This window comes from Pinus tabuliformis, chromosome X (genome assembly GCF_031772625.1).
Source record: "Pinus tabuliformis cultivar Carrire ecotype Pingquan chromosome X, CPIR1, whole genome shotgun sequence".
Classification (NCBI taxonomy): Eukaryota; Viridiplantae; Streptophyta; class Pinopsida; order Pinales; family Pinaceae; genus Pinus; species Pinus tabuliformis.
This window is the reverse complement of record NC_142308.1, coordinates 381,986,783-382,058,871: the sequence shown is the minus strand read 5'-3', so window position 1 is coordinate 382,058,871 and position 72,089 is coordinate 381,986,783.

Genomic DNA, 72,089 nt, shown 5'->3' with positions numbered 1-72,089 from the left:
CTTGGAAAAATGGAAGAGGAGGGGAGATGAGAGAAGCTAAGAGAGAGATTAAGGGCGGGGAAGTGTGAGAGAGGGAGGTGGAGAGTAAGCAAGTGGAGGTGGATGGAGAGAGAATTTGGGCATGGAGAGAGGAGAGGGGGTGGCATAGTAGGGAAGGAAAAGAGGGGGGATAATGGGAAGAAAGAGAGAGGGAGAGTCGGGTAGGGAGAGGAATAGAGAAAGAGGAGAAGGGAGTGACTTGTTGAGAGAGAAAGAGAGAGAGAGAGAAATAAGGAAAGATGGTGGGTTGTGGGGAGTGGAGAGAGTAGGAGATAGGGGAGAATTGGGTTAGAGAAAGGAATAGGGAGGGAGGGAGAGGGAGGGTGAGAGGGAGGGAGGAAAGTAAAGAGTGGGAGAGAGGAACGATGGAATAGAGAGGGGTGAGGGGGAAGAGAGGGAGGGAGACATAGAGGTGTATAGAGATAAGGGGGGTGGCATAAAGAGATACAAATAGAGGTGAAGAGTGAGAGGGAAAGAGAATGAGGGGGTAGAGAGAGGGAGAGGTAAAGAGATAAATATGATAGTAGGGAAGGGGGAGAGGTGACCATAAAGAGAGATAGATAGAGGCAAAGAGTGAGAGACTAGAAAGAGAGAGGGAGAGATAAAGAGAGAAATAAGATATTAGGGAAAGGAGAGAGGGAGAGATTTGGAGAGTGAGAGGGAGACAAAGTGAATTCACTCTAAAAGTGTATAATGGATAGCATCATTGGAGATCATTTTATTTGATGCTTTTCTTCATTTTTTTAGAAAGAGAAGGAAAAATGAAAAATGAAGGGTTACAAGGGTAACAATAAAGGGTTAACCTATCATCTAGGGAAGAATAAGGACTTGAGTAAGCTCAAATGTTTCATTTCCCATAGGAATTGACACTATGTATCACAATATCCAAAAAAGAAGAAGGGGAAGTGAAAGTCACAGTAAATAACAACATCAAGAAAGGTTCAACCCGATAAGTTTGCAACAAAGTTTAAGAATGAATTATCATTTGTCTCTTGTATAACTACCAACACCATCATCATGAGTGATTGATACTCTCACAGTGATGCATCAGACCATATGGAAAATAAATTGAATTTTTTTAGGAATTTAATGGAGAAAGAATCAAATTCACATGTGTAGCTTGGTAATGATGTTAGGTATGCAGTGAAGGGTGTTGGAAACATTAATTTTTAGTTAGATTTATGAGGGACATTAAAATCTAAGGAAATTTTATTTATACCAAGACTAAAGAAGAACTTTCTCTTAGTCTCAATGTTTGAGAATAGAGTATATAAGGTTATGTTAAGTAATGGGCATGTGGTCATTCGTGGAGAATAGTTTATCGAAAAAATAGCAATGATTGTTGGGATTAGAGAGAAACTCATGAAGATGGAAATGAAAACTTATTTAGGAATTGGGACATGATAATGAAAACCTATGTGAGATATGACATAAGAGGTTGGGACAGCTGCAAGCATTTCCAATATTTAAGGAGTTTGCCTCTTGTCCCCTAGATTTCAACATAAATATGCAAGGCATGTGAAATAGGTGTGCACTTGAGAAGAATGCCAAGGATGATTTTACAATTAGCAAGAGTAGGTCAAATGTATATTATATCTCATTCTTCAAAATGTGTGTGGGTCTATGTTAGTGGAATTAGTATAGGGAACACTATATTATGTCACATTTATTGATAACTATTCTAAGAAAACCTCGTTCTTATTTATGAGTATTAGTGATGAGGCCATTATTTGGTTCTATGTGTCGAGGCTTAGGTGGAGAACTATTTAGATAAGAATATCAAGTTCTTAAGGTCAAATAATGGGGTATGGTGCACCTTCAATGAATTCAAGGGTTTATATAGGGTCGCATAGAGCAGAATTAGTCTATCATCTTGGTGTAGCTGCTACAACCCCCCTCCAAGAATTTTCCTACACTTAAATTTTGGAGCCTACCTTATGTCTATAAGAAATTAGCTTTCATGGTTGTCAAGTGTTCCTCTTGATTTTCTAGTGTCGTAATTACTTATTATTTCATGTAGCACTTGCGTGATATTTTTACTTAGTCTTGTTAGTAGCAATTCAAAAACTTTTGACAAAAAGTTAAGTCCCTCTAAATACAAGTACACTCTTGTTTTGATCTTGCACAGATTTTTGGTATTGCCTCTTGGAACTGTGAAATCCTCTGCCACTCGAAACTATACAATTCATTGAGGAACTGAACTAAGAAATCATGTCAACAGATATTCATTGGGAAAGTGAACTACGCAATCTACTAAGCCAGTGAACTACGCAATCCCTTGTCCCTATATATTGTGCAATCCTTTCTACGATTGGAATGCACAAACTCTCGGAACAAGTAAATTGTGAATCCTTAGAAAATAGGGATTTCAATTTCTTCTTTGGCCAAGTGACACAAGTTTCTATTTTTTATCCATGGACAAGTGTCTCTTTTTCCTTGATTGTAGGCACACACCTCATAAACCATAACCCTAATTCCGTGGGGTAAATCTATATAATGGAGGCTTGTAGGGATTATTTTCAAACTCAACATTGGATTTCTAGCCATCCCCATGAGTTAAAGAAGATTTGTATTTAGTTTGCAACACTTTTCTAAGTAAGTTTCTAATGTGTCACTTTTACTTCTTTTTTCGCCACTTTTGTTTCTTTTGTGTTTTCAATTGTTACTTTTCCTATTTATTCTTTTATTTATTAGTGCTTATGCTATTACTACCTTGTACATGTGTTGTTTCAATCTATTGTTGCATTTTTACAAGTGTTGGATCCATCCCAAGCCATTTTTCCTACCAACAGTTACTGCTAGTGGGTATTTTTATGCATGCATGTTCTTTCCTTCGTATGATATATTGTGGTTAATAATAGTTACTGATCTAACTAATTCAAAGTATGATCTATACTTTTCTTTTCCTTAGCCCCATATCTAAAGTTTTCCTTTTTTCTGGGTTGTGTTAGCGCTTGGAATTCACCTAGGCTGAGATAGGGAAACTCTCAAGGCTACATCAAACCATTTCACCTCGTAGCTAGCCCTACGAGGTATGAGAAGGCTCTCTCGGGTCAGATTTGATAGATCTTTCAATATGATTAGGCTGACCAATTAAGAATAAAGATTTTAGGCTAGTAAATTGATAAGGGGGTTGATTTAATGATTTTTGGGGTTTTTGGTGGCAATTGGAGGGAGTGCAATTTAGGGTGCGGGGATTGAGCACAGTTTTTGCAGGGGGATCTTTGGGGCAAGGTAGGAGTGGGCGCTGATGCCTTAATCTGAGATGGATGATCAAGGATGATAGAGGAGGAGCTAAAGAGGGCAAACAACCATTTTGAATCCTCTCTAGATAGTAGAAAACATAAATATTGAACAAACTAAAAACCTGAGCATGTCAAAGCATGAATTCAAACTTTACCACTTCATCTGTCCAATTAGAAGCAAAAGAGAGATGTGGAATACATAAACAAACTTACAAGAACATGTAGAGAACACACCATCAACACAACAATCCACAAGAATCCACAATGAAGTCTGCAAAACCCTGGCTTTCCTTTCCTTAAATTGCAGAAATAGATGTACAATACACAATAATGTTTCTCCCACAAGAGTCCAACCATGAAAATGAGAAGGAGAGAGCATAATATAGACCATCTAGATCATCTAACTCCTTTCCCCACCTCTAGGGGTCGAGCTCAGCTTCCTAGGAGCAGTTTGAACTAATTCTAAACTAAGAACTAGAAAATAGGCAGCCAAACAACTTGCCTCTATTACTTAGCTAACTCATCCATGCATTAATTTTTCACTTTTTACATCATGGAAGCTTCTAGAAGGGTAAAGAGAGATAAAATCTATCAAAGTGCCATGAAAATATTACATTTATCCATCATCTACAAGTAAAAATGGTCAACCATAGTCAAAACAGTGTTTTTTGACAAAAAAGGTCAATTCTGGCAAAGCTGGCTCGAATGGTCGCGCCCCCTGTTCAAATGGTCGCGCCCCTTTGAAGCTACTTTTGAGTGGGTTCCACTGATCCAAATCAGGTGCAAGATGGCTCATTGGAAAGCTTGGTCTGTCTACTTTCCATCCCAAGTGGAATTTCTGAATTTGGAGTTGTTTTGCCCCCTCAAAAACCATTTCTCCCAAGGTCACTTTCTGCAACTCAAAAAGTGGGCAGAAAGTCATTTTTTTGATGTATTTTGAGCTTTTGGAGGCTCAAATCTCAAAATCAGGTTTCTCCCAAGTATTGGTAATTTTTCTCTTTGCATGCCCTTTTCAAAAATGCCAAGTTTTCAAAATTCCGAGCAGTCCTCCAAAATGGTCTCACCCGGGGTGAGACCATTCCAATGGCCTAAACCTGTAAATTGCACAAAAAATTCACAAATGACAAAATTTTCTCCAAATTTCTTGAAATTTGGGCTGGGAGTCCCCAATCAAGTACCATGCTCAGTAAAAGAGGCTTTGGCCAAAATTTGGAGTGGATCGAGCGTTTTCCTTCGTTTTTGTGCTTTGGCCAACCGTCCTTGGAGCACCTTCGTTCTCGCCGGTATTTTTGACATTTCTCTCAAACCATGAAACCTGTGTAAAAAGTGAAAGAGGTTTTTCTTCCTTGGCATGTTGTGGACAAAAACCTCTCTCAGTTTTGCAAAATTCATCTTTGATTGCTCAGAAACAGCTTTTGAGTGAAACTTGTCCCGATGTGTGAAACAAGGGATTTTGTCGAAATGGAGCGAAATGAAGGGGATAGAGGGCTTCTAAATTCTTGGGGAAATTTTTGGGAGTAGGGAGGGATGTTAGGAAGCAGGGGAAAGTGGAATCTCAGAGATTGAGTGAGGGGAAGGGGTCAAAAAGGACAAAACACAGGCCAAACCTAGAAAGTTGCCAGGTTGTAGCTAGAAACTAGGGTTTGTGCAAAAATGAGGAATTTGGGGGATCTGAGTGTTGGGAAGTGTTTGATAAGGTAGGTGAAGGGTAGGGGAAGGTGTATGAACATCTGGAAACAAATTTTTCCGGTGATTTGACCATCCAAGAGAAATTGCCTTCAAAACCCTAGGAGAGGGAAATGACCTTGCCTGGGTGGCAACTGAAGCATGAACAAAGTGTAAAATGACTCATTTGACACTGACATGATAATGACAACCCTATGAATGATGATAAACTCAGCTGAATGATGACATGGACTAACATTTGGGCAACTTTGAACAGAGTGAAAGCAAACCCTAGACCTAATGCTTAGTGACCAAATTTTGCTTGAAAACTCTTTGAAATGACAAAATTTGACCTTGACACTTTAAAATCACTTTGAAAGAGCATATTTGATTGCTGAAGGAAGGCTGCAAAGACTGACACTAACAGGTTGAACTGTTGCATCCTTAAGGCTTAATGGCTTCTCCCATTCCACATTGTGCAATCCCACGAAGAGATCCCCTTTCTTGCTAGTTGCAACTATGTAATGTGTAGTCACTTGCCTCCTTCAACTACACATTACACAACCCCAATTATCAGTGGTCCATCTTAGCCACTTAGACTATGTAATGCACAATCCTCTTCCTCTTATGTCATGTGAGCATGCTCATTGCGTAGTCCCAAGCCTAAAGCCATCCCTCTGTTATTCTAGACTGCATAATCCTCCTCTCTCACTATGCATTGAGAAATCCCATAGCTCATCCTACCCCCTTGCACCCGAGCATTGCACAATCTCTCTCCTTAATTAGTGTGTTACTTCTTTTAGATTAATTGTTGAACTAATATACAGAGAGATAACTTGCTAATTCCATGAGTGCATCTCTTACCATATGTTCTCCAGTTCTTGAGCATCCTTCTCTTTCATCATCAGATAACATCATGCCTCCCAAGAGATCAATATCAAAGGAGGTTATGGAAATTAATATTGAGTATGTTTTTGAAATTCCTTCAACATTAGTTCCCATAATTTCTGATACATAATTATACATTAAGAAGAAATATGATATTACATGGCATACTGTCAAGGATTCATTCACTTCCATAGAATTCAAAGAAGATATGGAGGATAGATAGGTCTAAACCAATATCCAAGGATTCATAGGTCACTTAGAGATTCCAAGTCTCATCATTTGCATATGTCATCAAATGGATCCTACAAGGTTTAGATACCAAGAACATGTTTTTAAACAACACCAGTGGGCAACATCTTACCTCCTACCAAGCACATGAAATCCACCTATGTGCCACTTTCCTAAGCCTAAGCAATGTATAGAATATCACTTCTATGCAACAACAAGAAATCTCAATACTAAGGAAGTGCTCAAGACGTGGGTAAAAGAACTGCCAAATTTTCTCTACACTCCAAACAATACTTAGAAGAACAAATCACTTAGAAAGGTGTTTCTGTACTTGATAGTGTTGTGCTGCAGAATTTATAGGCACAAGAATATTGAATCCTTCCCAGTAAGATGGGTGTACATGCTATATCAGATTGTCTCACAATGGAAGATATTCAACTGGTCTAATCTTGTGCCTTAACAAATAAATATCAACTTGAAGAAGGAGAATAACACACCTAAAGGAAATAAGTAGAAATTCTACATTACTGTCTACCTATTGGACGGCATATGTTCTCACAATGCTTTCACTAGCATGGATTGGAAATGGAAATCTAGTGAACCTCCTATCCATATTTATTATAGATTGTTAGTAGAATGTAGCTACAGGGGAGTCTTTAAAAAATTGGTTGATCATTTCTTCAAGGTCCTATAACATATATCTTTGAAGAAGAATCCCCTTGCATGTCTTGTTAGGGAATTCAATTAATGTTAGAAAGTTGTAGATTAGTTTGCCTCACCAGATGACACTTACCTCAAAGTGTTTTGCTACCATAAACCATCTCATCACTTGTCAAGATATGCCACAGACAAAGTATTCATGCAAGAGGTTTCATATCATCTTTTCATAGGTATAACTACAACACTACAAGGGAATAATAAGGCACATGGCCCACTCTTCCCTTGCAAGTGGGATATTATAAGATTAAGAACTTGAAGGGAGCAACAACTGAACTCACAGAATTGGAAAGCCTTAAGCTTGGTACAATATATTTTCATCGGTATGATCCCAGAAGAGTTTGCAAGAATCCAGGTTCCAAGTTTCACTTTGTGTGGCCATATGGGACCTATGCCAGGTGGAGGAAGAAGAGTTAAAGAATCGTTATAATGCCTCTCGGTCACATGCACTGGGAAATCAGGCAGACCCTTCCAATGTAATTCCAGAATAAAGTGCCACCCACGAAGAAAAGCAGCGAGAATAACACACCCCAGTGACTATTAATTAGAAGAGTAAATTTTCCCACAACCTAATAGAGGAGAAAAGCCACAAATTCCAAGAAAATATAACCATTCTAAAAGCAGATTTGGAAGTATAAAGGAAAAGAAAGAAGTGGGAAGTAGAGAGGAAACTAGAGGAAGAAGAAAAGTAGAAGGGAGAGAAAGAAAGGAAGGAATAGGAGAAAATCATACTAAAGTAGGCAGAAGAAGAAATTAAGAAAAAGTAAGATCAAGAGATTGTTCAAGAATAAAGCAACATATAGTAACCCATGACATGCAAATAGAACAAGGGTAGAAGAGCCAAGATGTTGACCTCATTCCCAACGCAGAACAAATCATTTTCTAGACTTCGCTTCCCCCTACAGACGGGAAATCCCTAAGTGGAGAAGAAGAAATATCTCCTCTAAATGATGACCCAATCATGGATATATGGAGCTTAACCTTTAATGAGCTCCTAAGCATAATTATATTGGAAAGGAGAAACATTTCCTTGATGATCTAGCACATCCTTCTTTCATTCACACAGAAAGGGTGATTGTCACTGACACCAGAAAAAATCATCATACCATTTCCACAACCAACTTGGCCTTTGTAGGTGCTTCAAAAGAAAGTATAGATTTCCTAATAGAAGAAAAAAATCGCAAAGAATATGGAACATATAAAGTAACAAATAGAACAACTCCAAACAGAGAATTAAAGGTTGTCTTCTGCACATGCTTTCTTGAGATAGCCAAGAATCTGGAAGATATAAAGTAACAAATAGAAAAACTCCAAGCAGAGAATTAACGGTTGTCTTCTGCACATTCTTGCTTGAAAGAACTTGAAGAAACTATATATGGCAAGATCCAGGCATTGGGAGACACTATGAGGAATCTTTATGAAGAGTTAGTCACCTTGCATAAAGTAGTAGTTCCTTTACATGCTATGCAAAGGAAATCGTGGGAAAATGAAAAGGCCCTGAAAGCTATTCATGCATCCGTTACCACAATCCATGTGTGGGAAACTAAGTACAAAAATTCACCATCGTAATTGGTTAAGAAAACAAGGCAACAAGTAGAGTTGGAAAAGGTTGAGGTCAAAATGCTCATACAAGGCAACAAACAACTCAACACCTTTGTGGCCAATATTCTAGCCGCTTATGCATGACTATATAAAAATTTGGATTCCTTGGTTCAAGCATGCAAGATCCCCTTTGTAGGGTCATTTGTAGAAACAAAGGGCAAAACCATGGTCATGTAGGAGATCGAGGAATCCTTGAACTAGCTAAAGCATATCACTACCAAAGAAGAATAAGAGGTTAATAGACACAACATGTAGAAGTACATAGGTGGTCCTACTAATATAATTATGAAGCTATTATTATTGCAAAAGGAAGTTCAAGCTGGTTCCAAAACCATCTACCTAGATGTGATGGAAGCTAAAGTGTGTTTTTAGCCTAACCTTCCAACAAAGTTTGAGGAGACAATCACACAATACAAATATTGGCATTAATATGTAACCACATAATTACAAGTTGAAGTTGTTAAGCTAGAGTTTCCTCAAACTCAAGCTTAATGTGTCTACTTTATCTTATTAGGCTTGTTTTATTAAGCTTTACTTATTTTTGTCCTATACGGGTTTTTGTATTATTGTATTTGGAATAAAAATGTAAGTAGAAGTCCAAGAGTTAATTGCGGAATGTGAAAAGTCATTAGTTAGTAAAAGACAAAATAAGTCTAAGAGTCATGAGGAAAGCTCAAAGTTCACAAAGGGAGGAAAACTCAAGCAAAGGGCTTGGAACAAAAGATTTGGAGCCCTGGATTCTCCAGTCTAGCACAAGAGGAATATCATTCTTTGGAGAAGCAAGTGTTGGCTTCATGTTATTGGGGCTAGTGTCTTACCAATGTAATTGTATGTGTGGAACATTTGCTTTATAATAAGAAGCTCTCAGATTCGACATGCCTTCATGTATATGTCGTGGATGTAGTAAGACTATTCTTTATATATTTACGATGTATGTTGTCTCATCTACACTAATGTTGATGAACTAATTTATTTTCTTTAGTATGTATCGTGTTGAATGTGTGGTGTTTATGTTATTACGATTGTTGTTATATTGTGAACTATTTTTCAAGTTAACAAATAATTCTTTTGTATCATTCATGTTTCTCTTCTAAGTTAGTACTATTACTTTCTTCTAAGGGGCTCACTTATTTCCCTCTTATGTGATGAAACATTTCATGCATTACATTTGATACTTCACAAAGTTCATACACTTGCTGTCACCAAATCCATACATATATCATTCTATGTGTTCACTGCAGCCAAGGCACATCTTCGAAACCATCACTTTCGAAACTGACCATATTCTAATTGGAGCTCCTACTCCAAAAATTGTGGGGTATAATTGGGACTTCACATCAGGGATACCCCCTTCCTTGTTGACAACTTCTAGAACCGTCAACACATTGCTTTTGCCAAGGCTATGTAACATGACAAGAGTTTCCTATGCTTGTTGGGAAAGGCATGTATCGTTGTAGTTTATGTGCAAAACATGGGCCCTCACATGATATTGGGGGGCATAAATCTTGAGGAGGCATTCACAAGGTGAATATAGAGATATAACACTTGAGGATATTTGATTTTCTAGTATATAACCATGTTCCTACAAAGAGGAGGTTGAACCTAGAGCCTTTTGGACAAAAGGGGATATTTGTTGGGTATAGTGAAACCTAAATATCTTATAGGATATTCATACCAATGCATAGGAATATAATTATTACCAAGGATGTTACATTCAAGGAGAACATGGCATCTAGGAAGTTTCATTAGTTACCACCAATAGTGATAAAGGATGAGGAGGAGGAGGAGGAGGAGGCTCCAAAGGTGGAGAAGCATGCAAAGGATTCCAATTTAGGGAGTCAACCTTTAGGTGGGGTGGATCAGTACCTCCTTCCATTTCTATCAGGAGACCAAATTGGTTTTAACAAACATTAAGGGATTCTCAAGAGCTTGTGGTGTCTCCTAGGAACACATTCGGGGAGTATAGGCCATTAAATAAATTTCTGTGCTACGTGGTATTGATGAGTGACATAATTGAAGAGGCGATAAACCAAGAGGTTTAGAGGAAAGCCATGGTGAAGGATGATGCAAGGGAAATTGTGCTAGGATTAGAGGCACAACCAATTTCAAGTGGCTCTTTAATAAATATCTTTCTCACTAAGAATGAGTGTTGATGATAGTAGCATAAGAGAAGTGATTTCGAATAGGTCTAAGTGTCTATATGTGTGGAAGTAATCCAAAGGACTCTTAACCTTAGAAGTTACTTTAATTAATGGCATTATTTAAGTAATTGGATTTTATAAGAAAAAGTGAGTTAATTTAATGGAAAGCAAAGGTCATTTCCATTAGGGAATTAGCTAAATTTCAACCATTCATCTCAGTGATGCTGAGATATAATCTCAACCATTTATCACTTTTGAGATTAAATTTTTGGATTTAGTCAATATTTCAAACTTATGAATGGTTGGATAGGAAAAACGATAAGTAATAAGAAAGTGAACACAAGGGAAATTTTGTGCTTAAGACATGAAGGATAGTGACTCAAGGATTTCTTAGCAAAGTTGAAGAAGGAATTTCATCCAAAGATCAAGTCCAATGGAGGGGAGTGCAAGTTGTTCATAGTAGAAGGGGAGGAAACCCAACATCTAGAAATCAAATAACATAATTCTCTGCAAATCTACAATAGGTTATGGGTCATTCAACATTACTTACAACATAATCCATATGGATTGCATAGTGACAATCACATGGGTGTATAAAAGTATCGAATTATAGAGTAACACGATGATCATATAGTGAAACAATACAACAAATGATATCATGATCATACATCCACAAAACTGCATAGAATACAATTGTGTCAGTTCATAAAAAAGGGCATGCAAAAGGTTGTAGAGTACAAATCAGGTTTTTTCCTAGGAAAACAAAGGGTCGTGCCACAATACAAGTGCCTTATAAATTTTATGTAATTGTTTTAGCTTGTATTATCCTTGATAGGTCATTTTCCTTGTAAGGGGTCCTTGGTATGTTGTGATGTTATTTGAATGAACAACATATTTGAAGGGTAGTAAATTCTCTATATGTGTGATACTGGATATTTTTCTTTGATTATTCTATTTATTATTAAAATTACAATTTTGCATTTATTCGATAATCTGCAGTTAACCAATTAACAACAAGTGACTTACTAGGAAATAAATTCTAATGAGTAAGGTTAAAGAAAATTTATAATTAAGGAAAATTTATAGATAATAGTTTCTTATCTATAAGTGGTCAAATATTACTTGCTAAAAATTCGAAGAGAGCACATCAAATTGTCAAAGCACTAATTAGTCTAACAAGAGAAGATTTGTTTCTTAGAATTCATAACCTTGGTGGAAACTTGGGCCAAAGAGAAACTTATGTACTAGAATAGGAAAGGCCTCTAAAATTCTCACTAGTTTAGTATTATAATCTTTGTAGTAACATAAATACAAAATTATTAAAAATAATAGAATTGAGGAGTCGTATTTCAAAATAGACATGTCTATCTACTTAATAAACTTGTATATTCTCTTTTATATTATTATTAATAAACATAATGTTATGAATACCACATATATTATGATCATTTTCTAGTAATTAATACAAACCGTAATCTCTACAACACATGTACGATTCTATTTATCATTTACATTTATATAAATAATGTGATCATCCTTAATATTAATAAAAGTTTGTATATGAACAGTTTATAAGTTGATCAATACTAAATTTAATTTTATTAGTATTTAATCAATTTTTATATAATTTTTTTTGCATAAAAACTTGATTATCAATCTGAATTTTAGTCTTTATCTAATCTTTATATTAATTCTTGTAAATTCTTTTCACATCAACCTGTTCTAAAGTTATCAATTTAAATTTAAAATATCTAAATGATTGTGGATTTTTAAATTCATACTAATTGTAAACATTAATATGAAATTACTATTTCTAATTTCATGATTATGATTAAAAATTAATTTCAAATACTAAATAAGGAGACAATTATTTTAAAACAAAAAACAGTAAAAAAAAGAGTCGAATCCTCACCTCTACAATGAAACTAAAGTAATTATTAGATAAGTTAAAATCTAATCTTAACTCTAAAACAAATTAAAAACTACATCTTTCAACATGTCACATCAACTAAATTTTCATATTAATAAATTTAAATAATAATCACCCTTTCAAATTACTAATATACACATGTAAACAATATTTGGAATATCAGAATACATAATGAAACATTAAGTGCATTAAATTAATGTAACAAAAAACAAAAGAATACAAGTGAAGACATGGAAACATAACAAAGATTGATATAACTTTGTTTTTCAGTTCAGAGTTAAAATTGGCATGAGAACCATATAAAATATGAGAAACATGTTGAAGCCTCGAAGCTTAAAATATGATATCCATAGGCAATGGTGGGATGCCAGCAATAGATTCTGTATTCTGAACAAGTGAAAAACCATTTCCATTTTCAATTATCACAATAGAATTAAATTTTTTCAAAAATAGATATATCGTCAATAATTACAAGTGTGCATAGTTTACTCAATAAATCTTATATTTTTAATAGCACTTTTACCTAACCGAACATAAGTAAGTTTTCATTAGCTACTAAAAAGGAAGGTACACATGATATTTATTATTAATATCTATAAACATATTTTTATTTTTATTTTTGAAGTATAATTTTTTAGATTTTTTAGTGTTGAAATTTGGTGGAAAAAATTAAAATGAAATTTTAATTTGTGAAATTTTATTTAAAAAAAAAACATATTAATAACCTGATAACTGTGACTAAGACACGTAACACCGGGAGGATACTAAAGACATGATTTGTGAGATCCGATTTTTTTAAACAAAGCATATTGGCGAGATCATGTTTAATTTGAAAACTATGTGATAATTTTTTTGTATCAAAGTTATGTTAAATGGCTTCTATCCTCTTTCATATTACTGTCATATTTTATGATATACAATGAGTAAATAAAAAGTTGCATGCAATGGTATGATCCGGATTATCCATAGTTTCGTGTTCATTCTGTCGACGTTTCAAACCCCAAAGGGGGTCCATCATCAGGACTAATTCAGAAATAATATGAATGAAAACTTATTGTGAGAAGAGTCAACTCCAACCCTATTCCCAAGGTGATGAAACAAGTCAAGAAAGCCATCATGGAAACTAGCCTGGATGATAAAATAAAAAAGAAGCTGATTGCCTCTTGTGAGGTTATTCCTAGAATCTATGGATTACGAAAAATCCATAAGGAAGGGGTCCCTCTAAGACCAATTGTTAACACCATTGGTTCCCCTACCTATGAATTAGCTAAGTATGTAGCTAAGCTCCTGAAACCTCTGGTTGGTAACACGGACTCTTTTATAAAAGACTCAAATGATTTTGTAAAGCTCATTAAGAATAAAAGGGTGGATAAAGATGATATTCTAGTAAGTTTTGATGTGGTTTCTTTGTTCAGAAAGATTCCTCTAGATGAAGTTGTTCCTGTTATAAAGATGGCCACCGATCCTAAGACAGCTAAGCTTGCAGAGATTTGTTTACAGTCCACTTTTTTCAGTTTTCAAGATCACTATTATGAGCAAATATCTGGTGTCGCCATGGGCTCCCCTCTGTCACCTATTGTTGCCAACTTATACATGGAGTACTTTGAAAGAAAAGCCCTTGACTCATACCCTTTGAAGCCAGCGTGGTGGAAAAGATTTGTCGATGACACTAACCTGAATTGGACTCATGGTAAGGCGGAGCTGGAGAAGTTTTTCAGTCATCTTAACTCTATATCTTCCGAGATCAAATTTACTATGGAGCTTGAAGAGAATAGTAAGATCCCCTTTCTAGATGTTCTAATCAATAGAAAAGAGGATGGTACTTTGGGACACTAGGTCTACAGAAAGAAAACTCATACTGATAACTATCTTCATGCTGACTCTTACCATCATCCTTCCCAAAAATCTGGCATCTTAAACACTCTAGCTATTAGGGCTTTCAGGATTTCTGACCAGGATCACCTAAAAGAAGAAATTGAGCACTTAACCTCTATCTTCAAAAACCTTGGATACAAAGAGTGGAGTATCAAGAAAGCTATAAGAAGAGCTCAGGATAAGGCCCTATCCAAGCATCCTCTTGAAGACAAGACAAGCATCCTCCTGAAGACAAGAAAGAAGATTCTGGGAAGGTCTACCTTCCATTCATCCAGGGGATTACAGATAAGATTGCAAAAATTTTAAGGAATAATAACATAAACACTCAATTTACAACATGTGGAACTATAAGGCAGATGATGAGGTCAGTAAAGGATAACATTGAACGTCAACAACTCAAGGGTGTGTACAAGATTGATTGCTCTCGTGGCAAGAGTTATATTGGGAAAACAGGTCAATCTCTGAAAATAAGACTAAAGGAGCACGCGGCTGATATAAAGAATGAGAGATCCCGTACATCGGCCCTTGCGAAACACTCGTCCAAAACAAAACATCATGTGTGTCTGGAGGACGCTAAAGTGATTGCAAGAGAGGATAATTATCATAAAAGAAAAATCAGAGAGGCCATCAAAATTATGAAATTTCCTCAAAACCTCAACAGGGACAATGGGAGTGAAATTAGTGGAGACTGGCTTCCCCTGATCAGACAAATAAACCCCTCCACGCCTTTGGAAGCATAGTATCAGGGTCTCTTAAAATTATATCTATATATATATATATATATATATATATATATATATATATATAAATTAATTAGATAAATTTAATTAGATTAATTAAATCAATATTAATTAATTTAATTTAATTTTTATTATTTAATTAATTATATTAATTAAATAAAAATTGTAATTAATTCTAAATAAGAATTAAATAGAATTTCTCAAATAATTAATAATAATAAAATAAAATTAATTAATTAATTAATTTAAACCCCAATTACGATTGGGGTTTAAATTAATTAAGATTATAAATTAATTTAATTAATTAAAGTAATTAATTAAAAATTAGGGCTAAACAATGAAGAATGGTAAATAACAATAAATTAAATTAATTAATCAATTAAATTAAAATTAATTAGTTAAATAAAAATAAAAACAATAAATAAGAATTAAATTAATTAATTAATTAATCAAATAAAATTAAATAAAATTAAAATTTGTTAATTAAATTAAAATTTGTTAACTAAATTAATAAAAACAATTGGAATAAATGAAAAATTAAACTTATTCATGAATCAGATATATCAATTAAAAATATTTTAGGTTCTAGGTAAATTAATAGGAATAATTAAAGCTAAATAAATAATTAATTAAAACTTCTATAAAAACTTTTTTTTGGAAAATAATAATAATAATATAAATAAATAAAAATAAATGAAAAATTATTTATATAAGTGTCGGCTTCTTAAAAATTAGGGATCTAGGTTTATTTATACTCAGGTCGTTATAGCTCTTTTCTGAATAAGTTTTCATTCATATTCTTTCTGATTTAGTCTTGATGATGGATCCCTTTTGGGGTTTGAAACATCGACAGAATGAGCATGAAACTGTGGATAATCCAGATCATACCACTGCAAAAAAACTACCACAAAAACTTAAAATCTAACCAAAAAAAAAGTTACATTTTAAATAAAAATTATGATATTTAAAATTATAATTTATATATATTTATTATGACATGCTAATATAATGGTTTTAGAGAGGTTTGTTGGTTTTTAGTAAAGTTTAAATATGTTGTTTTATTTTGTGTATAGTAATTTAAAATTAACATCATATTTAATTTTGACATTTAAAATTAATGTTAACTGTTATTTTATTTTTTTTATTAATTTTAAAGGTTTATATATTTCGAATCATGGTCCTTGTGTTTTGATAATCACAATTAACACAAAGTTTTAAAGAGGTTGTTAATTCTAACTAGAGTTGAAACATTTTCTCTTATATCACACATCTAAAATGGGTGTGTAACATTTTAAAATAAATATTACTTTTTCTTTTGTTTGAAATTTCTGGACTAAATAACACATCGCGTTTAAGAAAAAAACCATGCCCGAATCTTAATGAAAGCTAGCTCAAGGGATTAGATCAATTATGCTGTTGGTTATTTGTCTAGTATTTTGTAAGCACGTGTTCCGTTTGAATTTTTACGAGTGAGGTATACTTGTCTATTCCAACAAGTTTATTAGAGATGTTATTCACTGATGTGCGGGAGCATTTGTTATATTTCCTTGAGAAGAATACATATCGATGAAATCCATGATCAACACAAAAATATACCTTTTAAAGATTTTTATAAACACACAAAAACCACTAAAATTTACCTGGTTAACGATGAAATCATGCAAAAAAAATGGAGCTACATTTAAAACAAAATGTGTATGTCAATAATCATTAAACCATGGAGCATTAAACAATAAAAAATCCTTGATAAAGCATTAGTAGTTCCCTTAAATAAATTATTTAATTCCTTTATACTTTCTTTATGGTTCAAATCTTTGTATATGCACTAAAACCGTACTTCTTTTTAAAAAAAATTGTCAGTAAGAACCTAATCACATGGTTGGGATTGAATAACATCTTTGAGATGGCTTGTTAGGGATTTCAATTCCAATTTGTGTGTATGTATAGAAAAAAGCATGTCAAATTGCCATTTAAAAAAATAAAAAATCCACCATTGAAATTTAAACAATTCATTTTACATATGATATCTCAAATCGGAATAAACATCCAATGGTGGTATGTTTGTTGATAACTTCCTCACATGTCAAAGTTACATTATTAATGCCATATATTATGACACCTCATTTAATATAGGAAGAATTGCATTTCCATAGTTTTAAGTAATTAAAATCATAATGTTTATATATTAATCATTATATGCTAAAATAATGGGTTCAAATAGGCTGGTAAGGTTGGTCGGTTTCAGTAAAGGCAAATTTGATGTTTTACTTTGTAGGTCAAGAATTTTGTATGAGTTAAAATAAGTATTTATCTTTTATTTGACATTTAAAATTTAATTTTGTATGTCAAAATTTTCTTTATTAAGTCAATATCTTTAAATACTTAAGATTATGATGCTCATGCCTAGACCACTCCACACTGAGACAGTAATCTCCATTCAAAGATTAATTTTGAAAATTCCTTATCCCTAACCAAAAGTTTCAACAAATTAAAGAAAAAACACACACTTATTTTAATGAAAAATAACCCAAAAATTAACTTAATTGTTATTAATTAATTTTATTTAAGATTTAACTAATTCAATCAATTTTATATTAAATAAATAAATTTTGTTAATTTACATAAATAATGTCATTTATAAATATCCAAAAACATCCCTTTACTTTTCTTCACTAAGTTCATTTGAAATCATTAAAAAAACAATACAACCAGCCTAGATCCATCTTAATCCTAGAACTATCAAGCACCAAGAGGGATCAAATCTCTCGAGGTGCAAACCTCTTTTTTGAGTGCAAAGCTTGAAGAAAGGTTTGCACCTTGAGAGATTTGATCCCTTTTGCTACTTGATAGATCTAGGGTTAAGATGGATCTAGGATGGTTTCAGTCATGTGTAGTCATACAAAAATTATTGAACATATAATTATTTCTATCATTTTAAATATGCTAAATATGTCTAATATTAATTTGGTCAATTTAACTTTAACTTTTCTTAGTTACCTTAGTTTGTTGAGATGAGAGAGAATGTTAGTAACTTGAATGATGAAAAATGATTAAAAAAAAAAAAATAAGTGCAAAGTGACAACATAAAAATGTTGAAAGATAGAAAATGTGAATAATAAGAATATAATAAATTACAAACAATCTTCATTGCAATCAATCTAAAACTATTTTCTTCTACTATTCTTATTGTCACACCTATTAGTTATTTTCTATTACCACATTTGAATGCAAAGTGATTAACAATGTTGAATGATGGTGTTGTAGCTTTTTCTATCTCTGTTGGCATTATGGCACAGGTTTGGCACTATGGCACAGGTTTTGTCCTTGATGACAACTCACTCAAATGGCAGATCATGGTTCAGGCTCTCAAAATGAAAGGAAATGAGGTATACGCAAGTTCCTTGTAACAAAATCACATATACACGCGGGTATACCGTTCAAAAGGCGCGTATACATATGCACACACTTTCATGCAAAGAAAAGCACATATATGTGGGAAAATTTATGTTTGATCTATGGTATTTAGTCCGACATATTTGAACCTATGGTTTTGGTCCTTGGTATTGCATCCAAAGTGTTGAACCCAAGTATTGGGTCCTTAGTATTGGTTCTCAATGGTTTTGGACCATGGTTTGAGTAAGACCTAAGAGTATAAAAAGGGAAGAAGATCTTTTGGCAAGGGTATCGACTGAAGTGTTAAATATCTTAAGAGGAGCAAGATTTGGAATACTGGTGATTGATTTATGGTGCATTGTTGAACCAAGAAGGAACCTGAGTGCTAAAGATGGACAAGTTCTATTGATGAATCAAGATCTTAAGGCTTGAATAGTAGTATCATTATATGATGTTTGATCTGTTACATTTGGCGCATGATTAGATCTATAAATCTAATAAAATGGGTATAATAATTTCTGAATACTTGAAAAAGGAGAATTGTCTTTTATAGATCTGTACGCAGGTTCAGCGCGGCACAGGCGCATATACACGCAGGTTCAACAATTGAAGAAAGCATATACACTAGTTGGCATTGATACAGTTGCGTATGTACACAGGTTTCTCCATAGTAAAGTAGCGTAAGTTTCATGAGATATGCTTTAGCTACTCCTGGTTATAGCTGCAGTGTTCTGGGTTCATAATTAGTGTCTGGTTACTGTTACTGTTTTCCTGTTACAACATTCTGAGAAGTGTTTGGTTGATTCTATATTGGGTTGTACAAAGGGGATTGATTGTTGCAGATATACTTGATGTATAATTGATGTTATTCATGGATCTAGTCTGAAAATTTATGAAATGTGGTCCCTGGAAGAAAAGAGAAGGTTGTAGCCTTCTGCAGGTAGCAACCTGCATACTAGTATCTCAGCTAGTACAAGAGCTAAAGGGGGTTGTAGCTCCCTTCCAGGAGAAGCTGGAGAACGAGAGAAGGTTGTAGCCTTCTGCAGGTAGCAGCCTGCATACTGGTATAAGACTGCACCAGTACAAAATCATTGTAAAAAGAAGTTTCTAATTGAAAGAAGATAGAGACAAATTGCAGCAGGTGGTTTTCACCCACATTGGGTTTCCACCTTACATCTTGTGTTCTTTTGTGTGACTGTCTGCTCTATTTTTCTGGTAACTGTTTATATGGTTCTGACACATAGATTAATGATCAACATCTGAAGAATAAATTAAAATTATAAGTCTGCAAGTTATACGCGAGTTTCATTAACCAGAGTTGCGTATACACGCCGTTTTCACTAACTGAAGTTGCGTATACAAATTTTTGTGTGAATTGAAAAGATTTTTATAATACTGATTCACCCCCCCCCCCCCCCCCCCCCCCCCCACCCTCTCAATATTATTTCCAACAATTGGAATCAGAGCAGGTCCTTCAGAAGAAGCTTGACCGCTTGAAGGAATATCTATCATCATGAGCAACTAAGAGAGAGGCATCCATCAAGCCACCATTTTTTTATGGGAGCAACTTCGTCTATTGGAAGGTAAGAATCACAGCCTATCTTCAATCTCTTGGTACAGAAGTTTGGGATATTTTGGAAACAAGATACACATTTCCATCAGCAACTCCTACAGATACGGCCGGTAAGAAGCAGTATGAAACAAATGAAAAGGCTATCAATACTCTATTGGGGAGTCTATCTCAATCAGAATTCGTCAAGGTTATGCAGCTCAAAACTGCAAAAGAAATATGGGACAAGATTGTTCTAAGCTATGAAGGAGATGATTAGGTAAAATGAGCAAAACTACAAACTATTAGAATTCAATATGAAAGTCTCATAATGCACAATGATGAAAGTGCACGGCTAACTATTTCCAACATATAGATGAGATTGTAAATTGTATGAAAAACTTGGGTGAAGAAATAAAAGAATTTTTTTTGGTTGAAAAGGTTCTAAGATATTTGTCGTCTAAGTTTGATTCAAAAGTTTCTACCATAGTAGAAAAGCAAAATCTACGGAGTCTTACCATGTCCTAGCTACACAGAATTCTAACTTCTTACTAAATGAGAAAAGGGGGACCATCAGATAGGAGAGAAGCCACATTCAAAGCCTCAGGAAAAGGAGATTACAATGAGTCAAGATATATGTCTGAAGAAGAAGAAGAATCAAACTTTGTCAAGAATCTTCAACGAGGAACTGGAAAATTCAGAGGTAAGTTGCCTTTCAAATGTTTTTCTTGTGGAAGAGTTGGTCACTATGCTGCAAAGTGTCCTCATAAAGATAAACTAGACAAAGGTAAGGAACCTGTCAGATGGAATAGAAAATAGAATGTAAGTAAGAAGAGCTATTATACACATGAAGACAGTGATGGACTTTCAAATAGTGATGAAGATGAACAAGGTAATGATGATAGAATTTTGATGGCTTTTGAAGATGATGACTTCTTGGATGCTATAAATGAAGAAGATCTTTATGAAGAAATTTCTAAACTCAAAATTTGTTTAGAAGAAAAGAACATGATTATAGACACTTTGACATTCCAACTTGCTGAAAGAGATAAACACAATGAAGAGTTAGAATGTGAAATTGTGGGACTTAGAAAAGAAATTGAGAAAACAAAAGCTCTTAATCTTAGATTTGCTAAAGGATCTAAAACTTTAGATGAGATTATCCAAGTACAACATTCTCCTCTAATCAAGGCAGGTCTCGGATATTCTGAAGAAACGTCTCAAGCACAGAAGCAAGCACAGAAGCCATCCACCTCCAAAAGTTATCTTGATGCAGCAAGGAGAAGTGAACAGGTTGACAATCGACAAAAAAAGCATAATGCAGATTACTAGGTAAATCAGGGACCATTTGCTTCAAGAATGAACAAAGATTACCAAGTAAATCGGGGGCAATCTACTTCAAGGATGAACAGAAGCTTCAATCAACCACAGGTAAATCATTCTCAATTTGCCTCAAGAAGGGATGTCAATGGAAACTACAATCAGTTGGTTGGTAGGTTTGATAATCGCAGAAATTTCTTCAATGGCCAATGTTTCTCTTGTCATAACTTTGGTCACAAAGCTGCTCAATGTGTTGCCTACAAGACCATCATGACTAGAGAAGCTCAAAAACAAAGGAGTATGACTGGAATCATGAAAAGAACCTACAATAACTTTTCTGCTCTTGAAAATGAAATAGAATGTTCTATCTGTAACAACTTCGGTCATGAAGATTCTGAATGCAGGAGTAGGTTTCGACAAACAACTCAGAAGGAGCCAGCTTCACTGAGTCCCAAAACATGGAAAAAGAAAGAACCGCAACCAGAAAGATGTGGGATAGCCTTATATGCGGAAGGACAGGAAAATCAATGGTACATCGATAGCGGATGCTCGAAACATATGACAGGTGATAAAGAAAAACTTCAGTCATATAGTGCCTTAGAAAAGGAAAAGAAGGTCTCATTTGGAAATGACACCCTAGCATTCATAAAAGGTAAAGGTTTTGTTCGTTTGAAAGAGAAGGTCAAAGCTGGAAATGTTATGTATGTTGATGGCTTAAAGCATAATCTATTGAGTGTCAGTCAAATGTGTGATCAAGGAACTGAGGTAATATTTCGATCAAAAGGATGTATTGTTCGTGACCTTGATACAGGAGAAACAGTGATCAAAGGCATAAGAACTCCAAATAATTTATATGTACTCAAAGGAGGACAACAACAATGCTATTTAAGCAAGAATGATGAACACTGGCTATGGCATAGAAGACTGGGGCACCTTAGCTTCTCTTAGATAAGGAAAGCATGAAAATATCAGGTGGTTCATGATCTCCCTGACATTAGAATTCCAGACAATACAATATGCAAATCATGTCAGATTGGTAAACAAACCAGAGCTAATTTCCCTGAAAAGGAAGGATCAGCTAGTAGGCCACTTGAACTTGTTCGTACTGATGTATGTGGTCCAACTAGGAAAAGGTCACCTCAAGGAGAAGAATACTTTATATTGTTTATTGACGACTTTTACAGGATGTGTTGGATAGGGCTTATGAAGCATAAAGATGAAGCTTTCGAAAAGTTCAAATCATTCAAATCCTTGGTGGAAAATGAATCAGATCACAGAATCAAATGCCTCAAGTTTGATCGAGGAGGGGAATTTACCTCAGATGAATTTTTCAATTTTTGTGAAGAACATAGAATAAGAAGGGAATTTTTTGCTCCAAGGACTCCTCAACAAAATGGAGTAGTGGAAAGGATGAACAAAATGGTCAAACAAATGGCTCGTGCTATGCTTGATGAATCTGGAACTCCTGCAACCTTCTAGGGTGAAGCCGCATTTGCTGCAGTTACTATTCTTAACAAGACAAACATCCAGGTAAACAGCACTCAGACTCGTCATGAACTTTGGTATGGTAAGACTCCCTCGGTAAAATACTTCAAAATTTTTGGAAGCAAATGCTACATTAAGAAGACTGATGAAAATCTTGGCAAGTTTGAACCTAGAGCAGATGAAGGCATTCTACTTGGCTACTCTCCCCAAAGCAAAGCATATAAGTGTTACAATAAAATACTTGTTAAAACTATTGATGTAGTGGTTGATGAAGAAGGAAACACTCCTAGGAAAGTAAAATCTAAAGATCTCGAAGATGATGAGGACTATCCTTCAACATCAAATCAGATTCATGATGAAGAAGAAACCCATGAGGCACCAGAAGAATAGATAAGGATAGAAGAAAAGACTCCATCCAGATACGTTCAGAAGAATCATCTAGAAACTCAAATTTTGGGGCAGAAAGAGGCAGGTGTACAAACAAGAAGAACCATTTCAGAAGCTTCAAGCTATCTAGCATTGCTCTCCTCCACCAAACCACAAAATGTAAAAGAGGCATGCAAAGATGAATGTTGGGTCAAGGCCATGGAGGAAGAACTTGAACAGATTGAAAAGAATAACACTTGGGAGTTGGTTCCTAGACCAAAAGATAAGAATGTCATAGGGACAAAATGGATTTTCAAAAATAAGCTGAATGAAAATGGAGATGTGATTAGAAACAAGGCAAGACTTGTTTGTAAAGGGTATGCACAACAAGAAGGTATAGACTTTGAAGAAACTTTCGCACCAGTTGCTAGACTTGAGGCCATAAGAATGTTCCTTGCTCTCTCTAGCTTTCAGAAGTTCAAAGTATTTCAGATGGACGTGAAATCTGCCTTTCTGAATGGAGACCTGGATGAAGAAGTATATATTGAACAACCAGATGGGTTTATTCTTGGAAATGATCCAAAACTCGTATGAAGACTCAAAAAGGCTCTCTATGGCCTTAAACAGGCTCCAAGGGCTTGGTATTATCAATTGGATAAGTACCTCCATCAATAAGGCTTTATAAAAGGATCAACTGATAGCAATCTATATATAAAAATTGACAATGATAAGTTGCTAATACTTGTTGTGTATGTTGATGATATCATCTTTGGTAGCAATGAAGAAGACATGAGTCAAACTTTTGCCTTGGTGATGTAGAAAGAGTTTGAAATGTCCATGCTTGGTGAGCTCACATAGTTTCTTGGTTTACAAGTCCAACAAAACAAAGACGACATTTTTCTATCACAAACCAAGTATCTCAAGCAGATCTTGAAGAAATATCAGGTGGAGGATGCGAAACCAGTATGTACCCCTATGGTAACCGGATGCAGCCTTAGCACAAAAGATGAATCAGCAGCTATAAATCAACCAACCTATAGATCCATGGTTGGTAGTTTGCTCTATCTAACAGGTACCCGACAAGACATTATGCATGCAGTAGGGATAGTTCGAAGGTTTCAGGAAAATCCAAAGGAAACTCATCTTCAAGCCGTTAAAAGAATTTTCAAGTATCTTCAAGGGACTCAAAACTATGGTTTATGGTATCCTAGAGGTACAGATCTCACACTTCATGTATATACAGATGCAGATTGGGCAGGAAGTGTAGATGACAGGAAAAGCACTAGTGGTAGTGCATTCTTCATGGGTCCTAGATTAGTATCTTGGTTCAGCAAGAAACAAAGTTCCATTGCACTATCTACAGTTGAAGTAGAATATGTAGCTGTTGCATCTTGCTACACACAACTCCTTTAGATGATACAAACATTGCAAGATCTTCAAATCACTTGTACTCCACCTATTTCCATTTTTTGTGATAATACAAGTGCAATCAATATTTCAAAGAATCCCATCATGCATTCAAAGACTAAGCACATACCTATCAAGTATCATTTTCTCTCGGAACAAGTGCTTTAACAAAAGGTCAAGTTGGAGTATGTTCCATCTAAGGAACAAGTTGCTGATATACTCACCAAACCACTGCCCAGGGAGACATTTGAATACATTAGACAGAAGCTGGGGGTAGCTGATGCATCATCTTGCTCTTGAATCTTGTCTGTTCTCAGAGTTTAATGGTTGTACACAAGTTTCGGGTGGGTAATTTGCATACATATGCCATTTTCTGTGGGTATAGTCGTGTATATTCTGGTTTGAAGAAAAGCAGTGGGGCCAGACTCAAGATGAAAAGAGTCTGTTATGGGTCTAACAGAGATCATCTGGCACAGGTTCAGGGGGAGCATATATTCTTCTAATAATGCATTGTTGGCATTATCTTAGAAGATCTTGGTTCAATTTCACAGTTGTTTTGATTTCAGGTGGAACAGGTGCAGAGGGAGAACATGGTTGCTGATCTGAATGATGATTGACAGATGCTGCTGACAAAAGTTGTTAACCATCCTAATCTTGCTGTAGATATTTTGTCTCTATGTCATGTATTTCTTTTCTTATCAAGGTCATGTAACGGCCTATCTTGGTTTCCCCACTATGCCTGGGATGGATGAAGTAATGTTCTTGTTTTTTCATGTGTCACTTCTCGGTGTATCCCCACTTGGTTGGGTAGATGAGTCAATTCCCACTCGGTTGGGAGATGGATGCATGTATGGGTCTTGTCATTTATAATGTATAAAGTTATGTATCTTCTTGTAGAACATCTTCTTGCAGACCTTACCTACAGTCAGGGGGAGCTTGGACAACACAGCAGAGTAGAAAATTCAGCATATACTTAGGGGGAGCATAACCCTTTGCCCTTGATGTCAAAGGGGGAGAATGACTTTGAGTGACTTGGGGTTGCCATCAAGTCCAAAGGGGGAGATTGTTGGCATTATGGCACAGGTTTGGCACTATGGCACAAGTGTTGTCCTTGATGGCAACTCACTCAAATGGCAGATCACGGTTCAGGCTCCCAAAATGAAAGGAAATGAGATATACGCAGGTTCCTTGTAACAAAATCGCGTATACACGCGGGTATACCGTTCAGAAGGTGCGTATACATATGCTTGCACTTTCATGCAAAGAAAAGTACGTATATGTGGGAAAATTTATGTTTGATCCATGGTATTTAGTCCGACATATTTGAACCTATGGTTTTGGTCCTTGGTATTGCATCCAAAGTGTTGAACCCAGGTATTGGGTCCCTAGTATTGGTTCTCAATGGTTTTGGACCATGGTTTGAGTAAGGCCTAAGAGTATAAAAAGGGAAGGAGATCTTTTGGCAAGGGTATCGACTGAAGTGTTGAATATCTTAAGAGGAGCAAGATCTGGAATACTGGTGATTGATTTATGGTGCATTGTTGAACCAAGGAGGAACCTGAGCGCTAAAGATGGATAAGTTCTATTGATGAATCAAGATCTTAAGGCTTGAATAGTAGTATCATTATATGATGTTTGATCTGTTATATTTGGCGCATGATTAGATCTATAAATCTGATAAACTGGGTATAATAATGTCTGAATACTTGAAAAAGGAGAATTGTCTTTTATAGATCTGTATGCAGGTTCGGCGCGGCACAGGCGCGTATACACGCAGGTTCAGCAACTGAAGAAAGCATATACGCTGGTTGGCATTGATACAGCTGCGTATGTACGCAGGTTTCTGCATAGTAAAGTAGCGTACGTTTCATGAAATATGCTTTAGCTACTTCTGTTTATAGCTGCAGTGTTCTGGGTTCAGAATTGGTGTCTGGTTACTGTTACTGTTTTCTGGTTACAGCATTCTGAGAAGTGTTTGGTTGATTCTATATTGGGTTGTACAAAGGAGATTGATTATTGCAGATATACTTGATGTATAATTGATGTTATTCATGGATCCAGTCTGAAAATTTATGAAACGTGGTCCCTGGAAGAAAAGAGAAGGTTGTAGCCTTCTGCAGGTAGTAGCTTGCATACTAGTATCTCAGCTAGTACAAGAGCTAAAGGGGGTTGTAGCTCCCTTCCAGGAGAAGCTGGAGAATGAGAGAAGGTTGTAGCCTTCTGTAAGTAGCAGCCTATATACTGGTATAAGACTGCACCAGTACAAAATCATTGTAAAAAGAAGTTTATAATTGAAAGAAGATAGAGACAAGTTGCAACAAGTGGTTTTTATCCACATTGGGTTTCCACCTTACATCTTGTGTTCTTTTATGTGACTATTTGCTCAATTTTTCTGGTAACTGTTTATATGGTTCTGACACATAGATTAATGATCAACATCTAAAGAATAAATTAAAAATATAAGTCTGCAAGTTATACACGAGTTTCATTAACCAGAGTTCCCTATACACATTTTCACCAACTAAAGTTGCGTATAAAAATTTTTGTGTGAATTGAAAAGATTTTTATAGTACTGATTCACCCTCCCCCCCCTGTCAGTATTATTTCCAACAATCTCCTATCACACAATTTCTTTCAGAAGATATAGAAGCATCCAAGAGATAGCCTCTGGGTCAATAGGAGACCAGTCCCTAGCGATTTGAGACGAGTTCTTTTGAATATTATTGAAATGCTTTCTGCTACAATCCATATGTCAAGCAATTCATTCAATACCCCTGCGCCAAGGTAAACTCAAGAAAACACATAGATCAAAATAAACATTGGTAGATATGGCTAATTTGAAAGAGAAATGTGTTGGTTATGGTGGCTGACACACAACAATACACAATTTAACATTGTTATCATAGTATAGATGAAGAGGAGGATGGAAAGGAGGGAAATCAATGCAGAGGGCTGGACATAACACAGAATCCTAAGAAAAAACCTCTAGCAAAAATATGGAAGAGTGAGGAGGAAAAAATGCATAGAAAGTGGAGAGTGAATTAAGGTCTCAAGTTCTATGCCTCATGAATACATTTGTCACTAATTAGCATAAGTAAATCTATGCTTACATACAAGTACTATAGACTATCAAATAACACAAGTAAATTTGTGATTACATAGGTACTGCATGCTATCAAATAACACAAGTAAATATGTGTTTACACATGTACTTCTCACTACTTAGCATCATACATACAACCATGAGAGAGTGAAACCGATAACTTCATAACACAATTTTAGGAGAGGAAAGACATACATGAAATGATATACAAAGGGTAGAACGTATTGCGCATTACTCCAATTGGAATCAACCAAACAACTTCATTAATATTTGAAGGTGGAGTCCAAATGACCAGTCCATTACATTTAACAATTGTATATTCTCTAGCACCTTATCAACCAACCAATTGAACCAAAGTGGGACTAGTCTCTCTGAAAACAGTTCTTAGAACATGCAATAGAAGAATTCGGGCCTATGGAATGTAGAAATTAGGAACCTTGTTTAAGTGTTTCTTCTCTCTATTTATAAGGAGATGGGGAGCTTTGAACAATAGTTACAAAATATCTCAGTTGAGATCTAGTTTTCTAATCGACTAGCTGTCTTGGCATGTGAAGGTTCTACTGCCCAAAATTATTACAATCAAATTTGATTCGGTTCTTGAAAATGAAAAAAGTACAAAATAATAAACATAAAGAAAACTAAGTGATGGTTGGGGAAAATATCTCCCTGCCATTCTTGTGATGGCCTCCGATCAAGCCATGTCTTTTCCATGATGTTCCTATTTAGTTGTTCAGTCAATTCACCTATCACTTTCACCATAACTGATTGGATTCCTCACTCTCTAGAGCTAGGTGCGATCAACTGTCTGTTGCTTGCCGCAGTGAAGAAACAAAGATTGACCTGACAGTCTTTCATTGCCTGACTATGTGGAGCTCCATGATGAGAAATTAATTATTAGGTGACCTTCACACTACTTGATGAGTCCCATACCTCCATTTACTCATTGAAGATGTGTGGTGAAGCACAAAGATGGCTTGTATCACATCAAGGCAGACCCAACACTCTTTCCTGTGGATCATGGTCCTTGTTGCCTTGACCCAGTGATCTTTCACAATAACCATTACTCTCGAGACCAAATATTTTTTTCCCACATTCAATATTGCAACTACTAACCCACACACCTTTAACTCTATGTACCATGCTTATCGTAGAAATTCCATATCGCAATTTTCACAGTCATGCAGTATTCTAATCTTCTGATTGTCGACCTTTAATATGACGAGCTCCTTATGCTTAGCCCTTCCCTCATTTTTCACCATAATACCGAAGGTCATGACTTGCCACTCAGCATTGAGTTTCTAGAGAATTTTTGTTCCCTCTAGGGGTTATTTTTGCTTCATTAAGTGCTCATCGCCCTTGGTTCTTTGAGTCTTTACAACCGTGGTGCCAACCCAATATCAAAACTTTTTCAAGTATCAAGTGTTACAAAGTGCTGACATCCTTGGCCTCCAATATGCTGGCCTCTAATATGACATCATCGCTCAACATGGAACCTCATGAGTGGTGACATGTGTCACATAGACTTGCCCCTTCCCCTCAAAACACCAAAATTGGTTGCCATGTTTCCTTCCATACCGCCACATCATACTGATGTTAGATGCAACTACAAGTTATCGAGACCAATCATATGCCACCACATGTCTTGCTAGAGGAGAGAGAAAAGGGTCCGCCCGCCTTTGGTTTTATGATGAAATCCTTTGTTAATCCCTTCTCAGTGTTCCTAGCAATTTTTAACACTATCGGCACATTATGCATATCGCAACTTTTTAAACGTTGTCACCTTAAGATGTTTTGACTCTTCGATTCACCGACCTTCTGATGTGTCAATGCTCCAATATTCAGGACCTCCAATATGCAATGTGCCGATATGATTGACCTCTAAATGCGGTTGTCGATATGCCTGATGCCCTGATGTTGCAATCACTGATATGCTTGATGCTTTGGTGTTGCGATCACCAATATGGTTGATGCTCTGATGTTGCGATTGTCAATATGGCTAATGCTATGATGTTGCGGTCACTGATATCTCTAGACCTACGATATGTGATCTTCAATATATCGGACCTCTGATATTCCTTCCTAAGGCTTTAATCCTTGAACATTAGTAGACCATATCTTTTGATCGAAGAGTCCATTTTTGGACTTCCACATATCATTGGAAAGCTTGTTCAGAGCAATTTCCAATAGAGGGGGTTTGCTTTAGGCTTTGAGTCCTTCTTCTGCTTGGAAAATGACTAAAAATTTATTTTCTCATTTACTCTTTGGACAACTGGAAACACATTTTGCAGTAAATGACAAAATTGGCTCTAATTGGGGATAGTGCCTTGTTGGCAAGGTGTTGAGAACCTACAGACTAGTATCCTTTACCATGGGCATGGAGTCAAAAATATATCAAACCTATAAAACTAGAAAATCTCAATGGAAATTTATTTGCTGGGAGTCCCATCCTCATAAAACTAAAGTGAAAAACTACAAACTCTAAAAACGGGAAATTAAGCACTCACATAGTTAGCTTATTTATATAAAGCTCCTGCTTAGGTATAAGGCTCAATTCACCCAAGTGAGGTCAAACTTCCAATGATGCCAACCCAACATTTGAGTATTATAACTTATGTCATTGTACTCTTGGAATTCAAAAAATAAAACATGCATGCACCACTACCCGCAAACTGATATTTGATGCTCAACTCTTTTAATCTCCTCCATGAAACTTCTAGAGGGGCTTGGAATTGATATATACTATTGTAGGCCAAAGAAAGATGTTTACAATAAGATTCAAACATTGGAGTTTCCAAGGTGAGAGATCTTCAACCCACACCTCCCTTGCTCACCCAACAGAGGGAATGTAAAAGTTGTTGTACCCAGGAAAAAATATTCTGATTCATTCCCTGGCAAAGGCGCTAGAAAGATATTGTAGATTTTTCTATCTCTTGTCCAAGAATTGCTTTCAAAAGATATAGAAACCTCCTAGAGACAAACTTTGGGTTCATAAGAGACCAGTGCCTAGGAAATCCTGGAGGAGTTCTTTTGAAGATTATCTAAAGGCTTTTTGTTGCACTCCATAGGTCACGTAATTGGTTCAATATCTATTTGCCAAGGTAAACTCAAGAAAATGCATAGATTGAAATAAACATTGGTAGATATGGCTAACTTCAAAGAGAAATGTGTTGGTTTTGGTGGTCAACACACAAAAATACACAATTTAACATTTTTATTGTAATATAGATGAATAGGAGGAAGGAAAGGAGGGAAATCGATGCAGAGGGCTAGACATAACACAAAATCCTAAGCAATAGTATCCAACATAAATATGGAACTGTGAGGAGGTGAAAATGCATAAAACATGGAGAGTGAATTAAGGTCTCTATGCCTCATGAATACATTTTTCACCAATTATCATAATTAAGTATGTGCTTACATACAGGTACTGTGGGCTATCAAATAGCACAAGTAAATCCGTGATCACATAGATACTGTAGGCTATCAAATGACACAAGTAAATATGTGTTTACACAAGTAATTCTCACTAGTTAGCAACATACATAAAACTATGTGTTGGAAATAATACTGAGAGGGAGGGGGGTGAATCAGTATTAGTCAAGTCAATAATGTTTTTCTTTTCATACTCAAATTTATATACCCTACTTCAATTAAGGTAACTCGGGTGTACATGCAATTGTGTTTAAGGAAACCAGGGTATATCCAACAAACTTATGATTCAGTTAATTCATCATATGTTGATCTTTAATCTATGCATCAGTACTTTATTAAACATTAAATAGTAGCCAAGAGCAGTTAATAACAGAATGAACCATCACACAAAAGCAACACACATGAACACCAAGATTTAAGGTGGAAACCCAATGTCGGTTAAAACCACCTGCTGTTGTCGTCTCTGTCTTCTTTTAATAATAAGAAAATCTGTTTACAACATTGTATTGGTGTAGAATCATACCAGTACGCAAGTTTCTACCTGCAAAAGGCTACAACCTTCCCGCATTCTCCAGCTTCTACTGGAAGGGAGCTACAACCCCCTAGCTCTTGTACTAGCAGATATGTTAACCAGTACATAGGCGCTGACCTACAGAAGGCTACGACCTTGTTTCTTTCTCCAGGGACCACGTTTCATAAATTTTCAAACTGCATACTCCTGGAACACAACACCACAATCTAAAGGCCACATTTCATCCAATTTTCATACTGGACCTATCAACAACATTGAAGCTCACAATCAATAACCACTGCAATACAACTATCAAATACATCTGCATCAACCAATCACTGAAACTCAAACGTCACAACTGTATTAATCAATCACTTTGACAACCCATCATCACTGTAGCAAATCACAATCAATCAATTTGATCATTCAGAATACTTGTCACCAGAATACAATCACTAAAATATAGTCACCAGAATGCAAAGCGAAACCTAGAACTCTGCAACAACAAACAGAAGAAACTGAAACATACTTCATAAGGTATACACTACTTCCCTGTGGCAAACCTGCATGTGTAAGTGCTTTTATCAAAGCCAACTAGCGTATACATCTGTAAATATTCATTCATAATTTTACAGCTATTCCAAACTTCAGTTATACCCAGATCATAACATTTACATAATAATACATGCATCAGTGTTCAAATCTAGATTATACATGATCAAAAAAACTTAATGATAATTCATTTCAAGCTTTAAGATGCCAATCCACCATTAGATATTATCCCTTATCAACCACTAAGGTTTATCCTTGGTTTAGATCAATCAGAGCACCATAAACCCATAACCTGCATACTGGATCTCACACTTCATCAGATATTCAATGCTTGTACACTACGGCCTAATTATCGTCTCCTCCTTTTATAGTTTTAGGCCTTTCTCAATTCCATGGAGCAAAACCACTTAGGACCAATATGTTGGTCCAAATACCAATAGTTAATACCTCGGACCAAATACCTTGGACCAATACCATGGGTCAAAATACCTTGGACCAAAATCTTAGTTTTCCAACATATATGCGCTTTTGCTTCTGTGAACGTGTGTGTGTACATATACGGGACTTTTATACAGTGAACCTGTGTGTATACGCACCTTGGTCAAGGTGAACTTGCGTATACCTCTCGTTCTTCATTTTGTGTAGTCTAATATGCAATTCTTTTCCATTAACCTACTATACTATGATCTTTCATCTGAGTGAGTTTCCATCAAGGATGACACCTGTATCATAATGCCAACAATCTCCCCCTTTCGACTTGATGGTAACAACAAAACCAAGTCACTCTCCCCCTTTGACATCAAGGGCAAAGGGTCACGCTCCCCCTTTGACATACATTATGCTGGTCATGCTCCCCCTGAGTACATGTTAAATTCTCTAATATGTTGAAATGTACTAATTGAGCTCCCATGATGGAGTCCATGCTTGTTGTGGGGAAAAATGCCTATGCAGGACGATCCTATCCACCTAAGGTGTGACAGTGCCTTAGCAACAAACAGAGACAGCTATTTTGGTTTCTTCCTTTATGAAATGGGAAAGAAGAGAGATCAATGGACTTACTGGTGTCTTCCATTTGTCCCTCGATCTAGATCCTCTTCTCCTTCGGGTGTTCACAGCTACTTGCCTCCTCGCTCGTCCAAGAGAACAGCTACTTGATTCCTGCAAGATCACAAGAGAACAGCTACTTGCGACAAGAGAACAGCTACTTGAGACAAGAGAAGAACACAACACAAAGGCAGATATTCATATTCATAAATGATTCAAGATTAGAAATAAATCAAATACACTAATGTAATCATACATCAAAGATACATCAATATATAGGAGAAAACCAAGATAGCTTTATTGATAAATAACAAGGTTCAGGAAGAGATACAACCCAGAGGGCTCCAATCCAGCATCTCCTTCCTAGCAGAATGGAATTCCTATCTTCACCTCCCTTCAAAGCATTAAGCACCCAATGATTCCAGTCTCAAACCAACAGCAATTCTTTGCAATAACAAAATTCCAGCCTCTGGATCTCATGGAGGAGAGATCCATATATAGATGTTTGGAGAGAGGATGAGTCAACTTGAGATCTGACTAGTGTCCTCTCCCTCTGTTAGTTCTTGAGTCCACTTGGAGGTTCTTGCTTCCACTTGGAGATTTGGAACCTCTTACTCATCACCAGTCGAATTCCCTGAGGCAAGTGTCATTTTGGAAGCTTCCTGGGTTTTGACACCTTGAGGAATGAGCCTGCCACATGTCCAATCTCGCTCAGCGCAGGTAGCCAGTGTTGGAGTTGACATTCAGCGCAGGTAGCCAGTGTAGCCATTGACATTCAGCGCAGATGGTCAGTGGAGCAGTTGACATGATCCTGAATTGACTTGTTTTTGAGCAGTTTCAAGTGGAGAACTTCTGTGAATTGCTGTGGTTTGTTAGCCTTGTTCCTCTAGGGGTAGGAACAACATGTTTAGGGACTTTGGATCCCTAAGATTATGGACATTTCATGCTCAATGCTGTAAGGCACAAAAATGTCTATAACAGTGGCCCCCTAAAGTATGAGGCCGTTTATCGGGTGAAATGCTTTATCCAGGAGGGTTCGAAGTTCATCCAATTGCTGGGAGGAGACCTGTAATAAGATACAATACAATACATTATTTTTCATACTGCTTTCATGATCTAGCTGAGGCAGGCATTCCCATGCTCAGCTTTATAAATTCATTTTCTGTACATAGAGCAGACAATCGTCTGATGGTAGACTGATAATTTTGATGAAATTATCATCCTTTGAGTAGGATGATCGTCTGCTGCAATGATGTACATGTCAAATGTCTTTATCTTTCCCGAATATATATCGCAGCCCGGATGGATGAAACTAGATCCGGGGTCTTCAAACTCGTTCGATCTTCACTCTAAGTACAAGCCGATCCATGTGAGAATTGTTCTGAAGTCGAACATGGAAAGACATCGCTTGATTACCGGTCAATGATGTAAACCGTTAACAAGCGCGAGAGGAATCACCGATAATGATAATGACCCTCAAGGTACTGCAGTACAATTCACGTGGTGTGAATAAAGGACTTGGCATCGAACACCACGCAAAATCTTCTGGTCGAAGGTCATTGATGTATACCTGTCGTCGGAAGTGAGAAACTTGCCATTGAGGCATGCAAGCTTCAAAGTACTGAAGGGGTTGTTCCTAGATCAACTTCTTGGATAATGAGCTAATGTCGACAAGAAGTGATCCGTCAAAGGAGGGCCTTAATGAATCCCACATCAGTGACACGGAACGGAGCTACTGATTTTGATGGAGGTGAAAACGATCTGTGACATATGATTCAGGGTGGCAGTCATGAATGGATGAAAGATAATGTATGGCAGTGGATGGGACCCGGTTGACTCTTTCTGAACGACTTCTCTTGAACATATGGCGACACTGATGCGATGGATTGGTAGCATTACCCCAAATATGGATGGTATGGCGAGACCATGGTGATGTGACCGGTGAATGAAACAACCCAACTCGATTTTGGTACGGAGGAAAAGTGTCATGTTCAAGAGCGACTTGCTACCATCAAAGTTTTCTTTAGTTTCTCCCAATTTTTCCCCAGTCATTGTTGACCAGTACCTCTTTATTTTTGTCAAGCTTGAGGAGGATAACATATGCTTGTTCTCTAACCTGCCCTTCGGGCAAGCCCATCGCTATGTTTTAACGAGCCTAGCGATAGTGAAACTCGTTCTCGTCTAAAGACAAGTTTGTCGCTATTTAATGATTTTAACGAGTCTAACGACAAAGATAACTCGGTCCTTTTCATTTTTAGAGAGTTTGAAAAGGTACATAAAGTTAACTCCAAAATTCCTTTTTCGTCATCTAATCCCTTAAGTCCGAAAAAGTATAAAACAATACAGAAGGGATGAGTTTTCGATTGTTTTAACGAGCCGAACAAAACAAGCGCTCGATCTTTTTGTGCAATAATCCCTCAGGTCCAAAAAGATTAAAATCTAGAGGAGGGATAGCACTTTCGGTCGCTTTAACGAGCTGGAAGGCCAAAACTCGGCAATCTTTTCATATTTTACGAGTCAGTTGAAAAGAGCTTAAAGAAGACTCGTCTTTTGAGGAACGAGTGATAAACAGGGTTAGCAGCTGATTCCAGGTACAGGTTGGAATTTTCCAATCACGGCAGTGTCACAAGGATGGCTAGGTGAAATCACTCTTCGCAGCTGTTCCTCAAAATGGGTAAACAATCATATGGAGGTGAACGATCGGCCAAATGAAAAGTGGAGGTGACGGTGCAAACACGACCAAGGCTTTAATGGCTGATAGAGTTACATTCATAATGGTTATTTACCGGGATAGGTTCATTTTTTAACGAGCTTGAACGCGGAAAAACACTGCTCAAACTTATGTTTATTTTTTAACGAGCATGAACTATGCGCTAAAACTGCTCGGATCTTGCGTTTATTTTTTAACGAGCATGAACTTTGTGCTAAAACTGCTCGATCTTATGTTTATTTTTTAACGAGCATGAACTATGCGCTAAAACTGCTCGATGATAAGTTTGCATGCCCCCAGCATAACAACGCAAATCGAGGTGCATGCCCCCCAAGCTTTATTGCATTCAACTTGGTGGTTGGAATGAAGGTTTACCTTTGAGATTTGGAAAGGAGATTGTTTCATTTTTTAATGAGGTTGACACAGTAAAAGAACTATCCTCATGACTCCTTGTTTCATTTTTTAACGAGGTTGACACGAGATTAGAACCGTCCTCGGAGCCCACTGTATTTACAGTATTTCTATTAGGGCGATGATCCACGCTGACAAAATGTTTAGGAATCTTCCGAATCCATTAGATATAGAAGATTTCATATTGTAGGTTTCCACTATGGCCACTTCCGCCAGATTACTTGCAGGCGGTAGGGCAAAAGTACCCATTAAGGCAGGGTCTTTTAGGAGACCTACTCCAATATTTTGAAGCGAATGATTGCTTCCATGGATCACTGGAATGCTTCCCGTAACTTGTGAACTGTCGGGGAGGAAAGTTTGTTGGTCGACGACTGTAATTCCTCCTTGAAAGGGAAATGCAATCTTCCTGAAGTAGGTCGACACAACTGCGGCCATGGCATATATCCAGGGCCGTCCCAGTAGGATGTTGTAATCGAGGTTTCCATCAATTACTTCAACATCAATTCCTACTGTTTTGCCCCCTAGTTCAACTTGCAAGTTACTTAAAATCCCGTATGGAGTGTATGATCGTCCATCAAATGCTTTTAACGTCGTTGACGATTTCGACAAGGGTGGTGAGCCTAAATTTTTCCAGCAACTCATCGACATAAGACATGTAGATGCCCCCTCATCAATAATTGTTCGATGAACAGTTTTGTTGAGGGCTTTCACTTGAATAAGGAAAGCTAGTTGAGCTGGTAACTGAGGGTCATATTCTTTATGATCAAAGGCCACAAGATTGGAATCCATTGGGTCAATCCCACCTATTGCTGATAATAAAGCTTGCTCTTGGGAGGGGCAATTTTGCGGTACCTCAAGTGTCGACATAGCGGACGGCGATTGGGCCAGGTCCTCTACTATATTATAATTCTGTGCTACTTTGGCACGAGGATTAAATGTCGATTTGTGTACTACTTCCTTTGGCGATTTTATCATTGGTTCAGGAATGATGGGTGGCACAACTTTGGTTAAAGTTGTCGTCGAACTACTAGGTTGTTCATTAGCCTTGTTATTCGACAGTCGTGGATTCCCGTAATCTTTATTCCTTGGCAAAGCATCATTTTGCTGCCTTGAGACAGACAACATAAGCACTTGGGATCGGGAAGCATTTTGATTAGCAACCAGTTTGGTTCCCGGGCTTGGAAACGGATCAGTCAATACCGCTGGGGTTTTTGAACTCTTAAAGAGTTTCTTAACTTCAGCTATATGTGGACAATCTCTCGTCCAATGATCCTCATTGCATATATGACACCCCGCAGGGGGTTTCCTTTTTCTCCCTTTCTTTTTCTTCTTGGCCCCCGGTTGCTTCAGTTGTTTGCCCTTGTCTGTCGACATGGCATTTACTTCCGAGGCAAGAAGTTCCTCATTTTCATTTTGACTGGAAATCTTACGGGCTTTTTTAGATGTAGCCTTTGTCGATTTCGTGTCTGTCGTGCCAATCACGCCATCGCCGGCGTGAGAGTCATTGTTTGATTTAGGAGGAAGAGGAATTGAGAATTCCGGTCTAGGGGCATCAGGTATTTTGTCGTAGAGCGTGCCAGACTGAGTATAGACTGAGTCTAGATATTGCGCACGAGCGATAACTTGCTCTGCCGTTACGACTCCTCCCTTTGCCACATCTTCCGTTATAGCGGGAAGTAACGACTTGATGAACCATTCAGCTAATAGCTGATCGGGAACGTACGTTTTTACCATCCTACGACGACGTCGCCACTCATGTATATGATCAGATATGTGAGTGGTCGTTGTCTGTTCGAAGTTGGTTAGGAGTTATGTTCTCATTTCATACCTTATCGGTAATTGAAAATGGGTTAAGAAAGTCGTGGCTAAGGTACTGAAGTTGTTGAACGAAGCTCTAGGCAATTCAATATACCATTTTGCCGCTGGACCCGTTAACGTCCTCTGAAAAAGGTGAAGCCTTATCGAATCATCGTTTAGGGTGTTTGATGAACACCATAGATGAAATGTCATCACGTGATTCGATGGATCTTCACCTGGATTTCCATTAAATTTAGGAATATCTGACGGAAGTTTATGCGGAATCGCTGGCCACCAAGGGGCATAAGCAATTGGATCATTCGTCAGCCAGTTTAGATCTGGTAATTATAGAGTTGCTACAAAGGGCAACTGTTGATTCAGGTTAGGCGAAACATACCCAGGATAAGATGGAATCGCCTGAGCAGTGGGTCTTTGCATACCAGCATAATGCTGGCAACTTTGACAAGGTTGATGGGCATAACCACTATAATATGGTTGCCCATTACTTACAAAGACTTGTTGCTCAGGTCCTTGATATGATTGCTGGAACGGCGGTTGTTGAGATTGAACCAGCCCTGGTTGTTGGACCATTTGCTGTTGTCCAAGATGAGGAGTCATAGTACTTGTTTGAGCCTAAGTCACTCCAGATAAGGAGTCACTAACCTGAGGTTGTGATTGAGTCATTGAGACAAGAGGCTGTTGTATTGCAACCTAAGAAGCTTGGGGTTGACATACAACAGGTAGCGCTTGTACTTGCGACGTAGTCACCATAGCAGGTATAGCGGGAATATTCGACACAGGGTGGACTGGTTGAGTTGAATATACAACCCTTGGTTGCTGAGGCAGTATTGGTACCCAACCGCTGGATGTAATTCCAGTTTGACCTGAACTTTGTTGTAAACTCCCATATGTTTGTTCTCCGGGGGGGAACAATGGAAAGGCATACTGCCCTCCATATGGTGGCAATCCAGTACTTAAAGGGTAGATTGGCCTTTGAAGACACATTGGATCAATTTGTTGAGTTTCAACATAAGAAATACCAGATGATAATCCAGATGAAGAAATAGGAACTAACCATGTAGTCGAAACAGTCTCTGATTGGACTCCAGCTTGTTGTTGACAATTTGCCGGGACAGATGGTATACCAGCGAACATTGTTGGAGTAGCAGCAGGAGGCTCTGCCACTGCTGTGTCGGATGACACAGTCCTGGATGTCGATGGTTGTTCAGACATATTTAGTCTATCCAAAAAATTTCCTAGCGATTCTACAAGAACTTTGTGATGAAGGTAGACTAACTTCGAAGATCAACGAAGGAAAGGTGATGATTATTCCGTTTAAAATAAATTTTAATGACGCTTGGACACAACTTGCTTTTTCAATTTTAAAGAGTCGAGAAAAAGCTAAAGATGACTCTAGTCTCCTTCGATGTTTTAACGAGCCCGAAGTGACAAATGCTCGAATGGACTTTTTCCGTTATAGAGTCTGAAAAAGGCCAAAAGGAACTGCTCTGGAGTTCTAGGCAGAGGGTGTGCCAAACCTTTCGCAAAACCGCAGAATATTTTTTAGGGTACGGGCGGTTGATCTTCCTGAATGCTGTGTTCAGTGCATTGCGATCAGTAGGGCGACCGACACGGCTTCCTAAGGGTAAAGGTTTTATTCCTATAGGGGTCTCCCAATATATACGCGACGGTACGTGGGAGCACAATCCGTACTGGCGCTATCGTCCCTCAGGAGGAATCACCCACCTTCAACGAGATCGACAGTCACCAGGCTTTACGACACCAGAACACGTCTCTAGCCTAGACCTCTATGTTGTGCGTTATGTTGCAAAGCGTTGTTAAGTTCATTCAATTTATTTTAAGTTGATCTTTTTAGAAGTTTTCCTTTCTGGATCACCACGAGATGTATGGTACAATTCCTAAATACAGTCTAAAGATGATAAGCAAGCTTTATATCTTTTCAACTTTGAAAATCCTAGCTACAAAGGGAAAAGAAAGACACCATCTTTTCTCAAAGAGCAATCAGCACACACTAATGCACTTTTCCTAAATCAAGCATGCAAACTATCAAGATGCAAATGCACATTGCAGGTGTTTGTTTTCCGCTTTCTTAGTATTGATGCCTACAAAGAAAGCTTTTTGTACAACTTTGAATTTGCTTTTAAATGACAAATACAAACAAGTTTACTTTTTTCGAAATCAACAAGGGTAGAAGAGATTACAACACTTTGCGACTTTCGAAATGAACACTTGTTTCGACACTTAAAAGAGACAAACTCAAACCAATAAGCAAAAGTAAATGTATAATCAACTGTAAACAACCAATGAACTCTCTCCTAAGATCACAATCAACAGATCTGAATCAAGGGCTACAGGATGATTATTTCACTCATGCAAAGGAAAACTGTAAATGATGCCACAAACACATAAAAACACTCACAGTCTTTTTGTACAAAAGGAGGCGGAATTTAAGCAGAGAAAAGGAGTTATCAGACTGGTACCTATGCTGGTTACAGGCTGCAAAAAACAGAGATCAAAACAGGGCAACAGAGAGCAGAGAACCCCAACTACACAAGGCAAGACTGGTTCAGCGCAACCTCAACACTGTGGGTTTGACATTCAGCGCAGGTAGCCTTCACGGGAACTGCGTTGAAATGCAGAATGCCTTCACAGCAGTTGCGCTGAAGGAGAAACTCTCGTTTCTCACTGGGTTCTGGGTCACAGATTGCTCAAAAATCAACAGTTTCAGGCCAAATCAGAAACACAAGCAAGGTATAATCAAAGGGATGCTTTGAGAGGGTACTAAGATCTATCACAAATGATCATCAAATCATTTGTGAGTCCATTGTTCAGATCATAAACAAAATCCAGTGAAGGATCAAGGTAGCAACTGTCTACTTTGCAACTGAGAATAGCAGAAGCAATTCGATTGTTGCTGTTGAGTCTATGAGGTAAACAATGATAGAAACACAAATAAAATGACCAAAACAAATCTCCCCAGTGGAGTCGCCAATTTGTTGTGGGGAAAAATGCCTATGCAGGACGATCCTATCCACCTAAGGTGTGACAGTGCCTTAGCAACAAACAGAGACAGCTATTATGGTTTCTTCCTTTATGAAATGGGAAAGAAGAGAGATCAATGGACTTACCGGTGTCTTCCATTTGTCCCTCAATCTAGATCCTCTTCTCCTTCAGGTGTTCACAGCTACTTGCCTCCTCGCGCGTCCAAGAGAACAGCTACTTGATTCCTGCAAGATCACAAGAGAACAGCTACTTGCGACAAGAGAACAGCTACTTGAGACAAGAGAGGAACACAACACAAAGGCAGATATTCATATTCATAAATGATTCAGGATTAGAAATAAATCAAATACACTAATGCAATCATACATCAAAGATACATCAGTATATAGGAGAAAACCAAGATAGCTTTATTGATAAATAACAAGGTTCAGGAAGAGATACAACCCAGAGGGCTCCAATCCAGCATCTCCTTCCCAGCAGAATGGAATTCCTATCTTCACCTCCCTTCAAAGCATTAAGCACCCAATGATTCCAGTCTCAAACCAACAACAATTCTTTGCAATAATGAAATTCCAGCCTCTGGATCTCATGGAGGAGAGATCCATATATAGATGTTTGGAGAGAGGATGAGTCAGCTTGAGATCTGACTAGTGTCCTCTCCCTCTGTTAGTTCTTGAGTCCACTTGGAGGTTCTTGCTTCCACTTGGAGATTTGGAACCTCTTACTCATCACCAGTCGAATTCCCTGAGGCAAGTGTCATTTTGGAAGCTTCCTGGGTTTTGACACCTTGAGGAATGAGCCTGCCACATGTCCAATCTCGCTCAGCACAGGTAGCCAGTGTTGGAGTTGACATTCAGCGCAGGTAGCCAGTGTAGCCATTGACATTCAGCGCAGATGGTCAGTGGAGCAGTTGACATGATCCTGAATTGACTTGTTTTTGAGCAGTTTCAGGTGGAGAACTTCTGTGAATTGCTGTGGTTTGTTAGCCTTGTTCCTCTAGGGGTAGGAACAACATGTTTAGGGACTTTGGATCCCTAAGATTATGGACATTTCATGCTCAATGCTGTAAGGCACAAAAATGTCTATAACAATGCTCCCCCTAAGCACAAGAAAAGTCTGCAAAAGGATTTTCTAAAAGAATAACATGACTCTATACATACATTACCAATGACCTTCCTATCACCAATGGATCATACATACATCCATCTCCCAACCAAGTGGGGATATACCAAATTTGACTCATCCACCCAACCAAGTTGGGATATACCAATTGTTTATACATGAAAAAAGCAAGAAATATTACATCATCCATCCCATGCATAGTGGGGTTACACATTGGGTGTTTTCATGACTTTTACATGACATTTATAATAAGGACAACCAATCTAAATGAGACCATGATAGTTATCAGTAACTATCATACACCATATATGATCCGCACCATTAGCAACATCAAGATCAACAGTCTGTATGCTTCCATCATCAAAAGAGTCACCTGAATCAAAACAATTATGCAGATCTGTACCAAGAACTTCTAAGATAATGCCAACAATGCATTATTAGAACCATATGCTCCCCTTGAACCTATGCCGGATATTCACTGTTAGATCTGATTATTGCATATATCTGTAAGAAATATCAAGGCATCATCATCAATCAGATATACATCAAGTTATCAACAACTTATGAGGATCAACATATTTCCACACGTTATTAGTAGTTTGTAACCATCATCAAATAGAGTAGATAATTGAAAGAACCATATTAGACCCCTTTTTCTAAGTCTAGCCCACTACTTTTCCTCAAACCAACATATATGCGACTATGCCCACAGAAACCCATGTATGTACGCGACTATGCTTCATGAAACTTGCATATAACAACCTTTCTATGAAAAATAGAATTTGACAGAAGGATGATGCAACAACTACTCCCATATTTTGTCTGAGATATTCAAATGTCTCTCTGGGTAGTGGTTTAGTCAATATATCAACAACTTGTTCTTTGGAGGGAACATACTCCAATTTGACCTATTGTTCAAGCACTTGTTCACGTAGAAAATGATATTTGATGGGTATGTGCTTGGTCTTGGAGTGCATGACTTGATTCTTTGAAATACTGATGGCATTTGTATTATCACATAGAATGGAGATGGGTGGATTACATGTGATCTGAATGTCTTGCAAGGTTTGCATCATGCAAAGTAGTTGTGTGCAGCAAGATGCAACAACCACATATTCTACTTCAGCTGTAGATAATGCAAATGAACTTTGTTTCTTACTGAACCAAGACACTAACCTGGAACCCATATAGAATGCACCACCACTAGTGCTTTCTCTGTCATCAAAACTTTCTACCCAATTTGCATCTGTATATGCATGAAGAGTAAGATCTGTATCTCTAGGATACCATAATCCAAAGTTTTGGTGTTCCTTGGAGATATTTGAAAATCATTTTGACTGCCTAAAGGTGTGATTCCTTTGGATTTTCTTAGAATCTTCCAACTATTCCTACTGCATGCATGATGTCAGGTCGGGTACTTGTTAGACAAAGAAGACTGCCAATCATGGATCTATAAGATGGTTGATGTACCGTTGTTAATTCATCATTTGAGCTGAGACTGCATCCTGTTACCATTGGGGTACATACTGGTTTAGAATCTTCCATGCTATACTTTTTCAAGATCTGTTTGAGATATTTGGTTTGTGAAAGAAAAATACCATCTTTATTTTGTTGTACTTGTAGGCCAACACAATAGGTAAGCTCACCAAGCAAGGACATCTCAAATTCTTGCTACATTATTGAAGAAAAATTCTGACTCATGGATTCTTCATTGCTACCAAAAATGATATCATCAACATAAACAATAATTATCAACAATTTATTAGTGTCAATCTTTTTATATAGATTGTTATCTGTTGTCCCCTTTGAAAAAACCTTTTGTTGGAGATATTTGTCAAGACAGTAATACCAGGCCCTTAGAGCCCGTTTTAGGCCATAGAGAGGTTTTCTGAGTCTGTATACAAGTTTTGCATCATTTCCAAGAATAAATCCTTATGGTTGTTCAATATAGACTTTTTCTTCTAAGTCTCCATTAAGGAAGGCAGATTTTACATCCATTTGGTATACTTTGAATTTCTGAAAACTAGAAAGAGCAAGAAACATCCTTATGGCTTCAAGTCTAGCAACAGGTGCAAAAATTTGTTTAAAATCTATACCTTTTTGTTGAGCATATCCTTTACAAAAAAGTCTGGCCTTGTTTCTAATAACTTCTCCATTTTCATTCAGCTAGTTTTTGAATGTCCATTTAGTTCCTATGATATTCCTATCATGAAGTCTAGGAACTAATTCCCAAGTATTATTGTTTTCATTTTGCTCAAGTTCTTCATTCATGGCCTTGACCCAACATTCATCTTTGTATGCTTCATTTACATTTTGAGGTTCGGTGGAGGATAGTAATGCTAGATAGCTTGATGTTTCTATAATAATTCTTCTTGTCTATACACCTACCTCTTTTTCCCCTAAAATTTGAGTTTCTAGATTATTTTTCTAAACATACCTAGACAGGGTCTTTTCTTCTACCGTTATCTCTTCTTCGGGTGCTTCATTGGTTTCTTCTTCAGAATTAGTGTGATTTGATGTGGGAAAATAATCCCCATATTCTTCATTGTCATAATCTTCGGTTTTTATCTGTTTTGGATTTTTGCATGCTTCATCAACCACAACATCAATACTTTCAATAATTTTCCCAAGTCTTTTATTATAAAAATTTTATCCTTTACTTCAGGAAGAGTAACCAAGAAGAATACCTTCATTTGCTCTAGGTTCAAACTTACCAAGCTTTTCATCAGTCCTTTTGATGTAACATTTGCTTCCAAACACTTTAAAGTATTTTACATTAGGATTCTTACCATACCAAAGTTCATGTGGAGTTTGAGTGTTGTTTACCCGAACATTTGCTTGGTTGAGAATAGTGATGGTGGTGAATGCAACTTCACCCTAGAAGGTTGCAGGAGTTCCATATTCATCTAGCATAGCTCGAGCCATTTGTTGAAAAATTCTATTGATTCTTTCTACCACTCCATTTTTCTGAGGAGTCCTTGCAGTGGAGAACTTCCTTTTTATTCCATGTTGTTCACAAAACTCAAAGAATTCATCTGAAGTGAATTCCCCTCCTCGATCAGATCTGAGGCATTTGATTTTGCGATATGATTCATTTTCAACCAATGCTTTAAGGGCCTTGAACTTTTAAAATGCTTCATTTTTATGCTTTAGAAGACCTATCCAACACATTCTAGAAAAATCATCAATGAACAATATAAAGTATTCTTCCCCACGAGGTGACTTTTTCCTTGATGGTCCACATAAATCAGTATGAACAAGTTGAAGAGGCTTACTAGCTGACCCTTCTTTTTCAATGAAGTGAGATCTGGTTTGCTTACCGAATTGGCATGGTTTGCATATTGTATTTTTAGGAATGCTAATATCTGGAAGATCACGAACAACCTGGAATCTACATGTTTTTCTTATTTGAGAAAAGCTTAGATGTCCCAATCTTTTGTGCCATAGCCAGATTTCATCATTTTTGCTTAGATAGCACTATTGTTTTCCTCCCTTGAGTATGTATAAGTTGTTTGGAGTTCTTGTACCTTTGATCACGATTTCTCCTATATCAAGCTCACGAACAACACATCCGTTTGATTGAAACACCACTTCATTTCCTTGATCACACATTTGACTGACACCCAACAGGTTATGCTTTATACCATCAACATACATAACATTCCCAACTTTAACCTTTTCTTTCAAGAAAATAGAGCCTTTACCTTTTATGACAATAGGAGTGTCGCTTCCAAATGAGACATTCTTTTCCTTTTCTGAAGCATTATATGAGTGAAGTTTTTCTTTGTCACCTGTCATGTGTTTTGAGCATCCACTGTCGATGTACCATTGATTTTCTTATCCTTCAGCATACAAGGCTATACCACATATTTCTGTTTGCAGTTCTTTCTTTCTCTATATTTTGGGATTTAATGGAGTTTTCTCCTTTTGAGATATTTGCTGAAATTTACTCCTGCATTTAGATTCTTCATGGCCAAAGTTGTTATAGATTGAGCATTCTACTTCATTTTCAAGAAGACAAAAGTTATTGTAGGATATTTTCTTGATCCCTGTCACATTCCTTTGATTTTGTGCTTCTCTAGTCATGATGGTGTTGTAAGCAACACATTGAGCAGCTTTGTGTCCAAAATTATGACATGAGAAACATTGACCATTAAAGAAGTTCCTGAGATTATCGAATCCATTGACTTGGTAATTGTAGTTTCTATTGATATTCATCTTTGAAGCAAATTGATTATGATTTACCTGAGGTTGGTTGTGACTTATATCCATACTTGAATCAAATTGAGCTTGATTTACCTGGTGATCTACTTTATGCCTTTGCTGATGATTGTCATACTGTTCAGTGTTCTTTGTTGCATCAAGATAGCTTTTAGTGGAGGTTGATGACTACTGTGATTGATATGCTTCTTCAATATATCCAAGACCTGTCTTTATCAGAGGAGAATGCTACACTTTGATAATTTCATTTAAGGTTTCTGATCCTTTAGCAAATCTAAGATTGAGAGATTTTGTTTTCTCAAGATCCTTTCTTAGACCCACAATTTCACATTCCAGTTTTTCATTGTGTTTTTCTCTTTCAGCAAGTTGATATGTTAAGGTATCTATAATCATATTATTTTCTTCTAAACAAATTTTGAGTTTAGATATTTCTTCACGAAGGTCATCTTCTTGTAAAGAATCCCAAAAATTATCACCTTCATAAGCCATTAGAAGTCTATAGTCATTACTATTTTCATATTCATCACTAGTTGATAAGCCATCACTATCTTCATGAGTATAGTAGCTCTTTTTACTTGCACTTTGTTTTCTATTCCATTTTGCAGATTCCTTCCCTTTATAATATTTATCTTTATGAGGAAATTTGGCAGCATAATGACTGACTCTACGACAAGAAAAACATTTGAAAGGTAGTTTACCTCTAAATTTTCCGGAACCCCATTGAAGCTTCTTGACAAAGTTTATGTCATCTTCTTCTTCTAAAATATGTCCCGATTCATTGAGTTCTTCCTTTCCTTTTGCTGAAGCTTTAAATGCGGCTTCTCTCATATCTGATGGGCCTCCTTTTCTCATCTCAAAGGCAATTAAGATTCCGTGAATCTGTGTCATAGTGATAGTCTGTAGACCCTGTTTTTCTTCTATGGCAAATACTTTTGATTCAAATTTAGCAGACAAGGATCTTAAAAGTTTCTCCACTAAGGTAACTTCATTTATCTCTTCACCTAGATTCTTCATGCAATTAACAACCTCATCTATACGTAAGAAGTAATTAGCTATACTTTCATCATTGTGCATTTTAAGAGTTTCATATTGAATTCTAAGAGTTTGCAGTTTAGCACATTTTACCTGAGTCTCCTTCATAACTTAGAACGATTTTATCACATATTTCTTTGGCTGATTTGAGTTGCATAAGTTTGACAAATTCTGATGGTGACAGACTTCCCAATAATGTATTCACAGCCATGGAACTGGTTTCATATTGCTCTTTACCTGCCGTATCTGTAGGAATCGCTGATGGAAATGTATATCCTCCTTCCACGATTTCCCAAACATCTATTCCAAGTGATTGTAGATAGGTTGTGGTTCTTATCTTCTAATAAACAAAGTTGCTTCCATCAAATATTGGCAGTCTGATGGATCCCATGCTTTCTTGATTACTCATGATGATGGATCTCCCTTCAAGTGATCAAGCTTCTTTTGAAGGACCTGCTTTGATACCAATTTTTGGAAATAATACTGAGAGGGGGGGGTGAATCAGTATTAGTTAAGTCAATAATATTTTTCTTTCCATACTTAAATTTATATACGCTACTTCAATTAAGGTAACCTGCGTGTACATGCAACTGTGTTTAAGGAAACTAGCGTATATCCAACAGACTTATGATTCAGTTAATTCATCATATGTTGATCTTTAATCTGTGCATTCATACTTTATTAAACATTAAACAGTAACCATGAGCAGTTAATAACATAATGAACCATGACACAAAAGAAACACACATGAACACCAAGATTTAAGGTGGAAACACAATGCGGGTGAAAACCACCTGCTGTTGTCATCTATGTCTTATTTTAATAATAAGAAAATCTGTTTACAACATTGTACTAGTGCAGACTCATGCCAGTATGCAGGCTTCTACCTGCAGAAGGCTACAACCTTCTCTCGTTCTCCAGCTTCTACTGGAAGGGAGCTACAACCCCCTAGCTCTTGTACTAGTCGATATGTTTACTAGTATGTAGGCACTGACCTACAGAAGGCTACGACCTTCTTTCTTCCTCCAGGGACCACGTTTCATATAGACTGGATACTCCTGGAACACAACGCCACAATCTGAGGCCACATTTCATCCAATTTTGATACTGAACCCATCAACAACATTGAAGCTCACAATCAATCACCACTGCAATACAACGATCAAATACATCTGCATCAACCAATCACTGAAACTCAAACATCACAACTTAATCAATCAATCACTTTGACAACCCATCATCACTGTAGCAAATCACAATCAATCAATCTGATCATTCAGAATACCTGTCACCAGAATACAGTCACCAGAATATAGTTACTAGAACCCAAAGCAGAACCCAAAACTCTGCAACAGTAAACAGAAGCAACTGAAGCATACTTCATAAGGTATACGCTACTTCCTTGTGGCGAACCTGCATGTGTATGTGCTTTTATCAAATCCAAATAGCGTATACATTTGTAAATATTCATTCATAATTTTACAGCTATTCCAAACTTCAATTTTACCCAAATCACAACATTTACAAAATAATATATGTGTCAGTATTCAGATCTAGATTATACATGATCAAAACAACATAATGATAATTCATTTCAAGCCTTAAGATCCTGATCCATCATTAGATCTTATCCCTTATCAACCGCCAAGATTTATCCTTGGTTCAAATCAAGAAGAGAACCATAAACCCATAACCTGCATACTGGATCTCACACTTCATCAGATATTCAATACTTGTACACTATGACCTAATAATCTTCTACTCCTTTTATAGTTTTAGGCCTTTCTCAATACCATGGACCAAAACCACTTAGGACCAATACCTTGGACAAAATACCTGTGGTCAATACCTTAGACCAAATACCTTGGACCAATACCATGGGTCAAAATACCTTGGGCCAAATACCTCGAAACAAAAGCTTAGTTTTCCAATGTATATGCACTTTTGCTTCTGTAAAAGTGTGTGTGTACGTATACGTGACTTGTATACAGTGAACCTGCGTGTATACACAGATTGGTCAAGGTGAACCTACGTATACCTCTCTTTCTTCATTCTGTGTAGTATGAACTGCAATTCTTTGTTGTTAACCTGTTGTACTATTATCTTTCATCTGAGTGAGTTTCCATCAAGGACACCATCTATATCATAATGCCAACACTATGAGAGAGTGAAACCGATAACTTCATAACACAATTTCAAAAGAGGAAAGGCATACATGAAATGATATACAAAGGGTAAAACATATTGTACATTGCTCTGATTGGAATCAATGAAATTGCTTCATTAATCTTTGAATATGGAATCCAAATCACTATTCAATTACATTTAACAATTGTATATGCTTGATCACCTTATGAGCGAGAAAATTGAACCAAAGTGGAACCATTCTCTTTGCAAACAGATCTCAAAACTTGCAAAAGCATAATTTGAGCCTCTAGAATGCAAAAATTGGAAACATTGTTTAAGTGATTCTTCCCTCTATTTATAAGGCGAGTGGGAGACTTGAACAATAGTTATAAAATATATTAGCTGAGCTATAATTGTCTAATCGAAAATATGTCTCACCGTGTGAACGTTCTGCTGCCCAAAATGATTACGATCGGATTTGATTCCATTCTTGAAAATGCAAAAATTATAGAATAATAGACATAAATAAAATTGAATGATGGTTGAGAAAAATATCTCCTTGCCATTTTCATGATGGTCTCTAATCAAACCATGTCTTTGTCATAATCTTCCTCTTTAGTTTTTGGGTTGGTTCACCTATCACTTTCTCCTTAATTGCTTGAATTCCCCACTCACTGGAGCTAGGAGCTATCAACTACTGGTTGCTTGCCATAATGCAAAAATAGACATTGACCTAGCAGTCTTTCATTGCCTGAATATGTGGAGCTCCATGCTAAGAAATTAATTCTCACTTGATCTGCACACTACTTCCTAAGTCCCATACCTCCTCACTCATTGAAGAAGTGCGACAAAGCACACAGATGGCTTGTATCACCTCAAGGTAGACCCAACACTCTTTCCTGCTGATCGTGGCCGTTTTTTCCTTAACCCAACAATCTTTGACAGTCACCCTTAATCCTGAGGCCAACTCCTCTGTTCCCGCATTCAATCTTGCAACTACTGACCCATATGCCTTTAAATCTTTGTACCATGTTTATCGAATAAATTCCATACATTATTTTTCACAGTGGTGTAGTATTCTAATCTTCTGATTGTTGACCTCTGATATGATGAGCTCCTCCTGCTTAGCCCTTATCGTATTTCTCACCATAGGACTGAGGGTCGTGACCTGCCGCTTATCCTTGAGCTGCTATTGCATTTTTTCCTACTGGGGGCTATTTTTCCTTTGTTAAGTGCTTAGCGCCCTAGGTTCCTCAAGTCTTTATAACCTTAATGCCAATCCAATATCACAGCCTCCTTATCAGAACTTTTTCAAGTATCAAGTGTTACAAAGTGCCCACATCCTTAACCTATAATACGTCGATCTTTGATATGACATCAACACTTCATGTGGCACCTCATGAGTGGTAACATGTGTCACCTATATTTGTCACCTTAGGCCCCCTCAAAATGCTAAAAATTCCTACCATGTGTCCTTCCTTACCACCACGTCATACTGACATCATATGCCACTATATATTATTGAGACCAATCTAATGCCACCACGTGTCCTACTACAGGAGAGAGAAAAGGGCTCACTTACCTTCATTTTTGTGATGAAATCCTTTGTTAATCTTCTTTCGACGTTCTTGACGATTTTTAACATCATTGGCACATTTCCATATTGCAACTTTTTAAATGTTGTCACCTTAATAATTTCCTATTCTCTGATTGGCCAACTTTCTAATGTGTCGATGCTCTGTTATTTAGGACCTCTGATATGCAATGCACTGATATGCCTGACCTTCAATATGTCATCATCGATATTCTTAATACTCTAATGTTGCAATCATCGATATGCCTGAAGCGTTGATGTTGTGATCATCGATATGGATGATGCTTTGATGTTGTGATCGTTGATGTGTTTGATGCTCTAATGTTGTGATTGTCGATATCTCTAGACCTTCGATATATTATACCTCTGATATTCTTTCCTAAGGCTTCAATCCTTAAACTTCAGCAGACCATGTGTTTTGATCCAGGAGTCCATTTTTGGACTTCCACATATCATTGGAAATCTTGTTCAGAGCACTTTCCAATGGAGAGGGCCCGATTTAGGCTTTGATTCATTTTGTTGCTTAGAAAATCACTGCAAACTTCAATGCTCATTTACTTTTTGGATTGCTAGAAATACATTTTGCAGTAAGTGACAACATATGGAAAATGGGTATAATAAGAATGTAGCCAATTACAAATAGTTTACAGTTTTAAGAAGAAGACATTTTGGGTAATTGAACATTTTATTTAGGATGAAAATTCAAGTATTGTATTTATGGTTGAATTACTATAACAAAGAAGTCAATTCACGTCATGAATAATGTTTATGTGTGCACACTGAGAGAGAGTTTGTATCTTTTGGGGGTGAGATAGAGATATAGATGGAGGGGGGAAGAGAGGGAACAAGAGAGAGGCAAATACATGGAGGGAGGAAGAGATGTAGATATGAAGAGAGAAGTGTTAGAGAGAGAGAAGGGGAAGAGAGAGAGGGGGAGTGGAAAAGGGAGGGAGAGAGAGAGATAGATAGATAGATAGATAGATATGGAGAGAGAGAGTGTATGTTTGGGGGGTGAGATGGAGAGATAAAGAAGGAGAGACAATGGGACATAGAGATATAGATGGAGGGGGAAGAGATGTGCTTACACTGAAATCAGTGCACATTATTAATCTAATTAATTTACATCATACAACTAGTTGCATCAAATCAGAAATCAAGATCTGCATTGAAATCAATGCATCTAGTGCAAACAATGAAATAGGATTAAAAATCAACATCTACACTAAAATCAATGCATCTAGTGCAAACAATCAAATAGGATTAGAAATCAACATCTACAATAAAATCAATGAACTGAGTGCAAGATATTAAATAGGATTATAAATGAATATCTACACTAGAGCCAATGCATCCAGTGCAAGAAATCAAATAGGAGTAGAAATCAACATCTACACTGAAATCAATACATTTGGTGTAAGGTATTAAATAGGATTAGAAATTGACATATACATTAACATCAATGCATCTAGTGCAAGAAATCATATAGGATTATAAATCAATATCTACACCAAACCCAATGTATCCAATTCAAGCAATCAAATAAGAGAAGAAATCAACATCTACACTGAAATCAATGTATCTAGTATAAGGTCTTGAATAGGATTAGAATTCGAAATCTACACTAAAATAAATGCATCCAGTGCAAGTGATCGTATGTGATTAGAAATCGATATCTACATTGAAACCAATGCATCTAGTTCAAGCAATCAAATAGGAGTAGAAATCAATATCTACATTGAAATCAATGAATCTAGTGTAAGGTATTAAATAGAATTAAAAATCAAAATCTACATTGAAATCAATGCATCTAGTGCAAGCTGTTGAGATTTTCTCTTTTAAATAAAATAGGCAAAAATCTCAGTAGGTGACAACAATAGGAATTTGTTGCTAGATTAGCTCCAGGTTGTTGGGAGAGAGTTAATGCATCCTAAATTTGATGTGAGAAGATTTATGTGGCAGTTAGATTCTCCTTGCTATAAAACAGGTATCCATACGGATGGTTTGATTAATAAAGATTGTCGATGCCTATGTTTGGTGGACATAGCCCAGATTGGTTGGGTGAACCACGTTAAATTGCTGTGTCTCTTGTGCTTGATTTTATTTGATGAGTATATGTTTTAATCTGATGTGCATCTTAGCTCTAACAATTGGTATCAGAGCAATGTTGGAGTGCTGATGCGCAGAATTATTGGTGCGTGATTCAACTGCTGTCCAACTGAACTGCTGCGTGAAGGAGCGCATGATTGCTGCGTGGTTGGGGGCGATCGCCTACCTGCGTATATGTGATTGTTGGACCTGCGCATATATGAGCAATTGTTGGTGCGGTGCAGTGAATCGAGTGCGTGGTGTATTGGAGCGATGGTGCTGCATGGAGGTGGAGCACAGTTGAGTTCCTGAATCTCATTCCCATTAATCAGAGCCTGCGTGTTAGTGACTGCTGGAGGTGCGTTAATTGGTTGTTGGAGCGCAGTTAATTGCTGGAGGTTTGAAATTGCTGCGTTGAACATTGCTGGAGCTGTCCAACCTGCGTGGAGGTTTGAAATTGTTGCGTTGAACATTGCTGGAGCTGTCCAACCTGCGTGGAGGTCGTTTACCAAAAACTGCGTGGAGGTATTGATTGCAGAGGTAAGCGTATTTGTGTTACAAAAACCGTGGCATATTTCTTATTGTGTTGATTGAATGAGGAATGTTGCATTGTTAAATACAACAATCAACGTGTAATGGTGTGTGGGCCAATTGCCTTTTTAAATGGTTTACGAAAAGGTTGGGTTGAATAAACAATGTCAAGTTCAAAAAAAAGTAAGGCGCACATATTAAATGGGACCAATGTTAATTGTTAAACTTTTGGGAGTTGGACGCAATATATATTGGGTTTTAGTCAACCAAGTTTATCCCTGCCATTCGCTGCATCAAATTGCTGCTCCCTGTCATCGAACGTTGTGAACATTGCTTTGATTTAAGCGAATTTGAATACACCACTTCCAAGTTTGGTAAGAGACCAAGGCATATTGGTTATGATTTTAATTGTCCAGAGGAATTAATCACAGTGAACCATCAATTTTTTTAAAATATTTTTGGCAAGTGTATTTGTTCAAATTTAATTGAAGTGTTAGGAAAGATGTTGGGGGAAATTTTTTGCGATTGTAAGGCATAGGCAGTTTGTTTTTTAATTGTTGGTCTTTAAAAGTTGGATTTTGGAGATTATTGTATTTTTTTTTTTTGGTTGATATAAGATGGCGAAAACTCAAAGTGCCCGGTTTGAAATTGAGAATTTTAATGGCAAAAATAATTTCGAGATCTGGAAGGTGAAGATGTACGATTTTCTTGTCCAACATGGTGTGGCAAAGGCGTTGTTGGGAAAATCCAAACAGCGTTACAACATCACAGACAATGAGTGGGCCGAGATGGATGACAGAGCGATAACTGCTATTCAACTGTGTCTAGCTGATGATGTCCTGTTTAATATAGTGTCAGAGACAATAGCTGCTGGTTTATGGACGAAACTAGAGAAACTGTACATGACCAAATCCTTAACCAATAGGATTCTCCTGAAGCGACAGTTGTACAATTTGCGAATGAAGGAAGGTACATCGATTGCTGATCATTTAAATGCTTTTAATACTCTTCTTGTGCAATTACAAAGTATAGAAGTAAAAATTCAATCCGAGGATAAAGCTATTACTTTATTGTGCTCGTTGCCCGAATCATCATTTTGTTACTTCTATAAGTCTTAGTTCATCAGAAACTATTGAGTTTGATGATGTAGTTGCATCCTTATTATCGGAAGAAACAAGGAGAAGGTCGCATTCAGGAACCTCTACATCAGAAGTTATGATGGTTAGAGGTCGTTTGAAGGAAAGACGCCCCAGGAGGCCGAACGACTCACGTTCAAAGTCGAAAGGGAAGAAGAGTAAGCTAAAGTGTTGGTTTTGTGGCAAATCAGGGCATTTAAAGAAGGACTGTTGGAAGCAACATCAGCAAACTTCAAAAGCAGATTCTTCGACAGAGAAGAAGGAGGAAAATATGACAGATACAGGTTCGGCATCAGGTTCAGGTATGAGTGATGAAGTATTATCAGTTAATGTGTGAAATCATGGTAAACATTGGTTGTTAGATTCCGGTGCATCAAACCACATGTGTATTCATAAAGACTGGTTTAAGACATATAAATCAATTGATGATGGTGTTGTGTACATGGGTAATGATGTAACATGTAATATTGTGGGAATTGGGAGTATACAACTGCAAATGTTTGATGGGACAACTAAAATCTTAACTGATGTGAGGCATGTACTAGATTTAAGGAAAAATTTGATTTCATTAGGAGCACTTGATTCAAATGGATATAAAACTGTAATTCAAGGTGGAGTAATGAAAATTTACAAAGGTATTTTACTAGTTATGAAAGCTAAGAAGGTAGGAAATCTATTTCAGTTAGAAGGAAGTACAGGATCAGATTATTTGTCTACAGTGTCTGAACATGACAGTAGTTCCTTTCACTTATGGCATCAAAGATTGGGGCATATGAGTGAAAGAGGGTTAAAAATTTTGGCTGATCGCAAGTTACTTCCAAATCTAAAGTCTGGAAAGTTAGATTTCTGTAAGCATTGTCTGTTTGGAAAACAAAGTAAACAAAAGTTTAAAACAGGCAAACATACTAGTAAAGGAATACTTGATTATATCCATTCAGATGTTTGGGGCCCAGCCCCTACAACTTCATATGGTGGTTCATCATATTTTGTATCATTTATTGATGACTTTTCTAGGAAAGTGTAGGTCTACATGTTGAAAAGGAAGTCTGATGTGTTTTCAGTTTTCAAGCAGTTTAGAGCATTGGTAGAAAACAACACTGGTAGAACAATAAAATGTTTAAGAACTGACAATGGTGGTGAGTTTACTTCCAAGGAGTTTGACAGCTATTGAAAGGATGCAGGGATCGAGAGACATAAGACCACGGTTTATACTCCTCAGCAGAATGGAGTTGTTGAACGCATGAACAGGACTCTTCTAGAGAGAGCAAGGAGTATGTTGAGTAACGCTGGGTTGCAAAAGGAGTTGTGAATGAAAGCGGTGGCAACAACTTGTTATGTGATAAACTGATCTCCATCAACGGCGATAGGCTGCAAGATTCCGCAAGAGGTATGGAAAGGACACCCTTGTGACTATTCTAAACTCAGAGTGTTTGGTTGTGATGCATATGCTCTAGTGCCTAAACATCAGTGAACTAAATTAGATCCAAAGTCTAAAAGGTATATCTTTGTTGGGTATGGTGTTGGAACAAAGGGATATAGATTGTGGGATCCTACTACCCGCAAAATCATCATCAACAGAGATGTAAAGTTTAATGAATCCTCTCTTGTACAGTTAGATGTAGATAGTAGATTGAAACAGGATGATGTATCTGACTTTCAGCACATTCAGTTTGATAGCATTTCTAATGATAGTCATGATGACCATAGTTCAGATACTAGTCATGAATAGGTTTCAGAATCAGAACATGAACAGGGTTCAGGTTTAGATCATGAACAGGTCTTAGATACTGATCATCAAGAAGTTCCTACAGATGGTAGTCATCCAATCGAGGAAGAACCAGAAACATCCTTAAGGAGGTCAACAAGAATCAAATGGCCACCGAGAAGGTATGATGATTATGTCACTTCAGTTGCATTTATTGCTAATGACGATGAACCTCTGTGCTATCAGGAAGCAATAGAAGGTTCGAAAAGTGACAAGTGGAAAGCATCCATGAAGGACGAAATGATGGCCTTAGGTAAGAATGGCACATGGGATCTGGTTGAGCTTCCGAAAGATAGGAAAACTGTGGGGTGTAAATGGGTTTTCAAGCTGAAATGGGGTGTGAATGATACGGAAGATAGGTACAAAGCGAGACTGGTTGCAAAAGGGTTTTCTCAGAAAGCCGGCATTGACTTTCATGAGATTTTTTCACCAGTGGTTAAAATAGTTTCAATTAGAATTGTGTTAGCATTAGTGGCTTTGCTTGATTTAGAGTTGCAGCAGTTAGATGTTAAGACTGCATTTCTACATGGAGACTTAGATGAGGAAATTTATATGGAACAACCGGAAGGGTTTGTTCATCATCGCAATGAGAAATTTGTCTGCAGGCTCAAGAAGTCATTATATGGCCTGAAGCAGTTGCCTCGGCAGTGGTATAAGAAGTTTGATTCTTTCATGTTGAGTCAGAAATATGTTAGAAGTGAATATGATCATTGTGTTTATTTTAAACAGTTAACTAATAGCATATTCATTATCTTGGTTTTGTATGTTGACGATATGCTTTTAGCAAGCAAAAGCATAGAAGAAATCAACAGGTTGAAGGCTTAGATGGCAAGGACATTTGATATGAAAGATCTAGGAGCAGTAAGACAGATTTTGGGCATGGAGATTTTCAAAGATAGGAGCAATGGTAAGCTATGGCTATCACAATAGAAGTATATTGAGAAAATACTTTTGAGGTTTGGTATGAATAACGTGAAGCCTGTGTCAGTCCCTCTTGCTTCCCATTTCAAGCTTTCTTCAAGTTTATGTCCTAATTCAGATGAAGAAAAGGAATTTATGTGTCGAATTCCACATGCTAATGTAGTAGGGTGTTTAATGTATGCGATGGTGTGTACGCGACCAGATATTTCACATGCAGTTGGGGTTGTCAACAGGTATATGGAAAATCTAGGTAAAGAACACTGGTCAACAGTGAAATGGGTGCTTCGGTATTTGAGCGGCACAAGTAGTTATTGTATCACTTACAATAAGAGTAGTGAATTTGTTTGCGGATATGTTGATTCCAATTTTGCAGGTGATTTGGATAAGAGAAGGTCAACTTCAGGGTATGTCTTTACTCTTGCAGGTGGAGCTATCAGCTGGATGTCAAAGCTACAGAACATTTTTGCTTTATCCACTACTGAGGCAGAATACATTGCTGCTTCTCATGCTTGCAAAGAAGCGATTTGGTTGAAAGGTTTGTTTGGTGAGTTTGGTAGGCTGCAGGACAACATCAAGTTATTTTGTGACAGTCAAAGTGCAATACATTTGGCTAAGAATCCAGCCTATCATAGTAAATCAAAGCATATACCGATCAAGTACCATTTTGTAAGACAGGTTATCACTGAAAGGGGAGTCTCTCTTGAAAAGGTGCATACAAAGGAGAATTGTGCAGACATGTTCACGAAACCTGTTTTGTTAGAGAAGCTATGTTGGTGTTTGGCTTCTCTTGGCTTGTAGAAAAGATAAAATAATAAAAAAATAGGGCATCAAGCTAATTGTTGTCAAGGTGGAGATTGTTGAGATTTTCTGTTTTAAATAAAATAGGCAAAAATCTCAGTGTGTGACAACAATAGGAATTTGTTGCTAGATTAGCTCCAGGTTGTTGGGAGAGAGTTAATGCATCCTAAATTTGATGTGAGAAGATTTATGAGGCAGTTAGATTCTCCTTGCTATAAAACAGGTATCCATACGGATGGTTTGAGAGTGGTGTGAGAGTTTGTGAGGATTTGATTAATTATGTAATCTCTTGTTTGATTAATAAAGATTGTCGATGCCTATGTTTGGTGGACGTAGCCCAGATTGGTTGGGTGAACCACGTTAATTGTTGTGTCTCCTGTGCTTGATTTTATTTGCTGAGTATATGTTTTAATCTGTTGTGCATCTTAGCTCTAACACAAGCAATCAAATAGGATTAGAAATCAACAACTAAACTAAAATCAATACATTTATTTTAGTGAAAAACCAAAATATTCATGACTTTCTAGATCTAACTTCTATGTCTGTATTTTTCCCTATGTGTCTCTTTCTTCTTCCCTCTCTCTCCATATTCCATTCTGTGTCTATCTCCCTCCCTATCTCCTTCTCTCCCCCCCCCCTCTCTTCCCCGTCTCTCTCTCTCTCCACTTCTCCCTCCCTTTCTCTATCTTTCTCTTCTTCCCTCTCCCCCCATGCCATCTATATATATACCTCCATCCATCAGTCCTTATTTTTCTATCTATCTCATCCCCCTAAACACATGTCACTCTCTCTCTCTCTCTCTCTCTCTCTCTCTCTCTCTCTCTCTATTTATCTCTATCTTATTCCCTCTTGCCCCTTCACTTATATCTCTATATTTCTATGTCTCTCCTTATTTATCTCTCTATCTTAGCCTGCATATACTCTCTCTCTCCACACACATATATATATATATATATATATATATATATATATATATATCTATATATATCCCTTTTCCTATCCCCCCCTCTCTCTACCCCCTCCATCTATATCTATATCTCAGCCCCCAAACATGCACACTCTCTCCCCATATCTATATATCTCTCTCTCTCTCTCTCTCTCTCACTTCCCCTTCTTTCTCCATATCTATCTCTCTTCCTCCCTCCCTCTCTTTTCCTCTATATTCTACACTCCCCCACCCCTCCATCTATATCTCTACCTCCCCTTGTCTCTCCTTCTCACCACCAAAACATACACTCTCTCTCCATATGTATCTATCTCTATCTCCCTCCCTCTTCGCCTCCCCTCTCTATCTCCCTTCCCCTTGCCCTCTCTGTCTCTCTCTTCCTCATCGTCTGGTCATCTCTCCCTTGTCACTCCCTCTCCCTCTCCACCTTTCTCTCTCTATGTCTTTCTTCCCTTTCCAACACCATCTATCTCTCCCCCTCTCTCTCCTCTCTCTCAAGTCCTCTCTCTCTTCCTTCCTCTCTCTCCCTTTGTCTCCCACCTCCCTCTATCTCTCTCCCCATCACACACACACTCTCTCTCCACCCTCCAACTCTTTCACTATCTCCCTCTCTCTCTCCTTCTCGCCATCCCCTTCCCTCACTCCATCCGTATTTATGTCTCCTTATGTATCTTTCCCCCCTCTTTCCCTATCTCTATCCTCTCCTTTTCTCTCCCTTCCATCATCTCCTCTCCCCCTCATTCCATCTGCATCTCTCCCTTATCACTCCCTCTCCCTCTCCACCTCTATCTCTCAATGTCTTTGTTCTTCCCTCCCACTCTTCCTCCCTTCGAACTCGCCCTCTCTCTCTCCTCTCTCTCAAGTCCCATCTCTCTTCCTTCCTCTCTCCCCCTTTCTCTCCCGACTCCCTTTGTATCTTTCTCCATCACACACTATCTCTCTCCACCCTCGAACTCTATCATTATCTCCCTCTCTCTCCCCCTATCGCTCTCCTCATATCTCCTTTATCACTCCCTCTCTCTCTCCACCTCTATCTCTCGATGTGTTTTTTCTTCCCTCCATGTCTCCCCCCCTCTAAATCCATCTCCCTCTTCTTCCCCCCCCCCCCCCTCTCTCTTTCTTCCTCTATCTCCCTATCTCTCCCACCTCTATGTCTCTCTCCCCCACTATATTCCCCCTCCATCTCACTCTCTCTCTTAAATATGATCCCATTGTATTGCATTTAAGAAAATATATAAATTAAAAAATATATAATTGGTTGTAAAATATTAAGCCTATATTTTGGATCAATCATGTCAAAGAACATAGAATAATAAAAAACTTAAAAGAATCATGCATATCTTTCCTCTATCATTGTTAGTCGTGTTGTTTTCTCTCTTTGCTTGGATCCTTGGTTAAAATGCTTCTATCCTCCATTTAATCTCTATTTTTTAGTACTCTTGAGGATGGAGGGTTTAGATATACCTTAAAAGTAATTATAGCCTTTTTGCTTTTAAATTTAATTAAAAAATGTTATAAAAATAAATTAAAATAAAGTATTTGTAAAATATTTTGATCTTGAAATAAGTTATGGCTTTTGGGCATGTGATATTGATAAGCCATGGAATTGGCCCATGGTATTGTAACATAATAATTAAAAGCCTAGATCCATAACATAATAATCAAAAGCATAGATGGCCCATGATATTGATAAACCATGGTATTAGCCCATGGTATTATTATTTTCTTCCCTCCTCTCCTTCTCTCCCTCCCTCTCTCTATCTTTCTCTTATGGGTATTGAACCATGGTATTGTAAAAAAACATCTTCAGAAGTTATTAATATCCATGGTAAATATTCATAATTATAAATCTTGTTATATTGTAAAAATTTATTTTTTAAAATGGTTAAACAATCATTATTTTAATTTATATGGTAAAATGGAAGTTAGTTTTCAAGTACTATTTATATGTTATATATTTTAATGTGATATGTATATTATACTTTCTTTTATCTAAAAAATTGTTAGTAATTTTATTAATTAAAAACAAATTTACAATATAGAAAAAATGAATTTAAAAAATATCTCATTCCTCATATCTAAAGCATTTAACACTTAAACATCTAATGCTCACACATCTAACTCTCACCAGCTACCTTAAACTGGACTGTAGAGCAGGGCGCAATGTTTTTTTAAAACAAGATGGGTAAAACAAATAAGCAAAAATCATTGGATTTAAACAGATGAGACAACGCAAAATAAAAGATAAAAAATCTATCATTATGAAGGTGGTTTCTATTTGTGAATGTTTGAAGGTAAATGAGGATGCATGGGGTGTTATTGATCACCCACAACGAAGGACTACTGTTGTTATTGATAACTGTGAATATGACAATATCTGTATTTTTTCTGTGTGGTCCCTTCTAGCACGGTCTTGAAGTTTGGAATCTTGATGTTACTTCAAACATCAACATGCTTTGTTCACGTGGGCATGTTTTGGGACGTTGAAGTTAACAGGGTGCAAGCTGTTGTTGATGGAATACGGCCAAGTTGTTAAGGACTAATTGTGGGTTAAAATTAAGGCGTTACTTAACATTAACTAAAAATTGAAAACTTTATAAATAGGGAGAGGTGTCTTTGTGTTTCACAGGCCGGCGACAAGATGATAGTGGAGAAGAGGAGGGCGTTTTGTGTTTTCTGCACAGGGGAGACGACACTGTCCTTATATATCTCACCCCTCGTCTTCACTCAGTTTGAGTTTGAGATAAAGAGTAGATGATATATGAGGGCAGTGTCTTCTCTCTGCGCATGAAACCTCCTGGTCCTAAGTGTCCATTCATTTTAATTTTCTAATATTAACGATCTTTCGCAACTCATGCTCGCTGCTGCTTACAGCTGCCACGCCCTTTCTTGCTTGTTCGGGTTCTCATAAAATAGATTTTCTGTGAAGCTGTAATAGTATATTTGTTTGTTATATTTTCTCTGTTGATGATCTTTCTCTTAATTATTATGTGTTATTTTTGGAGTTTCCATATTGTTTTGGTAGTGAGAGAGGTATAGTTTGTTGAAAGAAATGGGTGCCGATTTATCCCTGGGAAGATAGATTAATTTTACAGCAAAATGGCAGAAATAGACCCAAGAGACACAGGCAAAGACGGTATCATCATTCAGAGTGTGGTTCTGTCGGCCACGAATTACAAACTAATGCTTTTTCATTTAAAGTTTCTTTAAGTAATGTATTTAATTCAAAGTGAGTAAGGATATTATTTTCATATTGGATTGTAGAATAAATTTATTGGTTTTTATTTTTTAATAGTTATATTAAAAAAAGCTTATGATATATGAAATATATTATTAAAAATATGTTTAATATCTTATATTTTAAATTTTTTAATATTTATTTGTCTAAATAAAAAATTTGGTTTAATAACTAAGAATATATATATATATATATTTTAAATTATAAATCTAAATTTAAAAGAAGTAGAGTATATATATATTATTATAATTTTTAGTCATTTTAGTCATTAAATCATTGAGTAAAAAGCTGTCATCTACCAATATAATGTTTGGAATTTCAAAATTAGATTATTATTTTTATTATAATAATTTTATATAGTATTATTATTATTATCTAATTTTATGGTCACTGCATACTACAAAGGCATACATACATTACCCTCTCTGGTTTTTAACTTCTGACCTTTTAAGAGGAAACACATGTTAATTAAATGTAATTTTATTTTATTTTATAAATAAGCATTCTTTACACCTTATTATAATATCTTTAATTGGTATTAACATTTATAATTAACAAAAAAAGGTTTCATTGTCATCAATAAATAAAATATTTTAATGTTCATTTTATGTAAAATATTTCAATATCAATTTTGTGTATGTAAAGTTGGAAATAAAAAAATTCCTAAGGGATACAAATAATTTAATGTGTATTTCTCAATAAAAAGAGATGTGTAATGTTTCCCATATTTGATGATTCTCTGTATAGAAGAGTTGAATTTGAACATAATGTAAACAATTGAATTATAGGAAACAGAAAAAACTTTTTAAATATAAATTTTTTGTTCAAAATATTTGTGTATGAGTATATGAAATTTGAATTTTCTTAATAATGGTATGTTATTTTTCATGCAAAATATAGTGTACATGATTTACTTAGTGATAACTTTGAGTATATGAAATTTTCCTTGAGAAAATTTAGATTTATAAATATTGTTGTCATAAACAACTAATATTTTTTCTTTTCTTATAAATTATAAAGTCATTACATCTTTAAAATTACAACGCATTTCATTAAGGTTAAGTAAAAGAGTCATAATATTATGAGGCTATTTTTTTCTTAAATTTTAGATTTATAAACTAGCACACCTTATAATTCTTTTTAAAAATGATTAAGGTAAAAAAGAATAAAATTATAGTATAAATAAATGAGTGTGGATTTTAATATATGTGAAGGAAAAAATACATTAAAAACAATAAATAATATTAATGCTTTAAAATATTTATATATTTGGAATTTATATAGTAATAATTCTATACATATATATACTTTCATGAAAATATTAGTTATCTATCTTATAAAAAAAATATAAAAGTAGACATATTGAGAAGTATTACGAAAAATGGAACTTTTCATGCATTTGCAGCCAAAACCACAATTTTGTCATTCTCAACCTATATCAAATAGAACCAACTTAACAAACACATGCACTAGAGTTGCAACTCCAACTAAAAACAAAATGAATTTAAAAGAAAAAGTATGCACTCTCTAAATGTGCATCTCCACAAGTAATGTGTTTGCACTCAAGGAACACACATGCATACTTGGAATGCACACATGCTCTTGCAATTGTGGAATATGAGGGGTTTTGAGAGAGAGACAGAGAGGAGGGTGGGGAAGAGTGAGAGAGGGAGGTGGAGCTAGAGTGAGCAAGGGAGAGGTGGAGAGACAAAGGGGGTGTGGGGAACAATAGGGAAGGGTAAAAGGGGGAATAACAGGAAGGAAGAGAGAGGGAGAGAAGAATAGAGAGAGAGGGGAAATAATGGTAATCAAGAGAGAGGAAGAGAGGAATAGAGAAAAAGTGGAGAGACTGAATAATCATGAGGGAAAGGGTTGAGGGAGAGATAGATAGCAAAGTAGTAAGAAAAAAAAAAAAGTAAAAAAAATATAATATATAGAAAAAAATAGATACCAATTTACTTCTAAAAAACAAACTATTAAAATATAAAAAAAAAATCAAAAATTGACCCAAAAAAAAGGAAAAAGACAAAGACAAAGAAAGTATCATCAAATCTATTGTGAAAAGTGTGGTTCTATCTCCCTCCAAGCTTTTCGCAGCATCCCAGTTGGATCTCTTGAATACGGCCTGTCAGTTGAGTGCGATATAGTCCAAGGTGTTGAACAGGAAGGTGAGGAGTTTCCATCACATTATAGCTGGACTCCATTGTTTGTTACGTAAAAGTTAGTGACGGTTCATTGTGACTGATAAGCGAGACAAGAGAATAGACCATGAAAATGAAGACGAAGAAAATGACATGCAGTAAGATAAAGATGAAATGAGATCACTTCCGACAAATCGGACCGAGACCACAGTTAAGATGCACAGTTCCTTCAGCCATTGAGACTTTTTGGCATTATTTATTTTCTTATATTCTTGGTATCATTTATCATTTGGATTATGCATCTGTCTTTTTGTTGGATCGGGGAAAATTTTTGTTATTAAATTAAGTGTATTACTAGGTATATATTTTTAATAATTTTTAATATTTTATATAGTTTTTAATATTTTAATATTTAAAAAGATATTTATAATAAAAAATATTTTAATTATTATTGTTTGAATAAAATATTGGATTTAATGGTTAAAACATTTATTTTCTTGTAAAAAATTATAAATTCAAATTTAAAAAGAGTAGAATATATATACCATTGTAAATTTTAATAATTTAACTTTGAATAAATAAATCTCATACACCAATTTAATATTTGACTTTAGGGTCTCCGGATGTGGGTGTTAATTACGGTAATTAAGCTGATGAGATGGGGCGACGACGGACGGGGTGGCCACATGGCCCTCTACAACCTTTCCAAGGTCACCATGAATGGCATTCATGGCACCTCGCAAGAGTCACTTAATCCCTGCTCAAGTCGAGGCAATGCCATTACCCGCTTAACCACGGAGCCAGAGAACTTTCCTATTATTCTGCCCCTGATTCGCTGTGTATGCTCTCCGTAGGTGGGAGAACCGACTGAACGCACCAACACTGGGCGCAGATGTTGGCTTGTGAGCTCCATTGATTTGGGTAATGGCTTCCACCATTCCCACACAAACCTCTGCAATTTGGCTCATGACCTCCAGCCCTCTGTAATTTCCGCGCAAAGCTCTTCTATCAATTCCTCTTCTACTCCTCCTGACTCTCTACCTGTTCCCATATCCACCATGGTCCGCCACCATATGCGTAGCTGATGTGGTGGCACGTGAGGCAGAAGTTCTCGTTCCCCTGCTTTGCATAGCCATGACTCTGCTTCCCCTGCCTCCTCTGCCGAAAATCCCCACCAGCACAGTTTTGCAGGTTAGTATCCGGATACAAGAAGTGGCAGAGGCAGAGCCGGCCTCCATAGCTCAAGACGTGAAGCTGCAACTATTCGCACTGCAACCTTTCCTCTGCCTCCGCATCCTATTCCTCACACAATGCAGTTTCGGTTTCGCAGCTCTTTGAACCGCCCGGTTATTGTAGCCACTGTCTCAATTTCCATTACAGAAGAGACTGAGCAACATATTCCCATGACCATTTCTACGGAGGAGGCGAACAGAGCTGGCCCGAGCAAGAACAGGGGCAACAATGACGAGCAGGCAGTTGATGGAGGTCGGAATAGAAGGCACGGTAAAGCCATTGCTGGCAATTCGCATGTTGAGATGGGCGTTCACAGTGACACGCAGGCCTTGGAGAGCTGTCTGTATGACACATCGGGCCCGCAGGTTGAGGCTGGCAGCATGGAGGAAGGCCATCAAGCGTCGGGACGTGGCAAGTCGGACAACTCGGATGACTGGGCGTGTCCAATTGTGGAGGAGCTTGCTCCGGAAGACTTAGCACCGCGTGTCATGTCTGCCAGATGGAATTTCTTCTAGTTCTTGGTTTAGTTTTGTCCAGTCTCATGTGTCCTTAGGATAATCTGTTGGTTGGTTGGTTTGGTCAGGATAAATTGTTGGATTTGGTGTTGGTTTTGGTCAGTTGGTCTAGTCAGGATAAACTGTGGGTTAAATTTTGGATATATTTTGGACATATCTTTGGACTGGTTTCCCCTTTGTTGGGGCAGTCTCAGACAACTATCATGGATGCGTGTTGATTGAGGCCGAGTTCCTTTGTGGCCAAGAATCACTGTAATTACTTTTTTTGTATCATATTAATAGATTAACCTTACTTAGAATATATATATATATATATATATATATATATATATATATATATATATGAGTTTAGAGTAATCTTAAAATTATTTTTTTTATTAGAATAATTTTATATATAAAAAATAATTAATTTAATGTTTGGCATTGGGGTAATCATAAAATCAATTTTTTTTTTTTATTATAATATTTTTATATATAAAAACTAATTAAAAGTAAAAAATTCTTATTTTATAAATAGGTGTTCTTTACATCTTATTATAAAATATGTGCAATTTCTTTAATGCTTATTCTAACTATTGATATTTATCATTTTAAATTTTTTAATAAAAAATGATTGTCATATAGATGGATATATATGTCAACTTTATGTAAAATATTTCAATATCAATTTTATGTATATAAAGTTGGAAGTAAAAAAATTTCTTGTCCATATTTAATGGTGTATTGGTTAATATGAAGGAGATGTGTAATGCTTTACATATTTGATATTTCTTAATAGACAAGAGTTGGTGTAAGCTGATAATGGGCATTCATGACTTATTAAAAGCAACGTAAACATGGGAAAAACAATAATTTGTTAAGTTAAAGGTGATTGCACAATGAATCTGAATGGTGTAAAAAGATCAATTGTACTAAAGTGAATTAACTTTTTGAATATATAATTTTTATTTATAAAAATTGTATATGACTATGTGAAATTTCAGTTTTATTTAGGATGTTAATGTTATTTTTCAAACAAAATATAATGCTTAATGTTATTTTTCATACAAAATATAATGCACATGATTCAATTCGTGTTAATTTTGAATATATGGATTTTTCCTTAAAAAAAATAGATTTGTCAAGATTGTTTTTGTGCACAACTATTCTTTAAAAAATTATAATCTTAATTTTATTTTTATTTTCCTTTATTAATTGTCAAGTCATTATATTTTTAAAATTACAAAAGATATCGAGTCATTATATTTTTAAAATTACAAACTCTTTTGTTAGTGCATTATATTTTTAAAATTACAAATTCTTCTTTTAGCGCTAAGTAAAGGGGTAGTAATATTATAAAACACTTTTTTCTTTGATGGTAGAATTTAGTATGCAGTAGTCTATTTTATATTTTTTTTTTCAATGGTAAAGGGAATATATCACAGATAAAAGACTACACATTTTAAGATTCTCATATATGTGGAGAAAAAACATATTAAAAATAGTAAATAATATTAATATTTTAAAATAAATATATATTTAGAATCTATATAGTCAACTCTATATGTATCCGTAGTTTTATGGAATATTTTTATGATTATATTATTATAAAAATAACATAAAAAATAGAGATACTGAGAGGCATTGTGAAAAATGGTACTTATGAGTATCCTATTATAAAAATAACATTAAAAAAATGGTACATTTCATTCATTTGCAACTCAAAGCACCAAGCTTTTCATTCTAAATATCCTAGGGAACCAACTTAGCAAACACTTACACTAGAGATGCCACTCCCACTCAAAGAAAACTGAATCAAAAAAACAATTGTGCACTCTATGAATGTGCATGCACACAAGGAATGTAAAGACGGTCAAGGAACACTCATGTTCACATAAAATGCACACATGCACATAGAATACTTGAAGAGGTGGGAAGGTGAGAGATACTAAGAGAGATTACGGTTGGGGAAGTGTGAGAGAGGGAGGTGGAGAGTAAGTGAGTGGGAGTTAGACAACGAGAGAGTAAGGGCATGGAGAGAGAGGGGGGCTGGGGCATAATAGGGAAGGAAAATAGGGGGGATAATGCGAATCAAGAGAGAGGGAGAGTTGGGTAGGGAGAGGAATAGGGAAATAGGAGGAGAGAGTTACTTGTTGAGAGAGAGAGAGAGAGGGGGGGGATGGGAGGGTGGGTGAAAAAGATGGATAATGTTGGGGTCAAGAGAGAAAGGAAGAAAGAGAGAGAGGGAAACAAGGAAAGAGGGGGGTTGTGGGGAATGGAGAGAGAGAGAGAGAGAGAGTAGGAGATAGGGTAAAATTGAGGTAGAGATAAGAATAGGGAGGAAGAGAGAATGGGGGGGCGAGAGGGAAGGAGGGTGAGAGAGAGTGCGGAAGAGAGAGGGAGGAAAGTAAAGAGTGAGAAAGAGGAAGGATGGAATAGAGAGGTGTGAGGGGGGAGATAGGGAGGGAAGAATAGAGGTGTAGAGAGAGGGAGTATCCTATTAATTTTAAAAATAGTAAAAAAATTAATATTTTAAGAGAATTATATATTTAAAACCTACATAGTCAACTCTATATGTATCTATAGTTTCATGGAAATTTTTATGAGTATCCTATTATAAAAATAACATAAAAAATGGAGATACTAAGAGGTATTGTGAAAAATGCTACTTTTCATTCATTTGCAACTCAAAACACCAAGTTTTTCATTCTAAATATCCTATGAAACCAATTTAGAAAACACTTAGACTAGGGTTGTGGCTCCCACTCAAAGAAAACTAAATTTAAAAAAATTGTGGGCTCTATGAATGTGCATGCACACAAGGAATGTAAATATGGTCAAGGAACACTCATGTAAAAATAGAATGCATGCATGCACTTGGAATAATGGAAGAGGAAGAAACGTGAGAGATACTAAGAGAGAGATTAGGGGTGGGGAAGTGTGATAGAGGGAGGTGGAGAGTAAGCGAGTGGGAGATGGACGGAGAGAGAGTAAGGCCATGTAGAGAGAAGGGGGGGCATAGTAGGGAGGGAAAAGAGGGGGGATAATGGGAAGCAAAAGAGAGGGAGAGTTGGGTAGGAAGAGGAATAGAGAAAGAGGAGGAGATAGTGACTTGTCGAGAGAGAGAGAGAGAGAGAGAGAGAGGACGAGAGGGGGGCTGACAAAGATGGATAATGATGGGGTGAAAAGAAAAAGGGAGAAAGATAGAGAGGGAACCACATAAATAATGGGGGTTGTGGGGGAATGGAGAGAGAGGGATAGTAGGATATATGGGGAAATTATGGAAGATATAGGAATAGGGAGAGAGAAGGGGGGGCAAGAGGGAGGGAGGGTGAGAGAGAGAGCAGAGAAGAGAGAGGGAGGAAAGTAAAGAGTGAGGGAGAGGAATAATAAGATAGAGATGTGTGAGAGGGAAGAGAGGGAGGGAGGCATAAAGAGAGATAAATAGAGGTGAAGAGTGAGAGGGTAGAGAGAGAGAGGTAATGAAATAAATATGATATTATGGAAGGGAGTAGGGGGGCACATAAAGAGAGATATATATCGGCGAAGGGTGAGAGGGTAGAAAGATAGAGGGAGAGATAGAGATATAAATAAGGTATTAGGGAATGGATAGAGGGAGACAAAGAGAATTCACTATGAAAGTGCATAATGGAGAGAATCATTGGAAGTCATTTTATTTGATTTTTTTCATTATTTTTTAAAAAGAAGAGGCATAGAAAGGGATATACAAGAGGAGTTAGAAAATGGGGAGATAAAGGAAAATAAAAAGAGGGAGTAAAAGAGGGGAGAAGAGAGAAAGAGAGAGTGTGAGGGGAGAGAGATAGAAATGAATGGAGAGAAAGAAGAGAAAGGTGGAGTGTGAGGAGAGAGAGTGTAAGAGACAACGATAGGGGTGATTTCAGACAAAGAGGGTAAGATGGAGAGAGATGGGTAGTAGAGGGTGGCAAGGGGGAGGGAGAGAAAGACATAGTTGGAGGTTGTTTTGAAGGAGAGATCACGTGATAGAGGAAGTGTGGAAGGTGGAAAGGGAGGAGGAGAAAGGTAAGAGAGAGAGAGAGAGAGAGAGAGAGAGAGAGAGAGAGAGAGAGAGGTAATTGGGGAGAGAGAAATAAGGGCCAAGGAGAGAGAGGAGTGAGGAATAGAGAAAGAGACGGAAAGGAAAGGGCGGAAGGTATGGAATTAATAAGAATTGGGAATGTTACTCATAGAATTCTGTGCATGCTCTCAAGAGTTGAGCTGCAATCCTTTCAAGAATGTAAATAATTGAGAGATACATGAAGAGAGATGGAGGAATATTCGGCATTGCTGATCAATAATATAGGTTCCTAGTAAATATTTTCTAGTTGTTGTAGCTTGTATCTTCCTTAGTGGGCTATTTTACCAATAAAGGAGCCCTGGTAGGTTGTAAAGTTATTTGAATAAACAATAGATTTGAAGGGTAGTAAGTTATGTGTGTGTGATTGGTTAGTTTTCTTCCATTCTTCTATTTATTGTTAAAATGATAGTAGTCCATTTTCCCATGTATTCGGTGATTTGTAGTTAATTAATTAACAACAAGTGATTTATAGGAAATAAATTTCTAATAGTATACTTTAAGGAAAATTTAACATTGAAACAAAGATGTCTCTCTAAGAGGGAGGTCAATTTCTGGGGTTTTCACATGTCAACTAGCAATTATTTAGTGGAGATAATTTTTTAGAGGGGGAGAGGGGGATTGTATTAGTCAAGGGTTTGGCATATTTAATTTTTTGTGGCTGTTTTAAACGACCAAACCAATGGTCCATAGAAATTTGTAATAGTTATAGCGGATTTGTGAGGAGATTTTAGTAGATCTCTAAAATAGCAATGAGATTAGTAGAGGAAATGCACCATAGAGGGAGAGACAGAGGCTGTAACAATAATATTATGGGTGGAAAAAGTTGTACATGTGACAATACAATATCAATGTGGAGAAATAGAAAAAGGTGGTGCATGAGAGTAACAATACAAGAGATAACCACACAGGTTCATAAAACCTACAAAAAAACAAACAATGGGTGATAGAAGTAATTAGCATATGACATATTTTTTAATCAAATCTAGAGATGGAATAAACTAGTTTGAGATTTGAATATAGGTTGGATGGAGAATCTAAATTTCTTCACTTGGGGGAAAGGGTTACATTGTTGTTGAAAGATAATGACCTTGGGAGATTGTTGATACGGATATTCAACAACTAATAGAAGTAACACAATAGGAAACCCATGAAAAAGGACATTAGAACTTAACAAGTCTCATGAATTTCATGAAGGATCACTTCATCCCTCACTTGGAAAAGAATAAGATGGCCAAGAAAATGTTCAAAGCTCTAGTAGATTTTTTCAAGAGTGAAAACATGAATAGGAAGGTGATATTGAGAAAAAATATCATATCCATCTATATTTCAAGGTCTATAAAGTTGCTAGTTTCTAAATGAGGATAAACCAATCACAAGATCATCTTGCATCCATTGGTTAAAGTGTGAAGGATGTAGAGCTCATAAATGTGGCACT